We start from the raw sequence: 72,089 nt of genomic DNA, 5'->3' as shown, positions 1-72,089 counted from the left end.
AATCAGAATCCATCCTGCTGTTACGAGCTGGAGAATTTAAAGTGACAGACGTGTGTGCGTTAGGAATAAACAGACGATATCGTTCACTGATGTGAAGCTTATATCGTTATATTAATAGTTATCTTTTTTGATATGAATGGGGCTTTAGGATAAAACTGAGTTATGACCAATAAACATATAAGATTTTGTTGGACGCACGTGAGGCTAATATGATTTTTCATTTATTGCATATTTACAGTATGTCACATGACTATCCTTTAATCAGTGTCCTGCAAGTAACTTTTAGAGCAAAAACCATCTACTTTACCACAGAAAACAAGACTTATTTTGTATCTGAAATCAAATTCTTGTAAAAGGAATCATGACACCGGAATTTTACTGTCATATTATCTTGTCCAGAAAAGCACACATGCATGTACAGTAGATCCATTCCAGAATAAAATGTGCATTCCACTGTAAGGCATGATTTAATAAATAACATTGATATTGACAGTGGACTCTGATATTGTTCCAGATTAAAGTCTTCCTTTTGATTTGTCTTCTTTTGGGGTTTTTATGATTAGCGCATTGTCTCAGTGTTCTGGCAATGACAAATACATCTGTCCACACCTTGTGATCTTAACAAAAAAAAAAAAAGAAAAAAAAAGGAAAGAAAAATAATCTTGTTTGTCTTCTTTATGTCCACTTGAAAAGCCATAAACTGCTTAGATAAGCATCAGAGAAATTTATGAGGGCTAATTGGAAAAACAGATCCTTCAAGAAAAGAGCACTGGGCTTTCAACATTTCCCCAAAGACTCATAGACTGCAACTCCCATGATGCATCAGTGTGGAGGTGTCAGGGAAGTGCAGTGAAGCAGAACCTGATTTTACCAAGTGAGACATGTTCCTGGGACAACATCTTTATTGTCCCTGGAACAACATTGTGATTAACCAATCAGATTTGAAGAACCAGTTTATAGATTTTGTGAAGTTTATGCTTAAAATCACTGTTTGGTGCTTGTACATCAGTGTCATTCATCTATCATTTCCTCTGATTTTAGGGATTACTCATGGTTAAGGTTAGGTTTAGGTGTAGGGATATGGTCAAGAATAAATTTTTGGAGTAAAATGTTGTTCCAGGGTCAACGAAATATGTTGACCTAGGAACACATCGAACTCAGCAATATCAGGATGTGCATCAGGGAATCATATCAGATCCTCATACAGTTGGTTCTGTATTTTAATATGTGATGTGTCTGTTCAAGAAGGATCAGACATTAAACTAGGAGAGGATAATCTATGTAGTATTTGCATTAGAATACAACTGCATTTACATGTACACTTCCATTCTAAAGCAGGAGATTTTAATGGATCGACTGCCAAAGTTTACTACAGAATGGTGTCATATACTTATGGAGTGCTGCCTACTTTTTCAGGGATGTTTAAAAAGTCTTCACTGAGGCATTATAAGTCATGAAACCAAGCTGGAGCTTGTCAGTAAGATGAAAGGTAGATATCAGGTTTAGAATGTTAAGAGGCTTGAAAAGATCCTAACAAAAAAGCCTGTTATACAGTAAAATATAATCTGCATAGCAATGGTTAGAGAAGAGTTGGTTTGGCAGTGTGGAATATTGTAAACAGTTCCAGAGAAATTAATGTGAATTTAAGAGAAGATTCCACCCAAAAACTCTGTCATCATTTACTCGTCTTCATCTTGTTCCAAACCCATGAATATTTGAGGAATTGTGCTGGCCATCCTGTACTGGTTACAGTGAATGGGAAACTGAAGGCTTTCAACAAACAGAATGGCAAATCATTATAAATGTAGGTAACACTTTGATTTAAGGTGTCTGTGTTATACGTTTTATGTACTTACTATTAGAATAACAATAAATTATGCATAATAACATGCAAGTAACCCTAAATCCAACCCTAATCCTAAACCTAACCATATAGTAAGTACATGTTGTTTGTATACAAGTGTATACATGCAGTATATAAATACACTGTAACAAGGACACCTTAAAATAGTGTAACCTAAATGTATAATAAAAGTAGTTCATATGAATTTTGCATTATATTCCAAGACTTCTAAAGTAATATGAAACAGCCAGTATGTTCAAATAGTGTGACCAATCAGTTATGTGTTTGCAATGAGATTAGTGTAAGTAAATAATGGCAGATGTTTTACTGAACTACCTTTTTATACACAGTAAAGATGCTCTGGTTGACATAAATGCTTGCTTATTTTGTTTTCTTTCAATGCGATGGATCTCAGAGAGGGTTGGAGCCCAGCTTTGAGGGTGCAGGACAGTGTTGATGGTGGAGTTTAGCAGGCAGACCGATATGTCTGTATTGGTGTGAAAAAGAACAGAGAAGATTGGATGAGAATTTCATGCAGAGGAATGAAGACCCTCATGAAATTTATAAAAACAGTCAGGTCAGAGCTGGGTTTGCCTCAATTTCCTCTCCATGGAAGGTTTCAGAGGGAGCTCAAATGGCTCGCATACAGGCATGAGCTCTTTCTGGAATGCCAAGCAGCACAGACAGGAAGTCTAAAGAGTAAAGATTGTGAATGCATAAAAATGGTGAATGCATAAAGCAGCAGCTGTAGTTGGCAGAAATAAGCCTGAGCTCCAGTAATATGAGCTGGCAATCAAATCCACTAAAACACAATTATAGACCACCACAGGAAATATGGTTCTAACCAAAATCCTGTCATCATTTACTCATCCTGGTGTTGTGCCCAACCTGAATGGTTTTCCCTTTTCTGTGGAACACAAACTACAGGAAGATGTTTATCAGAATGTTCATGCTGCTCTTTTCCATTGCAAGACCATTTGATAAAACCAAATTATTATTCAAATATTCAAGAACCTGCTCAAAAAAAGTGAGTTATTAAGGTGGTCATATCAAGATAAATCAGAATCTTATTTCATTTTCTGATATAAAGGGTTTAGTGTATATGTTATACAAAAACATACTGTAACTGCTTGATTTCAAAAATTCCTCCCTAGTCCAAAAACAGCATTTTTGCTGCAAAATGCACTCCACTGAAATCCTAGGATTTGCACATCAACAGCAGACTATTCAGTGTTCAGCAGCTTGTTCTGTTGAGTCATGTGTTGTGTTTTGGATGCTAGTCCCCAATGTGGGAAGTTTCTACAAGACTTCTGCTGCACCTCAGCTCCAGCAGTGCACTCCTGTGGTATCTGGTGCGTTTCCTTAAAGGAAAAAAAAATTGGTAGCTCTTAACAATACATTTTTATTACTTAAGATGACCTAACCAGTGCTGATATTGTTATTTTAAAGTAAAATTCATTAAAAAAAAAAAATGTGGGTAACATTTTACAATAAGGCTCAGTTTGGTAAAATGAGTTTACCTACATTTTTTAATATGAACTAAAATGAAAAGTACTTCTAAAGCATTTGTAAGTCTTAGTTCAAATTAATTTGAGCATTTACTACTGCATTATTAAAATCTAAACTTGTTTCTAACAATTAACTAATAATGAACAGATGGATTTTTTATTAACCAACATTTACAAAGATGAATAAATAATGTAATACATGTATTGCTCATTGTTAGTTTACTAGTATTAACTACCATTGTTTATTTTAAAGTTAGCAAAAGTTGTTATTGAAACAAATCTGACATAACATTAAATGGAAATATTAGAGGAAAAACCTAAAGTTTAGTCAGTTGCCAAAACAGTTTTTTTTTTTTAAATTACTAAAAGCAGGCAGCGTACACTCTTCTGTATCAGCGGCACCACAGGGATAAGTTTTTTAATGTATATTTATGCTTTGATTTGAAAGAAAATAGCCTTGAAAATTGAAAAACCTTGTGGCACAGCTGACACAGAAGAGCATACGCTGCCTGCATTCAGCTCAAAATCTCCCAAATGGTGTTACGGTGATGTGGAGAGAAACAGAGTGTCACGGACAAAACTTGCGGACCTCAAACAGGAATATCACTCCATGGCAGACTATTCCATCCATTTTCGCATCTTGGCGGCCACGTGCAAGTGGAACGTCAGGGGGCGCAGGCCTGTCACACACGTTTTCTCTGCACCCCTGAGAGTGGCAACTCGAGCCGGGAGAACATGGTCAGTCCCATCGTCAATCACGAACACATGCAGGTGGGTAGAGCTCGACTGACCCAGGAGGAGAGAGAGAGACGGAGGTCCCAAGGACTGTGCCTGTATAGCGGTGGCTCTGGACATATTCTGCTTTCCTGCCCGGTAAAAGAGTCAGCCCGGTAGTAAGATTGAGGCTACTATCGGGTGGGATCTCCGCCGGGAAGTCCTCAACATCATCAACTCTCCTTCTGGTGAAACTGAGGTGGGCCAACAACACTCACACCTGTCATGCCCTTCTGGACTCAGGAGCCGAAGGTAACTACATGGATACTACCCTTGCACAACACCTGAGACTTCCGATCACTCCCCTTTCACATCAGATTACAGTCAGTGAACTCAATGGCCAGGAACTGCCTCACATCACCCACACTACAGGACCCATAACTCTCCTCACCTCCGGCAACCACACCGAAACCCTTCCCTTCCTCCTCATGGACTCCCCTGTGACACCCATCATTTTAGGTCACCCCTGGCTAGACAAACACAACCCACGAGTGGATTGGGGTTCCAACACCATCACCTTGTGGAGTGAACGTTGTCATGAGTCTTGTCTGGTTTCTGCTTGTCCTGCTGTGTCTGTTTCTGTCTTTCAGGAGGAGGCTACGGTTCTGTCAAATGTGCCCACTGAGTACCTGGACCTGAAGGAAGTGTTCAGTAAGTCCCTTGCTGCTTCTCTCCCTCCGTATCATCCCTATGACTGTGGCATAGAGTTAGTTCCAGGTAAGTCCCCACCTAAAGGCAAACTTTACTCTCTTTCCATTCCAGAGAGGGAGGCCATGGAGAAATATATTTCTGATTTTCTAGTATCGAGGTTCATCCGCCCTTCCTCTTCTCCAGCGGGGACAGGATTCTTTTTTATTGGTAAGAAGGATGGTTCCCTGCGACCTTGTATTGATTACAGAGAGCTGAACAACATCACGTTAAAGAATACTTATCCTTTGCCGTTGATGTCTTCAGCATTCGAGAGGTTACAGGGAGCATACATCTTCACAAAACTGGATTTAAGCAATGCTTATCATTTGGTCTGCATTCTTTTCTCATTGTTTATCTCCTGCCGAATGTAATTATGACATTGGTAACATAGAGTTGTTGGCCATCAAATTAGCATTGGAGGAGTGGCATCATTGGTTGGAGAGGTCGGGGGTAACTTTCATCATCTGGACCGATCACAAGAACCTAGAATACATTAGAACTGCCAAAAGATTCAACCTCAAGGCAGGCTCGGTGGGCACTTTTTTTTTCGGTCTTCTTTGTCACGTCTTTTTGATACTTCCGAACACCCGGTGACTCCCGAGTGTATTTTACCTGAGAGTATAGTATTTGTTTTGGCCTGCTCAGTTTGCGCCAGTGGTAAGATGTCTAACTGACCTCCAGATGGGCTTCTTCAACTGCTGTCTGCCCCTTCGAGACCCTGGTCCCACATCGCTCCAGATTTTGTTACCGCCCTCCTGCCCTATAATGGCATGATGGTCATTTTGACCGTAGTGGACCGATTCTCGAAGGCAGCACATTTCATTCCCTTGCCCAAATTACCCTCAGCCAAGGAGACAGCGGTTACTGTAATTGATCACGTCTTTTGGTTACATGGCCTCCTGGTAGATGTGGTTTCTGACAGGGGATCCCAATTTGTGTCCAAATTTTGGAGAGAGTTTTGTAAATTATTAGGACCGACGGTTAGTCTGTCTTCGGGTTATCACCCACAGAGCAACGGCCAGTCTGAGCGGGCCAACCAAGATTTAGAGAGAACGTTGCGATGTTTAGTCTCCAAGAATCCTTCTTCCTGGAGTCAACAACTCTCTATGGTTGAGTACACTCATAACTCGCTACCAGTTTAAGCCACGGGCCTCTCCCTGTTTTAGTGTAGCATGGGTTACCAGCCACCTATTTTTTCTAGTCTGAAATCTGAAGTCGCCATCCCCTCCGTCCATGCTTTTGTCCAGAGGTGCCACTGCACCTGGACCAGAACCCGTGAGACTCTGCTCCAGGTGAGGGAGCGAACTTAGGCCAAGGCCGATCGCCACCGGTCTAAGCCTCCCGTATACATCATGGGTCAAGTGTGGCTTTCTACCAAAAACATTCTGCTCCGTTCCATTGCTAATAAGTTAGCTCCCAAATTTATTGGCCTGTTCCCTGTCACCAAGATTATTATTCCGGTGACAGTCCGCCTCAAACTACCTCCGGCGTACAGGATTCATCCCGCCTTCCATGTATCACAAATTAACCCGCCCACCCAGGTTCCCCCACCGCCGTGACTCGTAGATGGGGAACCCATCTATTCAGTCAATCGTATTCAGGACTTCCAGTACTTGGTGGACTGGGAGGGTTACGGTCCGGAGGAGAGGAGTTGGGTACCTGCTAGGGACATACTGGATCACTCCCTGTGACACCCATCATTTTAGGTCACCCCTGGCTAGTCAAACACAACCCATGAGTGGATTGGGGTTCCAATACCATCACCTTGTGGAGTGAACGTTGTCATGAGTCTTGTCTGGTTTCTGCTTATCCTGCTGTGTCTGTTTCTGTCTTTCAGGAGGAGGCTACGGTTCTGTCAAATGTGGCCGCTGAGTACCTGGACCTGAAGGAAGTGTTCAGTAAGTCCCTTGCTGCTTCTCTCCCTCCGTATCATCCCTATGACTGTGCCATAGAGTTAGTTCCAGGTACGTCCCCACCTAAAGGCAAACTTTACTCTCTTTCCATTCCAGAGAGGGAGGCCATGGAGAAATATATTTCTGATTTTCTAGTATCGAGGTTCATCCGCCCTTCCTCTTCTCCAGCGGGGATGGAATTCTTTTTTATTGGTTAGAAGGATGGGACTTTCCCTGCGACCTTGTATTGATTACAGAGAGCTGAACAACAGAGAAAGAACGTTGTACAATCGTATTCTGGACTTCCAGTACTTGGTGGACTGGGAGGGTTACGGTCCGGAGGAGAGGAGTTGGGTACCTGCTAGGGACATACTGGATCACTCCCTGATTGATGATTACAATCGACAGGTAGAGTTGTCTGGGAACTCCAGGAGGTGTTCCTAGAGGGGAGGGTACTGTCACGGTTGGTAAACCGTGGCCTTGGGTTTTGCACTATGTGGGTGGAGTTTGTGTGTGTGTCTCCAGTCAGCACTGATTGTTTCATGTGGGCGTCTCTGTTAATTGTTCATCTACACCAGTTGCTACTCATTACCCTATCCCTACTTATTGCCCTGTCTTTCGTCTTGTGTTTATCAGAGTGTTGTATGCAGTCCCAGTGTTGTTTCCTGAACTATCGTTCCTGTTTCATGTGGTCTTCTCATCATTGGATCGTCTTTGTCTTAGGTACCCCATCCACTCCTCACCTTCCACGGACTTCACCTTCACGGCTCGCTCATCTCATTTCCTGTGTCACGCTGTCCTGCTGCCTCTACTCACCACCATGCCCTGGATCCCCATTGGACATTGTCACTCCCCGGATTGCTATCAGACTTACTGCACTCACCCATCATCCTGTCTTTGTGTTTTTGTTTGACTACTCATTAAAGTATCATTTAACTCACACTTGCTTCCTCCCCTTTTTCCAGTCATTACACAGAGGAGAGGAATTGTTGAACAAATCATTAAATTTGTTATCTTCATGTACAAAAAGTATTCTCATCGCTTCATAATGTTACGGTTGAACCATTGATGGCAGATGGACTATTCTCACGTCTTTCATACTTTTCTGGACCTTGACAGTGTAACTTACTTGGCTGTCTATGGGAAAGCCTCAAGCCTTCCAGTTTTCATCCAAAATATCTTAAATTGTGTTTTTAAGACAAATAAAGCTTTTACGGGTTTGGAACAACATGGGGGTAAGTGATTAATGACAACATTTTCATTTTGGGGTGGAATATCCCCTTAAAGCCATAATTACTTGAGCTTCAAGATGCCTCCGGTGTCGAGAAACTAGTCTCATGCATTGCTCAGGTGTGATTTTGGCCCATTCTTCCACACAGTCTTCAAATCTTCAAGGTTATGTGGTCCTGTTCTGTGAACTCTGATCTTTAGTTCTTATATTAATTCTTATTTTCTGTTAGATTTAATGTTTTGTTTTGTTTAATGTTTTGTTTTGCAGCAATGGGGCTGTGAAGGTTCTAACTGCTGTTAGATTTCAGCTGATGTCTTGGCTTTCCATGCCTTTTTGCACCTCCCTTTCTTCATGTGTTCAAAAGTTTTTCCCTGGGTCAATACACATTATTACACACAACTTAATTTCTGAACTTATTTTTTATTTTTTTGTATGTAAAGATCACTTTGATTGTTACTGACGTCTGGTGAAATTTTCATGTCAATAGCACCTTTAGAAATACACTGCCTGTCCAAAAAAAGAGTCACACACCCTAATATTTTTTTGGTCCGCCTTTAACTTTGATTACGGCATGCATTCGCTGTGGCATCGTTTCGATAAGATTCTGCAATGTCACAACATTTTTTCCCATCCTGAGTTGCATTAATTTTTCGTCAAGATCTTGTCTTATGATGGGACAGTCGGACAACTGAGCAAAGTTTTCTCCAACACATCTTAAAGATTCTCAATGGGGTTAAGGTCTGGACTCTGTGGTGGCCTATCCATATGTGAAAATGATGTCTCATGCTCCCTGAACCACTCTTTCACAGTTTGAGCCTGATGAATCCTGGCAATATAATCTGCAGTGCATATATAAATACAAGGAATACATTCTTGAAATATTTTTAATTTTGTTTACCGATAAACAAGGGAAAAAAACAGTGTGACACGTAACGTAGCCTTATATACACTGAGTTTCAGTTGGCAGAAAGTGACATCCTATTTGTTTTCTTTATTTTACAAAAGCAGAATGCTTTGTCTCTCACTGTGAGTGTGCACAAATAAAAGCCCTTTATTAAGTGATGCATTATTAATAAGACAATACCAGCGCGCACACACACACACACACACACACATACCTTAAATAATAAATAATAGTTTAGCATTCAAATACATCACAAATATGTAGGATACACAAGCACAAAGCTCCATTTCACAAACAGTTGAGTGCACAAGCCTTTAAAGTATACTCCTTCGTCAGTCTGTGAGAGACGCGTTCAGAATCAGCACATGGTCACTGTCTAGTGGGCTTTGTTTTTAAGATTTGAGATCCATCTTTTCACACTGAGGACAACTGAGGGACAATTACTAACTATTACAGAAGGTTCAAATGCTCACTGATGCTCCAGAAGGAGAAACCATGTATAAAGAGCCGGTGGGGGGAGGGGGGTTAGGGGTGAAAACTTTTTGAATTTGAAGAAGATCAGGGTAAACGTAACTTTTTTTTCTTCTGAGAATCATGTAAGTATCTTCTGTAGCTTCTGAACGGTAGTACTAAATGAGGAAATATAGTATTTATAATATGAAAATAGCAAAATAAGAAAAGTGTACACATCTTCATTCTGTTCTAAAGTATTCACCCCCTGTTTCTTAATACATTTTTTTTTTCTTCTGGAGCATCAGTGAGTGTTTCAACTTTCTGTAATAGTTGCATATGAGTCCCTCAATTGTCCTCAGTGTGAAGTGTGTAAGTTTTCAACCTACAGCAACCGGAGGTATATATATGGCCAGCCACACTGGACACTGGCTGTTATTTTCCACACCATTTTCCCTCTAAAATGTTTTATTTTCTCTTTTTTATGAAATATATAAAACTGGACAGCCACTGAATTACAGTCAGTAATTGCAGACACATATTTTAATGTAAAGTAGCTGTCAAAGTTAATCACAAGTCTCAAACTAAGGCACAGCACTATTATTCTCTGCACAATAGTAAAACAGCACGCTTTTTGAACACTGGTTCAGGCTCCAGCCTTATTTACACACATAAAGTCCAAGTGAACACACATTGGTCACTTTACCTTCTTCTGGCACTGGTTCCAGTTACCCGCTGACATAAATAGGGTGCCACTATTTTGTTAAAGCTTGTAAATTTTAGGTGCCTGGTTTTTCTCTTTCCTCGCTGCATGAAGTACCATTTTTCATTTCTGTGGTTAGAGAATAAATGAGTATAAAATGAGTATGATTCATGCCTGCAGCTATCAGAAAGCTAGCCATTACCACAACCACAACAAAAACCCAAGCGTTTCAAAATTATGACTTTGATCAAGATTAAACATGCTTGCAAACTTTTAGTAAACACAAGTTTTTGCCACCCTCATCATTCATTAGTGCAAATGCAAAGACCTAAACAAAGTAACTTTCTACAAGGTTTGCTTGCATGTGTTATTACCATCAGTGATGGTCATCATAAGCTGAACTTTGTTTCCATACAAAATTCAAATAACACAATTTTAGGAATATAGTTATTGCCACAAGTCATGTCAGTCATGGTTGTTTTGTATAGATGAAAGGTTATCTTGTAGTGCACACTCTTTTAAATCTGTTTCATTTGAATGGTGCTCATTTCACACTAGTTAAAGCCCTAATAACATTCAACATCACACAGTCAAATAGCCCATCAAATCCCCCCTGCTGTCCACAGCAATGGCCAATTAGCCTCTCTCTCCATAGGTGACACAACCAATATCATCAAAGAGTTTTTCCACATCTGTAGGAAGGATTAATAGATGCACCTGTGCACACTCACACACATACACACATCCAAACTAAACCATGCATCTATACCACCTGAACACTTTGGTTTGTACTGAACCAAACAGGTTTACACTGATTCTTGAGACATGCATGAGACAAAACATGTCCAGCAATTGTAACAAAGCTATTAGGTTTAAAAGTGAAAATATTTGACCTTGTAAAAGTTATGAGGGATTAGTAATAAAATGTATTTAACACAATGATCCCCTTTAATTTAATTTTATCATTATTATAAAATTAAAATATGGATTCTCACTACATCTAAAATAGTGTGTCCGCAGAGAAGGGTTCAATCATTTACATGCTATACATTTAATAAAAATGTTTTTAATGATGACAAAACTAAATAATATATCAAAGCAAGGTTGTTTTTCAAGGACATATGCGTGTTTCATATAAGGATTCAAAGTTGTGTCTCCACTTTTTGTCAACATAGTCAGACATTCATTAAAATCAGGGACTATCAGGGCACTCTAAACAAGCCTCTTGCCATATTCACCTCTACAGAGAACATTAATGTCAGACAGGCTCTGGCAAGTTTTATATGATAAACTCAGAGTCACTTTATTAGTTAATAAACAGCCAACATGTAGTAATATACATGCTAATAAACAATAGATTAATAGTGAGAATTAGTCCCTAAACTAATGTGATACTGTGAGATTCATATATCACTGGTAATGAGTCACCTGGTACTAAATCCATCAGAAAGAATTACTATCCAAAACCTTACAAAAGCTACACTGAAAAAAAAACAATAAGTAGATTTACTTAATTTTTATTTTGCAAGTTTTTGTACACATACATTTTAGGTAAACATTTTAGTATTGAATTAAATAAAATCTACTTAGCTAAGTTAGGTAGCAAAAGAATTGAGTAAATTTAACATGGCCAGTTAGAGTTTGATGAGTAATATCTATCTAGTTATTTCGCTAACACAATCCTCAAGTACATTACAGTTGATAAAATATATTCAAACAAAGTAGCACTGGAAAAAATACATGCTATTAAAGCATGTGGTTTATTTGCATACATGTAAGCAAGCAAGTAGACAACTTGTTATCCTCTGAAGATAATATGTCCACTCAATATAATTATTACCCAAATGAACACAGAGACCTCGATACTTGGTACACCCTACACAATGACGGTGACAATCTGAGTATAAATGGGTCATTTTGAGTAGAAAATTAACTCCAGACTTGAACTCGGTTGTTGTTTTAAATATAAATGATTGCCTTATATTTTTAAGTTCAGCAAGGAACAGATCATTAAATGATCATGAATCTTTTTTTTTATTGAAATTATATATATATATATATATATATATATATATTATTCATTTCACATTGTGCTTGTCTACCTGTTCTACATATGTGGTGGCTTTTTCTGGGTCTCTCTCAGCATGAGGTCCCACTGGTTCTGTCTGGAGTCTGTCCTAAATTAAACCTTTCATTAATAAGTCTTTATATAATGATTAAAAGATCAGTAAAGTTTCATGACATTACAACAATGTAAAATAACCAAAGGAATCCATTATAAGATCTAACGATGTTTATTAGTAATGAGTGTTAATAGGAAACCATTGTTTTCTTTAATATGCTTCCATGGTGAGAGTTTTTTTTTCTGCACACAGAGAAGAACATCAGGCACCAAGCACACCCAGAACCAGAGAGCCAAAAATGAGCCCAATGCAAAGCAGAAATGAAACACAGCACAATACAGCTCCTGTTGTTAAGACCCCTGCCCCACCCTCCCCCAACAGCTGCACAATCATTAACAGATGTCAGAGCCCTCTGAACACACACACACACACACACACACACACACAAACCTGCACATACAATATTCTGAATGTCACATTCATCAACCTTACAGAATCTGTAAAGATGCTTAACATTTTTTTTAAATATCTTAAGTCACACTATATGTTGCCTCCTTAAGCATTAATGACTAATCCAGCCTTTTGAGATGTTTGTGTATGATTTACTCAATTAATAGCAAAGGTGGATCTCATATAGCCACTAAGCTGAAATCTAGTCTTAAATCTGGTTTTAAATTTGCAGAATTAAAGTTTGATGTTTTACTGTGTAGTTCATCACTGCAGTACAGAATCCAAAAATGATGCATGCATAAAGATATACTAAATAAATGGGATATGCATTTTAAAACTTTTCATTAGAATAGTTTTAAAAGCATAATTATGAAAACAATAAAGCTGTAAAAGTGGACTGGTCAGTAGATGAGTTTAGGTAATACTTCAGTTTAGCAAACACACATTCCCTCCGTTAACACCTAATTTTCTGCTTGATAGTAAGTAAGGTAAAAAATTCAGCGTTCAAGATGACTTTGAGAAACTAGTGAAAGATAACTGCAGACATGGAGGAAATTAGTGAAAAGTCTAATAAGACTTATTTCTTTTCTTCTTTACGGTGGCCGAAACTGCTCAACACGCTGCAACTTAAGAAAACACATGCAAATTGAAAAAACATCAGCAAGTAAAGAAAACATCTTCAACAGTTTGACAACACAAGTGTTGCAAATCATCACAACACATGCATATAACGAAACGCGCTGCAAATCCTTCACAACACATGCATACAAGGAAACGCGCTGCAAATCATCACAACACATGCATACAACGAAACATGCTGCAAATACTTCACAACACATATAAATTAAGAAACGCTGCAAATCCTCACAGCACATACATATTAATAAACAATTAATGAAGCATTGCAAATTTATTTTCATTAACCTTGTAATTATATTTAGTTGACAATATTGAAGTTAGCCATCTTAAGTAACGTTTTACATTTAATCATGTAATTATTCAGCTTATTTAGGCTAATAATATCCAAAAGATAAAGGAGGATTTGCAGCATGTCTTTATATGCATGTGTTGTGGTGATTTGCAGCGCATTTCGTTATATGCATGTGTTGTGATGATTTGCAGCACGTTTCGTTATATGCATGTGTTGTGATGATTTGCAGCGCGTTTCGTTATATGCATGTGTTGTGATGATTTGCCAGGCATTTCTTTATATGCATGTGTTGTGGTGATTTGCAGCGCGTTTCGTTATATGCATGTGTTGTGATGATTTGCAGCACGTTTCGTTATATGCATGTGTTGTGGTGATTTGCAGCGCGTTTCGTTATATGCATGTGTTGTGATGATTTGCAGCGCGTTTCGTTATATGCATGTGTTGTGATGATTTGCAGCGCGTTTCGTTATATGCATGTGTTGTGATGATTTGCCAGGCATTTCTTTATATGCATGTGTTGTGATGATTTGCAGCGCGTTTCGTTATATGCATGTGTTGTGGTGATTTGCAGCGCGTTTCGTTATATGCATGTGTTGTGATGATTTGCAGCGCGTTTCGTTATATGCATGTGTTGTGATGATTTGCAGCGCGTTTCGTTATATGCATGTGTTGTGATGATTTGCAGCGCGTTTCGTTATATGCATGTGTTGTGATGATTTGCCAGGCATTTCTTTATATGCATGTGTTGTGATGATTTGCAGCGCGTTTCGTTATATGCATGTGTTGTGGTGATTTGCAGCACGTTTCGTTATATGCATGTGTTGTGATGATTTGCAGCGCGTGTCGTTATATGCATGTGTTGTGATGATTTGCAGCGCGTTTCGTTATATGCATGTGTTGTGATGATTTGCCAGGCATTTCTTTATATGCATGTGTTGTGATGATTTGCAGCGCGTTTCGTTATATGCATGTGTTGTGATGATTTGCAGCGCATTTCTTTATATGCATGTGTTGTGATGATTTGCAGCGCGTTTCGTTATATGCATGTGTTGTGATGATTTGCCAGGCATTTCGTTATATGCATGTGTTGTGATGATTTGCAGCGTGTTTTGTTATATGCATGTGTTTTGATGATTTGCAGCGCGTTTCGTTATATGCATGTGTTGTGGTGATTTGCAGCGCGTTTCGTTATATGCATGTGTTGTGATGATTTGCAGCGCGTTTTGTTATATGCATGTGTTATGGTGATTTGCAGCGCGTTTCGTTATATGCATGTGTTGTGATGATTTGCAGCGCGTTTCATTATATGCATGTGTTGTGATGATTTGCAGCGCGTTTCGTTATATGCATGTGTTGTGATGATTTGCAGCGCATTTCTTTATATGCATGTGTTGTGATGATTTGCAGCGCGTTTCGTTATATGCATGTGTTGTGATGATTTGCAACACTTGTGTTGTCAAACTGATGAAGATGTTTTCTTCATTTGCTGATGTTTTTTCAATTTGCATGTGTTTTCTTAAGTTGCAGCGTGTTGAGCAGTCTCGGCCACCGTACTTCTTCTACAGTTGTTATGTTGTAAATTAGCAACATATTAGTTCACTGTTGCCTCTCACTGGTTTATTGATGGCATCGGTTCCTATGTGGCTACTTGAATATTTTAAGTAAGTGTCACACAAAACAGTAAGTAAATGGTTTTATTTGCCTTTAAAGGAGCTGTAACTTTATAAAACCCAGTAAGTATTACAACTAAGTAAACATTACTATTGGATTTTACAGTGTACTCTGTGACTTCAACATACAGGCTGCTGACTTCAACACTCTGCTTGCCTCATTTGACTTCAAGCACATGTCTACTACAGCTACTCACAAATCAGAAAACCAATTGGACCTTATCTACACACGCTACTGCTCAACCGACAACACTTTATTAACACCATTGCATATCCTCACACTGACTCCGGACACAACACACACTCCTCCACACTCCTCTATGGTTTCATCCTCACTTCCTCCACCCTTTCAATTTTCAGCACTGGACACAAACACTGCTACTGACAATTATTTGCTCAACTCCAACATGTTTCTTAGACAACTTTTGCCCCTTTTCATCCAGACCAGCATCCACCACCTCTTCTGTCCCCTAGCTGGACTCAAAAAAATAGCTTGTTGGTCTAACTTAAAATTATGATGCACATTTCCACACATTTAAACTGATTTATTTGAACTTAAATTAAGTTAAAATGTACTGATGAGCAAAGTTCACGCAAATTTAATGAGATCACACCAATTTCATTTGACATATTCTGTGAATGTTCCCTAAACATAATTCACTCTTGTTGATCCAACCAGTGTTGTTGCTCTTCAGACTGGTGCATTCATGCAGAGTTGTGTGAGTTTTCTGCATTTTTATGAAAATGGAATGGCCTGTTAGGGTTTAAGTTTTTAATGTTTAGTCATTTTGAACATTTAAAAGAGTTCAAACAACATAACATTTTTTTTTTTGTGTGTGTGTGTGTGTGATTGATCAATATTAAAGTGAAGTTCCATCGGATGGCTCTACAAATCCACGGACAGCGAATGGACCGTTTTAATGAATTGGTCGAAAGAAGATAACTGTTCCAAAGTGTTTGGTGGATTGCAGTGAGTACCAAAGACAAAAAAATTAAACAAATTCTGAAGTGATATTTTTTTTTCTCTTGTTGTGCCTGGTTTAAAGGTGAACTGAAATTACTGTGTGTGTAGTTCGCCTAATATTGGTGTATTTTAATATTAGTTTCACATTTTAGAGTTAATGTTTCAGGGCACGTGGTTAAAGTGAATTTGCTGAATGTACAATAAATTAACTTGAATAGGGTTTCTAATTTTGAAAATGTAAGAGAAAATGTCTAAATCAGTGGCAGGTGCAAAGGAGGCAAACTGATAGCCATCATGCAAAAACTCAAAGCTAGGGTACACGCGATTCAAAATGTAAGCATATTCTTACTGAAAAAATGTTAGCCTATCAGCAAGAAGAGTCACAAAAGAAGGAGAAAAACAACAGTGCAGATAAAAGATTTTTAGTGCAAAAAAAAGCTTATTTAGTCTGATTAAAGTGACAAAGGGCTCAAGAGCAGTTATTTTATTTAACTGACTGATGAGGTAGTGGAATGACGTCAGTTCCATGCTGAATGAGGTAGTGAGCAGACCAATGCTGCACAAAGTGACTGGTGCATGTCATCATATATTAGTGGGTGGTGGGGGGGGGTTGAAGGTCCTGGGGATGCAAGCATACAAGTCCGGTAACTATATCTATTTGCCATCTACCTGTGCCAAAGACTGTATACCTGTTAATCATAGCCACATTCCTACTTGTGAAGTCACTAAAAACTGGAATCATCTTACGGCCCTTGTGGGCAAAATTCCTCCATTACAGGACTGTGATGTTGCTCTTTTAATAGGGTACAATTGTTCAAGGTCAATGGTCCCCCGAGAAGTAATAATTGGAGAACATGAGGAGCCCTATGCCATTCGGATGAACTTGGGATGGAGCATAGTAGGTTGTTCTTCACCACATTCTGATTTGTCTGGAGTCAGCAAATTGTGTCATCGCATTACTGTTAAGGAGCTCCCTTTCTTTCACACCAGGTGATGTGATTCGTGTCCTTGAGAGTGAGTTTAAAGACACTGAAGAAGAGAGCACAAAGGTGTTTTAGGATGATATTCTCTTTCTTGAGAAGTTAAAGGAAGGTATACAGAAGAATGTCCATGGCCATTATCAAATGCCACTTCCCTTTAAAGTAAGACCAATGTTGCCAAATAACAAGCAGTGTGCTTTGGTTAGACTCAAGTCATCTCAAAATAAAATTCGTGGATATGGTATTCTATTTACTTGTTTCAGTTCTCGTGCTGTACACATCAAGATGCTTACCAATATGACAGCTGATTCTTTCATCAATGCTCTGCGTTGTTTTATTGCAATAAGGGGCACTGTGCAACAGGTAAGTTCTGATCAAGGAAGCAATTTTTAAAAGAGCAAAAAATGAGTTAAAAGATGCACTTAAGGAAATGGATGTGGAGAGAGGGAAGTAGAATGTGATTAAGAGAAATCTTTAAGTTAATGATCTTGTTATCGTCAAAGAAGAGGAGATGCATAGGAAGGACTGGAGGCTTGGCGGGATAAAGGAAATTATTTTTAGTGGTGAAGGACTTGTAAGAAGAGCCAAGGTTATTCAAGGCGACTCAAAGCTTAGTGCAGAAAGCAAGCACATTAACAGACCATCCATAATTGAAAGACCAGTGCAAAAACATTTATTATTGGGGGGACATCAGTTTTTTTTTATTGGGTAGTTTCTCATTTTGTAAAGTCAATGAGGATAATTTTAATATTTCTAAATTAACGTCTTTTGAATCTTTAATGTCATTAAATCGAAATGTGTAACAAAAAAAAGGGGGATAAAAATGTAAAAGAAAAAAGGGGACAAAGGGTAATTATTCAGGCTTATGCATTCGGTGTGAGATTTGCACTCATAATTTGGTGGGAGTGTTAAGGATTTTTATTTATTTTTTTTATTAGGTTTACAAATTTGATCATATTTAAATGAGTTATAATGTTGTGCATTTTGAATGTGATTTGTTTCATTGTTGGATATTGGGTTTTTTATTAGTTTGTACGTTTGTGGTAACAAGGTCTTTTATTTTGAAATCCATCCACTTAATCGGATATATTGTGGCGTGCTCAAAGCATTATAGTAAGGAGCGCAGCTACGATGCACATGGTCGATTCATTCAAAGGCATACAGTTAAAGAGAACTTCAACGATTTAGCTCCTGGTTTGAGTGGAGAATAAGGTAAAATTGACTTTGGTATCTGTATTTTTTGGATTTCTTGCTTTATGTAATGTAATCATGGTTATTTGTTTGTATTATGTTAGGTGTGTTATATTGTCGTATTTGTGTTTGATTTGAGGTATGTTTATTTCATAGTTTATTTATATTATGTTTTGTTCATTTTCTTCATACAAAGCTCTTACGGTGATTTGTGATGTCTTATGGCATTTAACGGTGGTTACTGCAAATCTATTGTGACAGATCTTTAATAAAGCTCATTATGAATCATCAGTGAAAGAGTTCAACATTTTAAAGCCAGGAAGCTACAGTTATCATTGTGGTGAAGAGTGGAGCTTGTGCTTATTTTGTCAATAGCTGTCATACACTCACGTAAATATTCTATGATAGTTTGACTGTGGAGAGGCGCTGACAATATAGACTGTAAATCACATGCTGGACCTCAAACTGATATCTTTTATTTATTGTTATGAAAATGTAACAGCCAACATAACAAATGTTCACATGCTAAGTACAATTTTTGTAGCATGCAAGTAATGTTCAAGTAAAATGTTCTCATGACATTAGCACACTTACAGCTCATGTAGCCTATAGACTAATCACAAGGTCTACACTTCACCATAATGTTAACCTCAAAAATCAACATAAACTCTGTTTGAATGTAAAAAATTACTAAACAACCTTTTTTATATGTCTTTCCCTTTACCAAAAACACATTAAACAGTACTTAATTTTAACATTTATTCTCCTGGTCTATCACTATGCAAAGCATGCTGGGAACTAGAAATCCACTGCCCAGTTTCAGTCAATGCAACGTAAATTATTAATGTAGGCTTAACATAACTTCAATGGTTTAAGTTAACATTTGTAAAATGTAACTTCATTTAATATAATAACATTAAGTGCAAATGACAACTGAATAAAAAACTAAAGATGTATATTGTTTTGGCTTGTTTTATTTAAGTAAACTGAGCAAATCCTTGAGTGTGTCTGATGTTCTCCAGGAACATCGCTCTAGACTCAGGGCTGCAGAGAGGAAGTGGCGCAAATCAAAAAACTTTACTGACATTAGAGTACATCAGTCACTCCTCTCCTCCTTGCAAGTGTGTCCACTGCTAAAACAACATATAATCACAACAAAATTAAAAACCTGTTCGGACTCTTGCACGCTTTTCAAAACCTTTTCTTTTCTTTGACCTCCTCCATCCCCTCCTTCATCAACTCATACTGCTGATGACTTTGCAATATTATTCATAAATAAAACAAAAACCATCAGTGATTAATTCTCCATACCAAAAACTGACAAAAACTTAATAATCATAAATACTAAATCTTTCTTCCTTCTCTCCACTCTTGGAGGCAGACATTTCTAAACTTATCCTTTCCAATCATCCTACTACCTGTCCGCTTTATCCTATCTCCACTCACCTTATTCAGGCCATTTCTTCTTCAGTTATACGCACTCCTATTATCAACACCACTTCACTCTGGTACATTTCCCACAACATTCAAGCAAGCTCAGGTAACCCCACTGCTTAAGAAACCTTCTCTAAATCCAGCTATTTTAGAAAACTACAAATCCATTCTTCCATTCATTGCAAAGATACTTAAGTGAGTTGTGTTTAACCAGCTCTGTTTCTTGTAACAACCTTATGGACAGCAACCAGTCTAGTTTCAAAACTGAGACTGCACTGTTCTCAGTTACTGAAGCCCTGAGACTGGCAAGAGCTGCTTCCACATCCTCAATACTCATCTTGCTGGATCTGTCTGTTGCTTTTGTCACTGGTAACCACCAGATCATCTTGTCCACACAGATGGAAATCTAAGGAACCACACTCCAATGGTTCAAATCTTACCTCTGATAAGTTCATCAGGGAGTCTTGAAGGGGTGGGGTTTCTAAGTCACAACTTCCTCAGGGCTCAGTGCTTGGACCACTTCTTTTCTCCATCTACATGTTTAAGCAGAGGTGGGTAGAGTACCCAAAAACTGTACTCAAGTAAAAGTAAAAGTACTTCTAGAAATATTTACTCAAGTAAAATTAAAAGTACTAGTCTTGAATAGTTACTTGAGTAAGAGTAAAAGAGTATCGGATAAAAAAATCTACTCAATTAGTTAGTTACTAGTTACTTTGGGTCATATATACTGAGCCTATTTTTATTTAGATATATAGATAAAATGTATGTAATGTATGTGTGCGTGTATAAATGTATATATTTCATCAGCCTTTACTCCAATTTATGTAATTTATTATAAAACCCTGTCTGTTTACTTAAGTAACAGATATAGGTGTCATGCCATAACATATTTTTAATACGACTGACTTTATATTAAATGTGAATTTAACATTGAAAGTTAATGTGATATAAATATTGCTACTAATCTTTCATTGTTCAGAAAGAGAGCAAATAACATTTACATTATTAAAGATAATTTTCACTGACAGTCTAGATTTCAATTACTCTCAGAAACTCCCATTAAAATCACTAAAACTGTTAACACTGTGAAATCAATATCAATATAGCACCGGCATTTCAGCGATCACTCATCTGAACGCCTCTGATTGGCCAATGCTTTAATAAGCTCAAAAGAATCATGTGTGATTGGTTATAATGCGCAGCGCTGTATAAACGCATCTATCTCTGGCTAAGCGCCAGCAAGCGATCACAGATCTGAATTTAGCAGCTGATGATATGACTTGCTGAACGTACTCACGCCGGTGTGATTGTATTAAAATTAATAAAATCTTAATCGGCTATTTTTTGTCTTTTGGAAGCTGCATTCAACTTGACTCCCCTCTGTTATAAGCCACACACGTACAACAAACTAATGTCACAGTGGTATCGTGTACTGTAATCGAATGTAGCCCAAGTTATTACCTGTTAAACAGTAGACAGCACACGCGGTGTTCATCTAATAAGGATCTCCATCGCTAGCAAATAATAGCCTTTGCAGATTTCAATTCAGTGCAGTTCCAGCCACGTTTTCAACGCTGCTGATGTTCTTAAATGTTACAACTCCGAGTGAACCACTTCAGACGCTCAGCGCGTGCGGCAGGTAACTGAACAACTCATTCAAACTGATTCATGAACCAATTCACTCGTTTGCCAATTGGTTTGATCAAGCCTTTGAACAGAATTGACTCAAAAGAATGAATCATTCGCGAATGGGCATCGCTCATTGCCCAGAGAAAAGTAGACGGCGCGTTTGGAATAAACTGAAGCATTTATAACATTTATTGCATTAAGATAAAGTAACGAGAGGAAGGTTGCCCACAGTAATGAAGTAAAAGTACAGATTTTCTTTTGTGACGATTGGGTGAAGGAGGAGCTGGAAACAAGTGCGAGTTAAACAGTTTAATGAATATGAAACAGACAAACAAGAGTACAACACGATGCTGGGAAGAGGACAATCCAAGACGGCGGTGAGGAATCCGGATGGTGACGGTGAGAAGGCAGCAGGAGAGCATGGCACAGGAACTGCGGGGAATCGAGCCGAAGGTAAGTCGTGATGCTTTGTGGAAGTGCGGAGAGTGGATGAGGTTTCCGGGGGAAGACACGGACATCCAACGCAAACAACACAGAAGCAAGAGACAGAGATCAGACATGAAACAACATTCTCACAAACACAAGACGTGAGACAAGCCAATATATAGGGAGTGTGTAATGAGTGACAGCTGCTGCTGATGACAATTAACGGAGACGCCCACAAACTAATCAGTGCAGACGCGAAACACACAGACTTCACCACAAAGTGCAAAACCCAGAGATCACGGTTTACCAACCGTGACAGTACCCCCCCCCCCCCCCCTCTAAGAACTGGAGGAACCGGAGTAGGCGGATTAATACATGCATAAAACACGGGTTTAATTTTGGACACATGAAAGGCGTGGTGTATCCTCCTGTACGCTGGAGGTAGTTTGAGGCGGACTGTCACCGGACTAATGATCTTGGTGATAGTAAATGGGCCAATAAATTTGGGAGCTAATTTATTAGATACGGAACGCAGAGGAATGTTACTGGTAGAAAGCTACACCTTTTGACCCACGAAGTAAACGGGAGGCTTTGACCGGTGGCGATCGGCCTTGGCCTTAGTGCGCTCCCTCATCCGGAGCAGAGTCTCGCGGGCTCTGGTCCAGGTGTGGTGGCACCTCTGGACAATCGCGTGAGCGGAGGGGACCGCGACTTCAGATTCCAGACTGGGATAAACTGGTGGCTGGTAACCTAAACTGCACTGGAACGGAGAAAGGCCCGTAGCTGACACTGGTAACGAATTGTGAGCGTACTCCACCATAGAGAGTTGTTGACTCCAGGAAGAAGGATTCTTGGAGACCAAACATCGCAACGTCCTCTCTAAATCTTGGCTGGCTTGCTCAGACTGTCCATTACTTTGGGGATGATAACCCGAAGACAAGCTAACTGACGCTCCTAGCAATTCACAAAACTCTTTCCAAAACTTGGATATAAATTGAGATCCCCTGTAAGAAACGACGTCTACCGGGAGGCCATGAAGCCAAAAGACGTGATCTAGGACAGTGACCGCTGTTTCCTTGGCTGTCAGTAATTTGGGCAAGGGAATGAAATGTGCCGCCTTCGAGAACCGGTCCACTACGGTCAAAACAACTGTCATGCCATTGGAGGGTGGGAGGGCGGTAACAAAATCTAGTGCGATGTGGGACCAGGGTCTCGAAGGGACAGACAGCGGTTGAAGGAGCCCATCAGGAGGTCGGTTAGATGACTTCCCACTGGCACAAAATGAGCAAGCCAAAACAAAATCGAGAACGTCACGAGCCATACGTGGCCACCAGAATCGTTGTTTAACCAACCCATGAGTTTGACTTATCCCTGGGTGACAAGCCACGTTATAGCAGTGACCCCACTGGAAGACTTCGGACCTTAACCCCTCCGGCACAAATAAACGGTTCGGAGGCGTTACCCCTTGTAAGGCCATCTTGACCTTCGACTCGACCTCCCATACGAGTGCTGAGACCACTAATTTCTCAGGTAAAATACACTCGGGAGTCACCGGGCGGGCGGAGGGCTCACAAAGACGTGATAAAGAATCGGGTTTGACATTTTTGGAACCCGGGCGGTACGATAAAGTAAAATCAAAGCGACCGAAAAAAAGTGCCCACCGAGCCTGCCTGGAATTGAGTCTTTTGGCAGTTCTAATGTATTCTAAATTCTTATGATCGGTCCAAACAATGAAAGGTACCCCTGAGCCTTCCAGCCAGTGACGCCACTCCTCTAAAACCAATTTGACTGCCAACAACTCTCTGTTACCAATGTCATAATTGCATTCAGCAGGAGATAATCGATGGGAAAAAAAATGCGCAAGGATGTACCTTATCGTCCGAGACAGCACATTTGGACAACACTGCTCCTACCCCCACCTCTGACGCGTCGACGTCCACCACGAACTGCCGTGTGGGATCAGGGGCCACAAGGATGGGAGCCGAAACGAAGCGGCTTTCGAGGTTAGTGAACGCAGTCTCAGCTGCGTCCGACCACCTGAACGGAGTACTGGGAGAGGTCAAGGCTGTCAGAGGTGAGGCTAGTTGGCTGAAATTGCGAATGAAACGCCGATAGAAATTGGAGAACCCCAGAAACCACTGTAGGGCCTTACCTCTGGAGCACTCGTCTGACGTGTTGAACGTGTTCCTGGATAGATGAAGAAAAAATCAGTATGTCATCCAGGTAAACCTATATAAACTGATCTACCATATCTCTCAACACGTCATTAACGAGTGCTTGGAAAACCCCTGGCGAGTTGGAGAGCCCGAACGGCATCACCAAGTATTCAAAGTGCCCTCTGGGGGTATTAAAGGCGGTTTTCCATTCATCCCCCTTCCTGATGCGGACCAAATAATAAGCATTACGTAAATCCAATTTTGTGAATACGGATGCTCCCTGTAACCTTTCGAAAGCTGAAGACATGAGTGGTAACGGATAAGTGTTCTTTATCGTAATGTTGTTCAGCTCTCGGTAATCAATACAAGGTCGCAGAGAACCATCCTTCTTACCCACAAAAAAGAATCCCGCCCCCGCTGGAGAAGAGGAAGGACGGAAGAACCCAGATGCTAAGGAATCAGAAATGTATTTCTCCCCTCCCTCTCAGGAATAGAAAGAGAGTATAACTTGCCTTTAGGCGGAGGCTTACCTGGCACTAAATCTATGACACAGTCGTAGTGACGATGCAGAGGAAGAGAAGCAGCACGGGACTTACTGAACACCACCTTCAGGTCCAGATACTCTGCGGGCACGTTTGGCAAAACCATGTTCTCCTTCTGAAAGACAGAAACAGGGACAACAGGACAAGCAGAAACCAGACAAGACTCGTGACAACTTTCACTCCACAATGTGACTGTGTTGGAACCCCACTCCACTCGTGGATTATGTTTTATTAACCAGGGGTGACCTAACACAATGGGAGCTACAGGGGAGTCCATGAGGAAAAAGGATATGGTTTCACAATGATTGCCAGAGGTGAGCAGAGTGATGGGTTCTGTGAAGTGTGTGACGTGAGGCAGTTCCTGGCCCATTAAGTGCGGTGACATTGATGGGAAGAGACACAGGCCGGACAGGAATGTTCAGGTGACGTGCAAGGAGTGAGTCGATGAAATTACCTTCGGCTCCGGAGTCCAGAAGGGCGTGACAGTCGTGAGTGTGATTCTCACACTGCAGTTTCACCGGAAGGAGAGTCGGTGATGTTGTTGAGGACTTCCCAGCGGAGATCCCATCCGATATAGCCTCAAGTTTACTACCGGGCTGGCTCTTTTCCGGGCAGGTGAAGATGGTATGTCCTGAGCCTCCACAGTACAGGCATAGTCCTTGGGACCTCCGCCGTTCTCTCTCCCTCCGGGACAGCCGAGCTCTACCCACCTGCATGGGTTCGTGGTCGTCGACAGGACCGACCGCGTTCTCTCGACTCGAGCACCCCCTGTCCGGAGTGATGGTATGGCGCTTAGGACTGGTCTGACGACCCAGGCGATTAATCCGGGCATCAACTCGTAAGGCTAAGTCAATAAGACCGTTGAGTGTGGGGGGCAGCTCGAGGAGGTAGATCTCCTTTTGAACACGGTCGGCCAGCCCATGCAGGAATCGTTCCCACTGCGCCGCCTCGTTCCGCTGGCACGCGGCTGCCAGGGTGCGGAACTGAATGAAGTAATCCGTGACCGAAGAGGTTCCCTGATGTAAGTCTGAGAGCTGGTGAGTGGCTTCCCTGCCAGCCGCGGCTCGATCGAATACCCTCCTCATTTCCTCCGAGAGGGAGTGGAACGAGGCACAACACGGATGTTGATTTTCCCACACCGCCATCCCCCATAGGGCGGCCTTGCCCAACAGTAGAGTGAGCGTGAACGCCACTTTAGATTCCTCGGTGGCGAATGTGCGGGGCTGCAAGGCAAAGTGCATGGAACATTTGTTTAGAAAAGTTCTGCAGAAAGCTGGCTCACCGGAGTAGTTTTCTGGCGCCGGAAGTCGCGGCTCTGGCTGGGAGTGGTCCTGGGGGGTCTCCCGGGGGACGGGTGGCGCATGGGCATCTGCGGTGCGATGGGAGCAGTGGGAGAAGTGAGCTGATGGATCTGCTGGGTGAGCTCAGTCACCTGTGCCACCAGCGCTTGGATAGCGCGTCCAGTGTTAGAGATACTCTCCTGCTGCTGATCCATGCGTTTGACACTGTGGTGCATAAAGTCTGTTAGAGTTTTGGTGCTTGCTGCTTCCATGATGGTGAGAACGTTCTGTGACGACTGGGTGAAGGAGGAGCTGGAAACAAGTGCGAGTTAAACAGTTTAATGAATATGAAACAGACAAACAAGGGTACAACATGATTTTCGGAAGACGACAATCCAAGACGGCGGTGAGGCGGTGAGGAATCCGGATGGTGATGGTGAGAAGGCAGCAGGAGAGGATGGCACAGGAACTGCGGGGAATCGAGCCGAAGGTAAGTCGTGATGCTTTGTGGAAGTGCGGAGAATGGATGAGGTTCCGGGGGAAGACACGGACATCCAACGCAAACAACACAGAAGCAAGAGACAGAGTTCAGACATGAAACAAAAAATATATATATATATATGAATAAAAATAAAATAAAAACAATAAAATGTTTTGCTAATATAAATAAATTCAAAATAATATTTGTCAAACTAAATAAGTTGTAAATAAAAATTTAAATAAAGTGCAAATGAAAAATTAATTCTATAAATGTATTGTGAAATGACTGCATTTCCGTGCCAATCCATGTTCATTTTTACTGTGAACAATGCACTGTCACTTTAAAACAGCGCGTACTGCACAGCAAAAATAGACTCGGTACAGGTGGATCAGAAGCACAGCGGTAGGATTCGCGAGACCAGGTGATTTGCCTGTCCAACACTACAGTCTATGGTCCAACATTGCTTTCTTGATTTATTTTTGTTCTAACATGGTTGGCTAAATGTTAATGTTTTGTCCGGTTTAATTATGTTTATTCCAGTCATGCAACTCCTGCAATTAAACTCCACACCACTTCCTTTTTTTTATTGTCCTTGTAAAAGGGATCTGTGATGTCATATAATAATGTGAGGTTTTTCAACTTTAAGGATGAACCTTTTGTCATCTATATCTGGCCTCCTAGCATGAATATAATAATGTGAAATATGATTGGGAGTCTGCACAGGAAGTTTATTTTGAAATGCACATGATTTTTTACTTCTATTTTGTATTTGCTGTGCGGTTTGGACGCGGGGTGCGTCAGAATTAGACTAGGCGCCTATCTTTAGCGAAGCGGCGCAGAGAGCTACTTCTGGGACGCTTTTGAAATGTGCCGCGGAGCGTCTGTGTGTAAACACAAGCATAGACTAGAGTGGCCGTGATTAGCTCCGGTAACCGCGTCAGAGCCGTAACGCGCCATCGAGGTGTGCAGTGGAAATCAGGGGTGAAATCAGGGCGTAACTTTTGCTACAGGCTACGGTTGACTGTGTGTCTTCTTCTGCTTATTAGCGCTTGTTAAACAACTGAGGCATTACAGCCACTAGTGGTGGGATAGTGTATTGTAACTGTCTCATGGAAAACAGTGGTCATTCTAGTGTCTGTAACTTGTTTGGTCCCGCGGCCCTCGCGGCCCACGGGTGAAAAAACGTAAAGTTTTTTGCGGCCCTTCCAGGTGGCGTTCACGGCCCAAGCGTGGGCCGCGGCCCTATGGTTAAGAATAGGTGCTCTAATTGTCCTGAAAATTATACTAAAGCAAAATCTTGAGTAGTTATTGTCTGATAAACATTAAAAACTATCTGCGGAAGTTGAGTCGTCCTACAACCAGCCCCCGCCGGCTGCTCATTAGCTGCAGCATCTTTTTTCTAAGTTCTAAAAAAAATACCGTAGGCGGCTAGGCGTGATTTTAGATATGCATTGATAAGCTTATTTTAATTCATTCCGTTGGCATTGCTGGTGTACCGGAACCCCAACACGCTGCTATAAAGCAAAAACACCTCTTCAGGTACCGGGAGGAGTGGGTGGGGAAGTATCCATGGATTGCCACAGCCTTAGCGATGAAAGTAAAGCGTTCTGCAAAGTGTGTAGGAAAGAGTTTGGTGTTTCTCATGGAGGGGAGGCAGATGTTAGGCTGCATGCTAGCAGCAAACTACACTGTACCAACACCGCGATAGTACAGACCAACACGTTGGTGTCGTCCTTCTTTAAGAAGCAGGGACTGTGTGGCCCACCAACAATCATACAGATCGCTTGACTATGCGATGAAGTTAACACCAAAACTGTACTCTGATTCGGCTATAGCTAATCTTGTCACCTGCGGTCGCACAAAGGCTGAAGCACTGGTCACAAATGTCCTGGCACCAGAACAGAGTTCTTAATTTCTTTGAACAGGCAGCTGAGAGCGCAGATGCTGTCACTGACAGCTTACTGAATAAATTAAAGGAACACAAACTCAGTGAAATTTGAGTTCATGATTTTAATGTTTTTTTTTTGTTTGTTTGTTTTTTTGTGGTAGACTAAAGACTAATGACAAACTGTTGATCTTTGAATAAAAATATGTTTGGTTCAGGTTTGAAATTCATTATCTTTTATTATAGGCTACCGGTCTAATATCATAGAAGCCTCCCATCCCATCACCCCAGACCCCAGCTGGTGGAACAACTTGCTAATCTCAATCAGAACAGCTGAGATTTCAGCAATTTTCAAAAAACATCTAAAGACACATCATTTTCGCCATCCCCTGAACAATCAATACTTGCACTTACATATTATATTCTATTCAGTCTAATTTATTATATATATAAACACCTTGCTATGTGCACTGTGCTAGACTAACTGAGACTTGTCACAGCACGGTCTGATTGCTTCTACTATGTAAGTCGCTTTGGATAAAAGCTTCTGTTAAATTATTAACTGTAAATATAAATATAAATGATTTAATAAGCATGTTATTTCAATAAACCCTAATGTTTGGCACAGCTTCTGACATATTAATGTCCTAAACCACTAAAGAGAAAAACATGCCTTTTATATCTGAGATCTGTGTCCCATTTTACAGGACTGGCATTGTTTCCACCTTCATCTCTGCAGTCTATTTGAATTTGTGTTTATTTTGTGCTGAGATGTGAAATCTGGTCCATGCATTTAAACCCAAATCAAACATGGCACTGTAGTTTCTGTGCTCCCAAAGGCATATTTCCCCTATGTGTCCTACCACATAATTTCCATTTTTAGAATTCAGTTACCGTTATGACATTAGGCAGTAGAGTGTTTGTTTTCATGATACATCTTATTTTGGTAGTACACTTTAGACATTCTACTAACTGTAAGTAACTTTGCAACTACGTCAACTAATTCTCATTAATTTTCAACTAATTGTCTACTAACTCAGAGTAGACTGTTAGGTTTAGGGTTAGTAGAAAAAGTTGACATAATTGTAAAGATTATCATAGTCTGTATGTTTTGGACCCATCAAAATAAAGTGTTAGAAGATATTAAGCAGACAGTCTATTAAAACTCTACACTGCTACACTGATAAATAATGTTTTTGTGGTGAAGTAAATACTGCATAAAAACAAATGAAATTTCTACATTAAATAATGGACATGTAGTTGAAATGTTACTTACAGTTAGTAGAAAGTCTAAATATATTATTTATACTAAATATAAATTTATAATCCTCCACGTCCGCTGCGTTCTCAAAACTCAGGCAATTTGATAATACCTAAAATATCAAAATCAACTGCAGGCGGCAGATCCTTTTCCTATTTGGCGCCTAAACTCTGGAATAACCTACCTAACATTGTTCAGGAGGCAGACACACTCTTGCAGTTTAAATCTAGATTAAAGACCCATCTCTTTAACCTGGCTTAAACATAATATATTAATATGCTTCTAATATCCAAATCCGTTAACGGATATTTAGGCTGCATTAATTAAGTAAACCGGGAACACTTCCCATAACACACAATGTACTTGCTACATCTTTGGAAGAATGGCATCTAAGCTAATATTAGTCTGTTTCTCTCTTATTCTGAGGTCACCGTAGCCACCAGATCCAGTCTGTATCCAGATCAGAGGGTCATTGCAGTCACCCGGATCCAGTACGTATCCAGACCAGATGGTGGATCAGCAACTAGAAAGGACCTCTACATCACTGAAAGACAGCGGAGACCAGGACAACTAGAGCCCCAGATACAGATCCCCTGTAAAGACCTTGTCTCAGAGGAGCACCAGGACAAGACCACAGGAAACAGATGATTCTTCTGCACAATCTGACTTTGCTGCAGCCTGGAATTGAACTAGTGGTTTCGTTTGGTCAGAGGAGAACTGGCCCCCCAACTGAGCCTGGTTTCTCCCAAGGTTTTTTTCTCCATTCTGTCACCGATGGAGTTTCGGTTCCTTGCCGCTGTCGCCTCTGGCTTGCTTATTTGGGGTCACTTCATCTACAGCGATATCGTTGACTTGATTGCAAATAAATGCACAGACACTATTTAAACTGAACAGAGATGACATCACTGAATTCAATGAATAACTGCCTTTAACTATCATTTTGCATTATTGACACACTGTTTTCCTAATGAATGTTGTTCAGTTGCTTTGACGCAATGTATTTTGTTTAAAGCGCTGTATAAATAAAGGTGACTTGACTTAAAGTGGACTATCAAAATAAAGTGTTGCAAAGCATTGTTTTAACTTGATCATGTCTTGTACAAATGACAGTAAAATTCTTTAGAGTTCTGTTTCTGTCATTAAAGAATAACTACACAAGCACAAATGAGAACAAAATATTAAAATTATATAACAACTACTATTAACTTAGTAAAAAATTATGATTAATTAATTAATGATAACACATTAATAGCAGGTAGTTCACTATTATCTAAGTTATCATTCGCTATTTTTAACACCTCCCAGAGAACTACTATATACACACACCATATACTAGCTACAACTACTATAAATAGGTTTATAATAGATGTGATTAATGCAAAATCAGGTGTTCTAAATATTTTAAAGTGGAGTTCATGGTAATCCATTATAATGACTGAAGTAATCAAAAGCTTTTGAGGGTTTAAGGTTTTGTATAGTAATTACTTGGAATAAAAGTCATTACAATCCAAAACCCTCAAAAGCTTACAGTGATTTCAGTCAGTTACCATGTTATAGAATACTGATCCAAATAATTAGTAATTCCTTCTGAAGGATTTGGTCATACTTGAGTCATTTCTAGGGGATTACTATGATCATCAGTTCAGAATTAATGATACATTATGCATTATTCGTATGAATTATCAACCTATATGTACAGTAGTAGCTCTTAGCAGTCATCTGAAATTGAAAAAAAAACTGATTATTGCTGATCAACTAATAGTAAATTCCCTCATTCAGCTAGTACTTTTACTTACTAATTTGTAAATCAGAGTTTCTTGTTAATCACTAGTAGTTACTAGAGCGTTATTATTGCATTGCACATATGATCCTGTAGTTATTAATTAATGATGGAACAGTATTCGAATGTGTTACCACAGTTAGCAATTTATGTAATTTTTACAATTCATTTTACAACAATGCATTTTATTCATGTTTTTATTGTAAATGCAAATGCATGATGGAACATTTACGGAAAGTCCTGTTACATTACTGTAAATACAGTGCAGAAGCATTATTTTACAGCCACTGCATAGCATTGTAGGATAGCATTAAAACTGGTACTCTCCCAGCTGACAGAATTTTGTTATAAGAACCTTCTCCAAATATTGAGTTTTGGTTCTGGGAACTAAGAAAATGTCCAGTTTTCTTGATATTAGAGAAACATTTTTTAAAAGGTATGATGTTCCTAAAACATTCTTTCAAGTTAATTTTCATTTGAAATTCAACATTCTAGGAACGAAAAGATCCAGTTTCCTGTTATCAGAATATTATTTAAAGTTTAGTATGATGTTCCTGAAACATTCTTTAAATAATTCAAAAACCTGCTGTGAACAACCACTGAAAGAAAGAGAAATAAGATCACAAACTACAACTTTCTTCAGCCAAAGCCTTAGATGAACTTAAATATCTCAAGATCCGATTAAACAACTACACAAACAGCATTACCAGCTTCAATTAATACTAACCATATTGACTTTTTGTCACACGTCTACAGAAGTTCTTATTGAAAATTAACAGAGATCTAAATATCATCGTCTTATTGAAAATATGATTACCATCATGGAGATCAGTGTTTGTTTCAGTTGGGCTCTTGACTCTGAACTTTTGCTTCATGCCAGCATGCAAAACACATTCATGGCTCCCAGTATGCATTGCTCCATTTATTTAGATTGTCACCATTGTTGAGGATTGTATGACAACAATACAAAATACAACATTTTATTGTAGTAATGTTACTAAAATCACAATAGCACTGATGTATAAAGTGTTTTATTCTATAAAAAAAAACTGTACATTACCTGTATAAAATTTACTATAAATTCACGGCAATTCGTTGCCTGTAAAATATTAGTAGAATAGTAGGGCTAGAGTTAACATAAGCTTACATGTACTTGCAAAGTAACTGATAGTCAGAAGAGTGTCTGTTGAGAGACCATAACAGTAAAGATATAGCAGATATTAAGCAGACAGTCTACTAATACTCTAATGAGAGTTAGTTGACACATAGGAGCAGCAAATCTTATAGTCAACAAAATGTTCAAGGGGACCATCAACATGGTACAAGTGTAACCAAAAATTGCATATAAATGTACTTAAGTTGGTCAAAAAAATCAAGATCAAAGTCTTAAGATCAAATAACTGCACTTGATATAAATGTATACTATATGACTGTATCATTTTATTAATGTGTCCAAAAACATTACTTTCACTTCACACTTAAGTAAATTCTTTTAAAAAAATATTTCTGTAATACGTTTTTTTTTTTTTAAGTATGCTAAAGTGTACTTATTTTTCATGAGGGCCGTACCGTATTTTCCGGACTAAAAGTCACACTTTTTTTCATAGTTTGGCTGGTCCTGCGACTTATAGTCAGGTGCGACTTATTTATCAAAATTAATTTGACATGAACCGGGAGAAATGAAATGAACCAATAGAAAACATTACCATCTCCAGCCGCCAGAGGGCGCTCTATGCTGCTCAGTGCTCCTGTAGTCTACACTGAAGACATAGAGCGCCCTCTCGCGGCTGGAGACGGTAATGTTTTCTCTTGGTTCTAAATAAATGCGACTTATAATCCAGTGCGACTTATATATGTTTTTTTCCTCATCATACTCAGGTGCGACTTATAGTCCGAAAAATACGGTAATTAGTTATGTCAGCCTGTACTCTATAAAAAGGATATTTACAATGCTGATGACTAAAAAATTTAATTTTCATTATATTTTAAGCCTCTGTGGCTCAAACAAACATTTAAAGTGTTGTCAGTAGAGCAGATTGTGTTTTTATACTTTTAAATCTATTGTAATAGGCCGTAATACAGGATAAATGGTTAATACATCATGCCTAAGCTCATCTCCAGGGAGAAGCTGAGTGAAACTGTGCCAAAACATGCTGTTTAAACATACTCACTTTATCCCAGAATCATAAAAGATCACTCTATGACATTTCTAGGGTGTTTGTGGTTTTCCAGGAACCTGAATCCAGTCAGACTGGTGTGTGATCAGACTAATCTGACTGGGACTAATCTGACGTGGGAAACGGTATTTAGGCGGATCACATTTCACTGGGGTTGGCATCAGACCGGTCCAAATGTCAGCAAAACCCTGTGTTTGCCAAAAAGTCGACAGCTGGGCTTGACACAAGTAAAATACTTGCATTAATATACTGCACAAATAATTGACAAAAAATCTCATAGTTTGGTGTCACTATAGAATGCATATGCTCTAATGTTAAGCCATTGGAGCTGATGTGAATATATTTTTTTCTCTGTCTTCTGTTGATAGATTTCTTATTAAAACATGAAGTTGGGACAGGACATATAAGAGGCCTTGCTCCCTTTTCAAAACTAGCAAATCAGATTTAGATATTTACATTTACGTTCATGCATTTAACATTAATTATGAACCTGTATATAGTAGTTGTATATTTATATACTATTGTAGCGTATATAGATGTCCTCTGGGAAGTATATGAACAATGGTTAATATGTGAAATACCTGCTATTACTGTGTTATTACTTAATAATTTGAAAATCTGAGTTTCAGTCAATGGCAGTTGCTAGAATTTTCCAGGGTAAAATGGCCCTCAAAATCACATTCCAGGGGGTCAAAATTTTCTTCTGGGGGGGGGGGGGATGGGTTCACTTCAAACTTTGGACTAAAAAAAAAACAAACAGCCTGCAGCATCAGTTTAAAAGCAGAAAACCACAGACTTGACAATACTGGTTATGTTTCTCTGTTTTGATATAAAACATTATCAGTACATGACAAGATATTGGTTAATATTTTAATAGTTTATTAATTTCGGATAACACTTCAGATTAAGGTTTTTGTTGTAGTACTGTGGGTAATACAAAAAGGCATTAAACTGTGGTTTATAAGTACTAATAAATATCTAATGTGCTAGTAATATCATGCATACATTCATCATGGTGTATAAAGTACCTGAAAGCCATACTCAAGTAAAAGTACATATATCTTACCAGAAAATGACTCTGGTAGAAGTTGAAGTCACTGTTTAGAATAATACTTTTTTTTTGTTTTGCATAAAAATGCTGAATACTGACATTAAATAATTTAAAACATGAAAAAAATGGTTGAAGTGTTAAAATTAAAACCATCAGAAGGACTCAGCAAGTAACTGTTAATAATTCAGTAGAGCATGTACTGTAAATTCAGCCAATTCATTCAAACTGCTGATTCTTTCAGAAACAAAGCATCTGTTAATGAGTGAATCACTGAATCATTTATTCAACTGATTTGTTCAAACACTGATTCATTCAAGAGGTAAACACCGTCCATTGCTCAAAGATGCAAAACAGTGCTGTGATCTTTGTTTGGAACTATTTACATTGGCAAAATTGAGCAAAAAAAAAGCAATATTATGTCTAAAATGTAAGTCAATTGACATGATTAGCAACAATACTCAGGTAGGCTGTGGTATGTAAGCGATGCTCAATTGGTACTAAGAGGCCCAAAGTTTGCCAAGAAAAATTACATTACCATTACACTACCAGCAGCAGCCTGAACCATTGAGACAAGGCAGGATGGATCCATGCTTTCATGTTCTTTACACAAAATTCTGACCTTACCATCTGAATGTTGCAGCAGAAATTGAGACTCATCAGACCAGGAAACATTTTTCCAATATTCTATTGAGCCTGTATGAATTGTAGCCTCTGTTTCCTGTTCTTAGCTGACAGGAGCAGCACCCGGTGTGGTCTTCTGCTGCTGTAACCCATCTGCTTCAGGGTTCGATGTGTTGTGCATTCAGAAACGGTATTCTGCATACCTTGGTTGTAACGAGTGGTTATTTGAGTTACTGTTGCCTTTCTATCATCTCTAACCAGTCTGCCCATTCTCCTCTGACCTGTGACATCAACAATGCATTTTCGTCCACACAACTGCTGCTCACTGGACATTTTCTCTTTTTCAGACCATTCTCTGTAAACATGTAGATGGTTGTGCGTGAAAATCCCAGTAGATCAGCAGTTTTTGAAATACTCAGACCAGTCCGTCTGGTACCAACAGCCATTCCACGTTCAAAGTCACTTAAATCCCCTTTCTTCCCCATTCTGATGCTCGTTTTGAACTTCAGCAAGTTGTCTTCACCACATCTAGATGCCTAAATGGACTGAGTTGCTGCCATGTGATTGGCTGATTAGCAATTTGTGTTACTGTCACGGTTCATGAATCGGCTGTCTCTCACTGAGGTGTCTGTGTGAGTGTAATTGTGTGGGTGTGGTTACTCGTTGTGTTGATTAGTGTCACCAGCTGTCGTTGATTTCACCTCCCTTTATATGTCAGTAATTTCCCTCTCATGTTGTCATATCGTTGTGGTTGTTCCCTGGTGTGTGTCCTGCTCTCGTGTCTCGTCAAGCCCAGTTCTCCGTTTGGATTTCGTCAGTTCTTCGTGTCGTTTGGATTTCGTCAGTTCCTCGTGTCGTCTGGATGTTCCACAGTTCCTGGGTTTCTCTTCACGCTCTTCACTGCACCACCACCTGATTGTTTGTCCCCGACCTGTGTCTTTACTCTGACTCTCATTTATTAAACTTGTTAACTTGCACCTTGCATCCTCTCGTTATTTCATCACAGATACCAAATAAATGAACAGGTGTACCTGATAAAGTGGCCGGTGAGAGTATATTTAATTATATAAATATAAAAAGCATACACAAGCATTTATATTGTCTACAATTTAGAATGTCTGGAATTTAGAGTTTTAATAGAATAGATTCATAAATCAATGTGCATGCATTCTGTGTTTGATTTGGTGATATATACTTGATAATGTCCGATTGCATGTCATTAAAAACAACATTAACCATATTATTTGCGTGGTTGTGGGCGCACTTGTTTGCATGAGCATGAGTCAAGTCAAGTCACCTTTATTTATATAGCGCTTTAAACAAAAAAGATTGTGTCAAAGCAACTGAACAACATTCATTAGGAAAACATGAGCATGACCACTGATTCGTCAAACCTGCTTTCCTGCAGTCAGTGTTCTTCTGACTATTTTGTAGTAAGTAACGAATATACTTCAGGGAAATGTATTGGAGTAAAACTAATTAGGACATATAGTGGAGTAAAAGTTGGCTGAAATAGTAAAATATAGATTCTACCAAAAAATACTTAAGGTAAAAAAGTTGTATTACAGTACTTTGTTACTTTACACCACTGTACATTTGGTATAGCTTCAAAGTCTTTTGTAAGTCACGTTGGATAAAGTTTTTGCTTAATGTCAAAATGTAAATGTAAATGTAAATTAAAATGTAAATGTGATGACAAAGTAAACAAAAAAAATCACACTCTCTTACAATATCACTGAGAAATTTGTTTAATTGTGTGTAAAAAATTGTGTAATTGTTTAATTAAATGGCAGTTTGGTTAAATAGTGACTTACTAAACTGTGTGTCTGCAGTAAAGCAGCATGCTGTACAGGTTTTAAGCTGCTAACCTTTATAGCAGAAGGAACTGTACCTCATATAATACAGCATTTATTTCATTAAGCACATGCGTGTCAGTATGTTTAACTGTATTTGTGTGTCTGAATCTCTTTATTAGTGAGAGCGCAGTCAGAGAAATCAACTGCGGGCCACACACTCTAAAAAAATAAAACATTGGGTCAACAAAAAAATATATATGTTAACGTTTTCCACTAGAATCTTTATGTTAAGACTACTGGCAGAATTACATTAATTCAAAGCGATGTTTTGAGTATGGTGAATTACCTTTTAGGCCACAATAAAACACATTTCAAAGTAACATGAACTTAATACTTTTCAACATGAATGCAAGTACACTAAGTAGCCATTCAAAAGGCCCTTTTTACCGCCACGGGTGCGTTATATTATTCAAAAGAAATTGTGGTTTACTATTGCATCGGAGCATTAAAAGTGGTAGCATATTTTAGAGGGGTAGGCTACATGGATTAATATGCAAAATGTCAATATTTTAAAATATTATGCCTATATTTTAATTTATATTTTAAATATAAATATATTTTTTCCTATTAAAACAACACGCATTTTTGTTATTCGTTACCTGTCCTTTATTTTTACATAACTTATTGGGAAAAAGACATTTGTCTGTAAACTGATTAAGAAATTGTTGCATGTTTAAATGTGAAGCACTGTATAATTTCGTTCCCATTATTTAGGCCTAATTTGCCTAAAACAAGAAACGAATAAAATTAAACCGGCACGATTAAATCTTTGAAACTCTAAAGAATGGATGGATTAATGAAACGTCCTCACGATTAAACTCAAGTTCTCTCATTATAATCAACAACATTCACAAGAACCACTGCTTTATATCAATACATTTTTAAATGGTCCACAGCTGAGCATCGCGGGAGGCTGATCTGCGCCAGAGCGTGTGAAGTGAATGTAAAGAACGAAGTCATTTTCAGATGCAATGAAAAAAAAAAAAATGAAAAAACACTGGATAGCCTAGATTAGTCCCAGGCTCTGTTCTGAAGTAAAATAATTATAATTACTGTTAACCAAGAGTAGCACATTTTAACGGATTAATCGCCTATTTTCATTTGCTGAATGTTTTCTTTATTTTTAAACACGCTAAAAAATAAATTAAGTTTGTCAGAGGAAAAAAATATATGAGTCGTGTATAGACCCCTTAAAAGTTTGTAAACATTGCAATGTCTCCGGGTGGGTGGGGCTTAGCTGGAGGCAAAAAGAGGCGCGGACGCAATGTAAAAAGCTAAACTAGCACGTTTTAGGAGGGATTTATTAAACATGGATGCAGAAGAAGGTTCGGAACTATCCGAATATGTACAGTAACTGACTCTGCGGGACTGTGACAAAAAAATAATAATAAAAAAGTGGGAGTTAGCATACATTTATCAATTAATTCAGTTGATCACTCAGTTCACTGACCAAACTGGTTAACTGACCAAAATATAATGACGAGTGGATAACATTACAGTAGCCTACTTTTTTTTCTTTTTTTTTTTTTAGCTTAACCTGGTGTGGTTCTTGTATATTGTTCTCATTGGAAACATTTTAACCAGGTTTTGGATATTTCCTAGACAACATATGAATAACTTTCGGGTGGTTTGGGGAATTTTGTCAAGGCTTATTATCTAATGTAACCTATCGCTGGGCTAACTATGATTAGCAATGTGGATTATTTTAAGGCCACACCAGTACCTTTGCATAGATTATTTTACCTAATATGAAGTGTGCACTGCAAACACGAGCATTATTTATGATCGTCACCGTCCAGTCTCTACGCCGTATTGCATTCGGTTGAATTCAATTGTCTTCTTGATTTCTGTGAAGAAATGTCGGCTGGGATCCGGTGAAACTTTAGTTTTAAACCAAAAGTTCTGTTCCTTCTATTCTGGCAGCCAAAAACACAACAAGACGACATTTTAAAGTCAAACTTTTAGCGCGCCTGCTATGAGTTCTGCCTTATGTTTTGCCTCCAGCTAGAGCGGTGACGTCACAGTGACATTTTAACGGATTAATCGCCTATTTTCGTTTGCTGCATGTTTTTTTTTAAACAAGCTAAAAAATAAATCTGAGTTTGTGAGAGGAAAAAATATAAGTCAGGTATAAGTTGCATTAACGGCTGGCCTAATAATGTTATAATGTACCAACAGGATATTTTTACAACAAATCCTTTAAATTTAACAAATTTATCAGAACAAAACAATAATTAAAAATATATAATTCTAATGGATAAATATAATTGCAGTAAATAATAATATAGGCTTAGTAATATAAAAAAAAATAATAATGATAATTTAAAGCTAAGCATAAGGTAAGGTTGGGCTTTCTCATTCGGGAGAAATCCAAACGTTTCCATATTCGTGATGTTGCTTATTTGAAGCTTAACTATTATTCATGAGGTAAATAGGCTGTGTAGTTCACGCGTTTCAGTATCGATGGAAAAAAAATCATAATTAACAATATGTCAAAGTGCTAACGCTGAATATGAACGACTGCTGTTTCCAGTGAATATGTGCACGAGGCACCAGCACGATCAAACAGCTGAAACAAATAATATTTAATTTTTGGTCACACATAAGGCATAATTCAAAAATGCAAAGTGTTGGTAGTTTGAAAAATCAAGAATAATAACAGTTAATACTAATTATTGCTAAATGCTGGATCGTTCCCATTTCGCTCTGCATATGGAACCTGATGTTTTTTTTAAACCAAGAATGAACAGAAAAGAAAATTAAATTAAAACGTTTAGCTTTCCTTTGTGTAAAGGTCTTCTTTAATTTTTTTTTAGTAGACTGTAGCCTAAGACTATCCTACATTTTAAAAATTAACAAATTGTAAAAAATGTTATGTTTTTTTTTTAAATGTTACAATGTTATATCAAAATGTTATTGTTGTTTTACTTCCTTCTTTTATCTCGCGCAGCGGTAAGCCCCAGAAGGCTGGCCATCTACTGTAATTAAGTTGATCCAACATAATGTTTTAAGTAAGGTGAAGAAGTTTTTAGGCCACAATAAAACACATTTCTAAGTAACATGAACTTAAAAATTAAGTTAAGCCCTGTCCTATAATAAAGACATTTTCCTGTGTTTTTCAGGAGGCAATTTTTATCTGAGGAAGATAACGATGGTGTGTGTGTGTTTGTTTGTTTGAGGGTGACTGAGGGAAAATAGAAAGAAGATGACAAACACATTCTGAAAGGTTGATAGATTTATTTTATATTTATTTATTTAGCACTAAATCCTTAAAAGTGCAAACAGCAGCATTTGTAGGCTACATTCTCCTAAGACACAAAACATGTCTTTAATAATTGCACTGTCCATGGAGCGGATCTGAGTCACATTTCACTGCTGGTTATATATGCTATTTATAATTTTGTATGTGATGAATAAAAATCTTGAATCTTGTACCCAGAAGTTTTATGAGGAGGAACAGTGTTATAAAAATTCATTAAAACCCTGTGCATGAACCACCATCCTTCTGTACACATGAAAATGATTTTAAAAAAATTACAGGTGGCTGTACATTCAAGGCACTAATTTCAACATCAAATGAGCAAAGCTTCTTTCAATAAACTTTGGCAGTACTTACATTATCATCTCTTCTCTCATCAATATCAGACTGCTCATACTATGCTCATACTATACTAAATATCCAGCAAAAGAAGGCATCAATGATGGCAATCTTCATCAGTTGCATCGCAAAGTCTGCGTCGAGCTCCTCCACATCCTTGAAGAAGAAATTAAAAGATGTTAGGAAGTATAAAATACATGGCTCAAGCTCTTCAGGGTGACGTGCATAAGGGAATGAAGGGTGACTATGTACTTCAAAGCCTAGCCCACAGGAGGCTGGTGCACAGGATTGAAACGGCCATATCTCCACATGGGAAGGCTACAGAGACATGCAGTGCAAACAAAAGTAAAAATTAACGCCTTTCAACTGTGTTGTCCTGATTCAAGTGTAACCCAAATCACGATTTGAAAAAAACAAAACAAAAGAGTGTTAGTTAGGGACCTAAGTAGGGAGATAAATTAAGTAAAATGATTCAAGGAGGTGTGTGTGTGAACACAACTGATTTATTTACTGTGGATCTGAATTACAAAAGTTAAGTGTCAATGTTTCTGTCTCACCCTATACTTCTTCACGGCTTTCTTTAGTACTGGATCATGGCAGAAAGCCACGCCTACACACACACACACACACAACAGTATTTTCTATTTCATTTGTGAGTCTTCAATACAGTAACTAAATAAGTTTCACCTGTGTCATCGTCACTAATTGTAGATGGACTCTGACCGCTCCTCACCTCAGGGGAAGGAGAAGGTGATGTCTATCTAGTTTGTCCTGAGAGTCTGACCAAGTCTCAACTTGAACCCCTTGGTGCACGACACCAGGATACCAGGAGAAGATGAAGGCGAGTTTTTTGTCCTTACAAGGCACACGGCAAAGTGACTGAAGTCAAAGTCAAAGTCAAAGTCACCTTTATTTATATGGCGCTTTAAACAAAAAATACATTGCGTCAAAGCAACTGAACAACATTCATTAGGAAAACAGTGTCAATAATGCAAAAATGATAGTTAAAGGCAGTTCATCATTGAATTCAGTGATGTCATCTGTGTTCAGTTAAATAGTGTCTGTGCATTTATTTGCAATCAAGTCAACGATATCGCTGTAGATGAAGTGTCCCCAACTAAGCAAGCCAGAGGCGACAGCGGCAAGGAACCGAAACTCCATCGGTGACAGAATGGAGAAAAAAACCTTGGGAGAAACCAGGCTCAGTTGGGGGGCCAGTTCTCCTCTGACCAGACGAAACCAGTAGTTCAATTCCAGGCTGCAGCAAAGTCAGATTGTGCAGAAGAATCATCTGTTTCCTGTGGTCTTGTCCTGGTGCTCCTCTGAGACAAGGTCTTTACAGGGGATCTGTATCTGGGGCTCTAGTTGTCCTGGTCTCTGCTGTCTTTCAGGGATGTAGAGGTCCTTTCTAGGTGCTGATCCAGCATCTGGTCTGGATACGTACTGGATCCGAGTGACTGCAGTGACCCTCTGATCTGGACACAGACTGGATCTGGTGGCCACGGTGACCTCAGAACAAGAGAGAAACAGACAAATATTAGCGTAGATGCCATTCTTCTAATGATGTAGCAAGTACATAGGGTGTTATGGGAAGTGTTTCCGGTTCCGGTTTACCTAATTAATGCAGCCTAAAAATCCTTTAACGGATTTGGATAATAAAAGCATATTAGTATGTTATGTGTATGCCAGGTTAAAGAGATGGGTCTTTAATCTAGATTTAAACTGCAAGAGTGTGTCTGCCTCCCAAACAATGTTAGGTAGGTTATTCCAGAGTTTAGGCGCCAAATATGAAAAGGATCTGCCGCCCGCAGTTGATTTTGATATTCTAGGTATTATCAAATTGCCTGAGTTTTGAGAACGTAGCGGACGTAGAGGATTATAATGTAAAAGGAGCTCATTCAAATACTGAGGTGCTAAACCATTCAGGGCTTTATAGGTAATAAGCAATATTTTAAAATCTATACGATGCTTGATAGGGAGCCAGTGCAGTGTTGACAGGACCGGGCTAATATGGTCATACTTCCTGGTTCTAGTAAGAACTCTTGCTGCTGCATTTTGGACTAGCTGTAGTTTGTTTACTAAGCGTGCAGAACAACCACCCAATAAAGCATTACAATAATCTAACCTTGAGGTCATAAATGCATGGATTAACATTTCTGCATTTGACATTGAGAGCATAGGCCATAATTTAGATATATTTTTGAGATGGAAAAATGCAGTTTTACAAATGCTAGAAATGTGGCTTTCTAAGGAAAGATTGCGATCAAATAGCACACCTAGGTTCCTAACTGATGACGAAGAATTGACAGAGCAGCCATCAAGTCTTAGACAGTGTTCAAGGTTATTACAAGCGGAGTTTTTAGGTCCTATAATTAACACCTCTGTTTTTTCAGAATTTAGCAGTAAGAAATTACTCGTCATCCAGTTTTTTATATTGACTATGCAATCCATTAGTTTTTCAAATTGGTGTGTTTCACCGGGCTGCGAAGAAATATAGAGCTGAGTATCATCAGCATGAGAGTGAAAAGCTAACACCATGTTTCCTGATGATATCTCCCAAGGGTAACATATAAAGCGTGAAGAGTAGTGGCCCTAGTACTGAGCCTTGAGGTACTCCATACTGCACTTGTGATCGATAGGATACGTCTTCATTCACTGCTACGAACTGATGGCGGTCATATAAGTACGATTTAAACCTGTCACAGTGTCTGGGTTGTGTTCCCTGGGTTTCCACTAGGTGTCCTCAGTTCCCACAGTGTTTATCATTTATCACTTCCTGTCTCCTTATTTGGTCACCTTCCTCCTTGTTTAGTTAATTGATTGTTCCCCACCTGTCTCCTGTTTCCCCATCATCCTTTTGTGTATTTATACCTGGTCTGTCTGAGTCTTAGTCACGGAGTCCTTGTTTAATGTTGAGGTTATTTCATGTCCGTCACCTTGCCTTGCCTTGCCTTGCCTTGCCTTGCCTTGCCTTGCCTTGCCTTGCCTTGCCTTGCCTTGCCTTGTCTTCGTGTCTTGTATGTTTGGATATTCTGGTTTTGACCCTGCCTGGACTGTTTACCCCTCTGGATTACCCTTTGAATAAATATCATACCCGCACTTGGTTCTCTCTCCTGTGTTCTCTGTAACACCGATCGTGACAGAAGGACTCCGACACTACAAGAGCCAGCGGTATGTCGGCTTATGTTTCCTCCCCAGCCACAGTGCGGGAGAGGAGTGGATTTGAAGGAACTCGCCTGGTGGTTTTCCGGGGAACCAGAGGAGGTCGCCGAGGAGGGAGTGGTCGAGAGGATACTCAGCACCGCTCTCAACCAGGGCCGCCCTTCGACCCGGGGCTCGTGTGGGATGGATTAGAGCCACCGTCTCACCATGGCGGACGGAGAGGAGAGAGGAAGCGCACGTCCGCCACAGTGGCGTCACTGCCCATGATGGCCGCTAGTCCAGCGCCACGAGGCAGGATGGACGCCAACACAGCACCACAACCCAAGGCGATCACGAGTCCAGCGCCACGGTGCAAGATGGCCGCCAGCTCAGCGCCAACGCCCAAGAGGGCCGCTGACTCATTCTTGGACTATTTCGCTACGCTGTCCAAGATCCTAGAGATTCCCAAGATGGTTGACGTCATGGCTGCTGAGCCAGCGCCACAGCACAAGATGGCCGCCAGCCCAGAGCCACAGCACAAGATGGCCGCCAGCCCAGAGCCACAGCACAAGATGGCCGCCAGCCCAGAGCCACAGCACAAGATGGCCGCCAGCCCAGCGCCACAGCACAAGATGGCCGCCAGCCCAGCGCCACAGCACAAGATGGCCGCCAGCCCAGCGCCACAGCACAAGATGGCCGCCAGCTTGCAACCACAGCACAAGATGGCCGACTCAACGCCTGAGTCTCCAGACAAGGTGTCACCGACTCGCCAAAATAGAGGGCGGAGGAGGAGGAGACAGGCGTCTACCGTTCCTCAAAGCCCAGAGGACGTTCCCGAGGCGGTGCCCGATGCGGTTCCGGAGACCGAGGCGGTGCCCGATGCTGTTCCGGAGGCCGAGGCGGTGCCCGATGCTGTTCCGGAGGCCGAGGCGGTGCCCGATGCTGTTCCGGAGGCCGAGGCGGTGCCCGATGCTGTTCCGGAGGCCGAGGCGGTGCCCGATGCGGTTCCGGAGGCCGAGGCGGTGCCCGATGCGGTTCCGGAGGCCGAGGCGGTGCCCGATGCCGAGGCGGTGCCCGATGCTGTTCCGGAGGCCGAGGCGGTGCACGATGCTGTTCCGGAGGCCGAGGCGGTGCACGATGCTGTTCCGGAGGCCGAGGCGGTGCACGATGCTGTTCCGGAGGCCGAGGCGGTGCACGATGCTGTTCCGGAGGCCGAGGCGGTGCCCGATACCGAGGCGGTGCCCGATGCTGTTCCGGAGGCCGAGGCGGTGCCCGATGCTGTTCCGGAGGCCGAGGCGGTGCCCGATGTTGTTCCGGAGGCCGAGGCGGTGCCGATGTTGTTCCGGAGGCCGAGGCGGTGCCCGATGCTGTTCCGGAGGCCGAGGCGGTGCTCGATGCTGTTCCGGAGGCCGAGGCGGTCCCCGATGCCGAGGCGGTGCCCGATGCTGTTCCGGAGGCCGAGGCGGTGCCCGATGCCGAGGCGGTGCCCGATGCTGTTCCGGAGGCCGAGGCGGTGCCCGATGCCGAGGCGGTGCCTGATGCTGTTCCGGAGGCCGAGGCAGTGCCCGATGCCGAGGCGGGACCCGATGCTGTTCCGGAGGCCGAGGCGGGGCCCGATGCTGTTCCGGAGGCCGAGGCGGTGCCCGATGCTGTTCCGGAGGCCGAGGCGGTGCCCGATGCGGTTCCGGAGGCCGAGGCGGTGCCCGATGCCGAGGCGGTGCCCGATGCTGTTCCGGAGGCCGAGGCGGTGCCCGATGCCGAGGTGGAGGCCATTCCCGATGCGGTGTCCGAGGCCGCTCCCGATGCGGTGCCCGAGGCCGCTCCCGAGGCCGTGACCGAGGCAGTGCCCGAGTCCGTTCCAGAGGCGGTGCCCGAAGCCGAGGCGTCTCCAGTCTCCACAGGCAGTCCAGAGTCGAGTCAGGTTCCAGTTGACCCTCCAGAGGCGAGTCAGGGGCCAGTGAACTCTCCAGAGTCGAGTCAGGTGCCAGTGACCTCTCCAGAGTCAGGGCCAGTCACCGTTGAACTTTCAGAGTTAAGTCAAGTCACTGGGTGGTCTGCTGCTCCGCCCTGTTGGACCCCGGCATCGACCACAGGGGCGTGGTGGTCATCTGCTCCACCCTGGAGGACTCTGGCCTTGACCACAAGGGTGTGGTGTTCTTCCGCTCCGCCCTGGGGGGCTTCCGCTCTGACCACACGGACGTGGTGGTCTTCCGTTCCGCCCTGGGGGGCGTTTGCCCTGACTACACGGTTGTGGTGGTCTTCCGCTCCGCCCTGGAGGACTCTGGCCTTGACCACAAGGGTGTGGTGGTCTTCTGCTCGGCCCTGGGGGGCTTCATGTTGTTTTTTTTTTTTTTTTTTCTCCTGTTGTTTTTGTGTTAATGGCGGTCCCTGTTCCTTTCTGTTAGACTGGCCCTCCGTCCCTCCCCCTGAGCCTCCACCTGTCCGCCTCCCTCCTGGTCTCTGTTTTGTGTCTGTCTTGGAGCGTCTGGGAGCCGCTCCTTAGTAAGGGGGTACTGTCACAGTGTCTGGGTTGTGTTCCCTGGGTTTCCACTAGGTGTCCTCAGTTCCCACAGTGTTTATCATTTATCACTTCCTGTCTCCTTATTTGGTCACCTTCCTCCTTGTTTAGTTAATTGATTGTTCCCCACCTGTCTCCTGTTTCCCCATCATCCTTTTGTGTATTTATATCTGGTCTGTCTGAGTCTTAGTCACGGAGTCCTTGTTTAATGTTGAGGTTATTTCATGTCCGTCACCTTGCCTTGCCTTGCCTTGCCTTGCCTTGCCTTGCCTTGCCTTGTCTTCGTGTCTTGTATGTTTGGATATTCTGGTTTTGACCCTGCCTGGACTTGTTTACCCCTCTGGATTACCCTTTGAATAAATATCATACCCGCACTTGGTTCTCTCTCCTGTGTTCTCTGTAACACCGATCGTGACAAAACCATGCTAATGCACTTCCACTGATGCCAACAAAGTGTTCAAGTCTATGCAAAAGAATGTTGTGGTCAATTGTGTCAAACGCAGCACTAAGATCCAATAAAACTAATAGAGAGAAACACCCACGATCAGATGATAAGAGCAGATCATTTGTAACTCTAAGGAGAGCAGTCTCAGTACTATGATACGGTCTAAATCCTGACTGGAAATCCTCACATATACCATTTTTCTCTAAGAAGGAATATAATTGTGAGGATAACACCTTTTCTAGTATCTTGGACAGAAAAGGGAGATTCGAGATTGGTCTATAATTAACTAGTTCTTTGGGGTCAAGTTGTGTTTTTTTGATGAGAGGCTTAATAACAGCCAGTTTGAAGGTTTTGGGGACATATCCTAATGACAATGAGGAATTAATAATAGTCAGAAGAGGATCTATGACTTCTGGAAGCACCTCTTTTAGGAGCTTAGATGGTATAGGGTCTAATATACATGTTGTTGGTTTAGATGATTTAACAAGTTTATACAATTCTTCCTCTCCTATAGTAGAGAATGAGTGGAACTGTTCCTCAGGGGGTCTATAGTGCACTGTCTGATGTGATACTGTAGCTGACGGCTGAATGGTTGCAATTTTATCTCTAATAGTATCGATTTTAGAAGTAAAGTAGTTCATAAAGTCATTACTGCTGTGGTGTTGGGAAATGTCAACACTTGTTGAGGCTTTATTTTTTGTTAATTTAGCCACTGTATTGAATAAATACCTGGGGTTATGTTTGTTTTCTTCTAAAAGAGAAGAAAGTAATCGGATCTAGCAGTTTTTAAGGCTTTTCTGTAGGATATGTTACTTTCCCGCCAAGCAATACGAAATACCTCTAGTTTTGTTTTCCTCCAGCTGCGCTCCATTTTTCGGGCTGCTCTCTTTAGGGTACGAGTATGCTCATTATACCATGGTGTCAAACTGTTTTCCTTAACCTTCCTTAAGCGTAAAGGAGCAACTTTATTTAAAGTGTTAGAAAAGAGAGAGTCCATAGTTTCTGTTACATTAGATTAGATTAGATTCAACTTTATTGTCATTATGCAGAGTATAAGTACAGAGCTAATGAAATACAGTTAGCATCTAACCAGAAGTGCAAAAATATAGTGTTTTATATACATAAAAGTGCAGAGTAAGTGAAGCTATGATATACAGAATGTACAGTGGAGTTGCTATATACAGTATTGAGCAGAGTATGTACAGAATATAAATAGAAATGCAAATGTAGGGATTGTATGTACATTATGAACAGCAGCATTGTGAGAACAGTGATAATAAATACAGTTGGATGAGTGTGTAAAAGTATTGTTAAACAATGTATTACAGTATATACAGAATAACAGTAGTGCAATTATGTTTTTATAGAAATAGTTTACTGTGCTTTGTACAGTAACAGCTTTAGACAGTTTACAGTAATGGCTAGAACAGTGTGCAGTTTGTACAAAATATGATTAGTGCAAATGCATGTGTGTAAAGTACTGTGACCAGTGCAGTTAAAGACAAGGTGCAGGTTAGATTGGTGGGGTGGCGTTCACAAGTGTCACAGCCTCAGGAAAGAAGCTCTTCTTGAGCCAACTAGTGCAAGAGCGTAGGCTCCTGTAACGCCTGCCGGATGGAAGGAGGGTGAAAAGTCCATGGTTAGGGTGAGAGGCATCCTTAATGATGTTCCTTGCCCTGCCCAGACAGCGCTTCTGATAAATGTTCTCGATGGATGTTAACTGGGTGCCGGTGATCCGTTGAGCAGTTTTCACCACCCGCTGGAGTGCTTTGCGGTCAGATGTAGAGCAATTGCTGTACCATACTGAGATGCAGTTTGTGAGTATGCTCTCAATGGTACAGCGGTAGAATTCAGCAAGGATCCTGGAACTCAGGTGAACTTTCTTAAGGCTCCGTAAGAAGTAAAGGCGCTGCTGTGCCTTTTTGACCAGTGTGGAGGTGTTATGGGACCAGGTGAGGTCATCAGAGATGTGGATGCCAAGGAACTTAAAACTCGACATTCATTCTCGCTCTACTACAGCTCCGTTGATGTAGATGGGTGTGTGTGCATGACTCCTAGTCCGCCTGAAGTCCACAATCATCTCCTTAGTCTTCTGGGTGTTTAGTTCCAGGTTGTTGGTGGCGCACCACACAGCCAGGTGCTGGACCTCATCCCTGTAGGCTGACTCATCGTCATCCTTGATCAGACCGATCACCGTGGTGTCATCTGCAAATGTTATTATGGTGTTGGAGCCATAAACAGGAAAGCAGACATGGGTGAATAGGGAGTACAGGAGAGGGCTTAGTACACAGCCCTGTGGCACGCCGGTGTTCAGGGTGATGATGGAGGATGAGAGGTTATCTAACTTAACAGCCTGAGGTCTGTTCGTCAGAAAGTCTAGAATCCAGTTGCAGATGGGTGTGCGGAATCCAAGCTGGCTGAGCTTGGAGATCAGCTTGGAGGGGATTACTGTATTAAATGCATAACTGAAGTCTATGAACAGCATTCTCACATGTGTGTTTTGACTGTCCAGGTGGGTGAGGGCAGAGTGAAGTGCCGTTGAGATGGCGTCCTCAGTTGACCTATTGTGGCGATAGGCAAATTGGAATGGGTCTAGTGAAGCAGGGAGACAGGATTTTAAGTGGGATGCAACCAGTTTCTCAAAGCACTTGGTAATGATGGGGGTGAGTGCAACAGGACGGAAGTCATTAGGGACCGAGGCAGTGGAGTGTTTCGGTACTGGAACGATGGTGGAGGTTTTGAAGATAGTGGGGACAGTTGTTTGGGCCAGGGACAGATTGAAAATGTCCGTGAAGACCTCAGCCAGCTGCTCCGCACAGGCTTTAAGCACACGACCAGGTATTCCGTCAGGGCCAGCTGCTTTCCGTGCATTCACTTTACACAGAGTGGAGTAAACATCTGAGGTGGAGAGTGTGAGAGGCAGTTCACTGGGTTGATGCTCAGCTTTGAGTGAGATCTCCTTATTATTTTGATCAAAACGAGCATAAAAGTGATTGAGCTCGTCTGGGAGGGAGACAGAGCTGGAGGGGGGCACAGAGTTAGGTGGTTTGTAGTCTGTGATAGTTTGTATGCCTTGCCACATACGCCGGGGGTCTGAAGATTTAAAGTGTTCTTCAATCCTCTGTTTGTGTGTGAGTTTGGCCTGGCAGATACCCTTCCTCAGGTTGGCTCTGGCTGAGCTGTAAGCCTCTCGGTATCCAGACCTGAAGGCTGCATCTCTTGTTTTGAGCAGGAGGCGAACCTCTCTGTTCATCCAGGGCTTCTGATTGGGGAAAATTTATATTTTTTTGTGTGTGGTCACTCTGCCCACACATCTGTTGATGTGCTCCAAGACAGAGTTGGTGTAAGTGTCAATGTTGATCTGAGAGTTTGTGGTGGCCGGGGCAGCAAACTGACTCCAGTCTGTGTGCTGGAATTGATGTTGGAGAGTGGAGTCAGCACCTTCCAGCCAGATTTTAACAGTCCTTATTGTAGGTTTCACATGTTTGATGACCGGGGTATACTTGGGGAGCAGGAACAAAGAGAGGGGATCAGACTGACCCAGGTGGGGGAGGGGTGTGACTTTATAGGCATCAGTCACATTAGTATAAACGTGATCCAATGTTTTATGTCCCCTTGTAGTGCAGGAGACATTCTGATGAAATTTAGGGAGAACAGATCTTAAAGTGCAGTGGTTGAAGTCCCCAGCAACAATAAAGGCTCCATCCGGTGCAGGGTTTGTAATTTGCTAATAGCAGCACAAAGTTCTTTCATAGCCATGTTAGCATTAGCGTCCGGAGGTACATAAACTGCAGCAGCAACAATGCAAGTAAACTCACGTGGTAGATAGAATGGCCTGCACTTGATAATCAGGAACTCCAGATCAGCAGAGCAGTAGGTATCAACAATGACAGAGTCTTTACACCATGATTTGTTTACATAAATGCATACTCCACCACCTTTGTTTTTACCAGAGGTTGCTGCTACTCTGTCAGCCCTGAAGAAAGAGCGCCCATCCATATGCACCACGCTGTTTGCGACATCGTTGCAGAGCCATGTTTCAGTAAAAAACATAACATTGCAGTCCATAAGCCATTTCTGTGTGAGGGTCCAGATCTTTAGTTCGTCCATCTTGTTCATCAGAGACCGTACATTGGCAAGGAAGATGCTGGGCAGAGCTGGTCGATGTGGGTTTTGCCTTAGCTTAGCACGCAGCCCTCCACGCTTTCCCCGTCTTTGTTAATGGTCTCGACGCCGACGCCGAGCACTTCCGGTCAGTACGAGTGATCCGCTTGTCCGCAGTGATCTCAGTAGCTCCGGCGGGAGTTTGCTGAAGTCGAAAGGACGATCTAAAACTATGTTGGAACACCGTTTGTTGATGTCCAAAAGTGACTGTTTACTATAGCTGTACTTCGCACAACTGAATCGCGCGAACACGAATGAAATAACCAGGTAAATTAACACTATTTTCCGAAATCTGGTAAGACGCTGAGCCTCGCGATGTGTTCGCGCCGCCATCTTGTCATCATCTTAGTGTACAAGTGTCTTAGTGTACATCATCAAGTTGTTCTGAGGTTTTGGATATGCTAAGGAATTTGGTTACATCAGGAAGATAACTTAAAAAGCAGAGGACTGAAGACCCGAGTAGAGAGATAAATTAAGTAAAATTATTTGAAACGTGTTATAGCCGTGGCAGGGTGGCCCACAAGTGGCCAAGTTGTTTTTTGTGATGGGGGCCAATCTTAAAGCAAGCCTTGTAATGCTGGTAATAGGATAAATTATAAACCAAAAATGTCAAGGAAATTTTAGGAAATTTTAGTGCAAACAAAACAATTATTCATCATGAATTCACAATCTATATTTTAAATAACACATATGAAATTATTGACTTTAATAAGTAATTATACATATTTTTAAACAGCTTTCCAATCACTATTTATCTTTTTAGCACCATTTTTTATTTGTGATATATTTCTCTTTTAAACATACATGTAACAATCATCTTATTTCCCTTTCAAAACATTTAAATGAACTTTATTACCATTACTGTCCTTTGTAATACAATGTAAAGCAAGCATTTTCTTAGAAATTTACCTGTGTACTTATCACTTCAAATCAGACATTCATTTGAATTGTATGGTCACTACAATTACACTACACTTTCTTCTGATCTATCATCGTGTCAATTCTCAGTTGATTTTGATAATAATATCAATTTTGATTAATATGCACGAGAGAGCAAGACAGAAGACTGTGAGAGCGCACACGCGGCCGGGGGAGGGTCTCTCTCTCTCTCTCTCTCTCTCTCTGCTCGTTCTCTCAGTAACATGCGCGGATGCCTGTTCCGAATCGTTCTCGTTCACGCAATCCACTGACTCATATTTCTCGTTCACTGAAGTTCCTCCCTCCACAGCAGCACGGCGCTATAAGCAGCGCATATGCAGCTCGGTGAACCGGGTAACTGAACTGTTTCAACCTGTCAAAGAGTTACTCAACCTCGAGCCAATAGCCTTCGAGTATGAGATGTGACAGAGCATGTGATTTGTTGAATGTAGTGAACTAATACGCCCTTCACTGAACGAGTTCGAGAGATCTTCTCGTTCGTAAATGAAATGACTGAACTGGTACACATGTCGTTCGTGAATGAAATGACTGAACTGGTATGTCGTTCGTGAACGAGTTGAATGATTTAGTACATCTCGTTCGTGAATGAAATGACTGAACTGGCACACATGTAGTTCGTGAACGAGTTGAATGATTTAGTACATCTCGTTCGTGAATGGAATGACTGAACTGGCACACATGTAGTTCGTGAACGAGTTGAATGATTTAGTACATCTCGTTCGTGAATGGAATGACTGAACTGGCACACATGTAGTTTGTGAACGAGTTGAATGATTTAGTACATCTCGTTCGTGAATGGAATGACTGAACTGGCACACATGTAGTTCGTGAACGAGTTGAATGATTTAGTACATCTCGTTCGTGAATGGAATGACTGAACTGGCACACATGTAGTTTGTGAACGAGTTGAATGATTTAGTACATCTCGTTCGTGAATGGAATGACTGAACTGGCACACATGTAGTTCGTGAACGAGTTGAATGAATGCATACATGTCATTCGTGAATGAAATTAACTGGTACATAGCTTATCTCGTTCGTGAACTAAATGAATGAGAGTAAACCGGGTCAGTCTGCCATTTAGCATGTCAATCTCGCAAAATGCAAACCGCAGTTATTTATGAATGTGAATATATAATATACAAACTGTCTGACCAAACAATTAAAATGTTAATTAGGCAAGAAAACCTTGTGCTTTGTTCATCTGAACAACTTAATTAGACTTTATATATTGAATGCGATTATGCACACATTTTAATAATACCAGATCAGTTTTTGTAACAAGTGAATACGTTCGTTGACTTAAAGGGTTAGTTCGCCCAATTTGCAAAATTATGTAATTAATAACTTACCCTCATGTTGTTCTTCAGAACATAGTTTAAGATATTTTAGATTTAGTCCGAGAGCTCTTAGTCCCTCCATTGAAGCTGTGTGTACGGTCTACTGTCCATGTCCAGAAAGGTAAGAAAAACATCATCAAAGTAGTCCATGTGACATCAGAGGGTCAGTTAGAATATTTTGAAGCATCGAAAAACGATGGTAAAAAACGAAATTTGGAAAAATAAATAAAACGCAATTTAGGAAAAAATAAAAAGGAATTCATTGGGCCTTACATAACTCCGACTGGTTTTGAGCAAAATATTTGAACAAATAGTGTAGCTACTCAATCAGTGACAGGCTACAGCTATAACGTTAGCTAACTTTACCTCGGCACACAGACTATAACGTTACTATCAACACTGATCAACTTTTAGAGTAAGGACTTGCAGATTTCGGTATTCGGTTACAGTAGGCTACCACCAACTGAATCCTGAGCAAATGTGAATATGTGTAATTAAGCATAAAATTACTTACCATTCTCCACATGCTTCACTCATCTTGTCTCGTCGTCTGGTTGCACGCGGAAACTGTGGGCCGTTTACACGTCATCAAATAGTTTTTTACATTAACAGAACTTAAAATTAAATTGTTTTTTGATTAACTGAAAATGTTAAACTCTGATAGTATATTTCATCAATAGGCATAATTTGTGTGTCATCCCAGCTTAATAAAATAAAAATTACAATTAAAAAGTCTAACAGTATCTCAGAACTTGATGTTTTATTACACAACAATATATAAATTTAAGTAATGACTAAAGGTCCTCTGAATTAGTTTTTAGAGTGCATGAGCACTGCCTGTCCGCACATACGTCATCGCTACACTCTTCACCCTTTGCAATTAACATTTCTGTGTGCACATTGGGACATGCAGAGGTTATAGCAGGAGTGGAGGACTTATGAAGGAGTTTTATTCTTAGTGAAAAGCAGAATGCCATCAGAGAGGCCCAATGGAATAAGCCCAGGCCCAGAGACGCCAGCTCCATTCAGTGGGATTCTGGATTGGCTTCTGCTGCACTCATTAAAAGCATCTGGTGGGAATGAGACACATTTTCCAGATTAAAGACCCTTCTCTCTCTCCCCCCTCTCTAAAGAGTGAGCCAATTAGTTGGAGATCTGTGCTAGAGGGCAGCACACAATGCAAAAACAGCAAAGCAAAGACAGTGTCGTTACTGTCGGTAGGTTTGAATGGTTCATACAAGTTCAACTCAGTCTATAGAATTTCTCAGGGAAGTTGGAGAAAACAATAGTTCCATCTGACGTTTGTTTACCTGAACACAAAATGAAATTACTGTACAGTACAAATATAGGAATGTTATTTTTACTTATGGTCACGATACAAGAAGTGGAAGATTATGTGGGCAAGTTGAAGTAATTCCTGAAAATGACCAAATATTTGGATAGGAAACTAAACATCTGTCTCTTCAGTATCTCTAAGGATGCTTTCAGATTAGAGATTTTGCTGTATTCTGAGTCATTTAATACAGTTTTTTCAATAATGCTAGAGTGATTTTATATATTCAGGTGCACATCAGCACACTTGAGATGATAGAAAGTGGTCCCACTTTATTTTAATTCTTGCTATTGAGAAAAAAAAAAAAAAAAAAAAAACATTAATTGCGACTTTTGCCTCAATGAATTTTGGTAACCAAACAGTTTTCATTACCATTGACTTCTATAGTATGGACAAAAACATTTGAGACATTTCTCAAGATATCTTTTGTTCATGTTCTATGGAACAAAGTAAGTCATACAGGTTTTGAATGATATGAAGGTGAGTACATTTTTGGGTGAACTGTCCCTTTAAAGTGTAAGTGAAATGTATTTACATAGACACATACTATAAATAACATCCAAAAAATCATGCAGTAGGTATTAACAAAATAATAAATCTGTCTGAAAATGACTATACAAAATGATGATAAATTATAAAATTCAGGACTGTGAAAATATATGCTGCTACTGGGGAGTCTTATTGAACAGTGTAACATTTCTGCCAAAAGGTTCTGTATTCATATAAAGAAAATTGTTGCCATAAAACATTTTTATCTTCAGAGAGATTTCTCAGCGTCTGTTCGTGTGAACTCTGAAGAAGTTCAAAATTATTATGAAAGCAATCTGTCATTTGATATTTATGACACATAATTTTACTTTTGCATGCTCCTGGATCTCACAACTGCTTGTCTCATAAACAGACAAACACAAATGCTGTTGTGTACATTTGTGTTAGTGGTAGATCCTAAGGGGCCAATACTTCAATCACTGTCTTTATTATCAAGTTACAGTTGTAAACAGCTGCCAATATTAATTACATCAATATTCATACTTGATGTTGCAAACATTACTGCCATTCGAACCCAAAAGTACCATGGTTTGAAAGTGACTTCTGTATGAGCTGTGCTTTATATTTCACTACAGTATTGGCAATAGACAATGGTCTTTTTTCCTGAAATTGGGTTTATGAATTTATTTGAACCTGAATTACATTCCTCCTAACTCTACCCCACATTTCTTTTTGCGTTGTACTTTTGGGTTCTAACAGCAGTGATGTTTGCGTCATCAGTCTTCTTTTCTTAGCATTTGTCCCGCACTGTCGCACGGTCTACCATTCAGTACAGTCGTGGCCAAAAGTTTTGAGAATTACATAAATATTGGAAATTGGAAAAGTTGCTGCTTAAGTTTTTATAATAGCAATTTGCATATACTCCAGAATGTTATGAAGAGTGATCAGATGAATTGCATAGTCCTTCTTTGCCATGAAAATTAACTTAATCCCAAAAAAACCTTTTCACTGCATTTCATTGCTGTCATTAAAGGACCTGCTGAGATCATTTCAGTAATCTTCTTGTTAACTCAGGTGAGAATGTTGACGAGCACAAGGCTGGAGATCATTATGTCAGACTAATTGGGTTAGAATGGCAGACTTGACATGTTAAAAGGAGGGTGATGCTTGAAATCATTGTTCTTCCATTGTTAACCATGGTGACCTGCAAAGAAACGCGTGCAGCCATCATTGCGTTGCATAAAAATGGCTTCACAGGCAAGGATATTGTGGCTACTAAGATTGCACCTAAATCAACAATTTATAGGATCATCAAGAACTTCAAGGAAAGAGGTTCAATTCTTGTAAAGAAGGCTTCAGGGCGTCCAAGAAAGTCCAGCAAGCGCCAGGATCGTCTCCTAAAGAGGATTCAGCTGCGGGATCGGAGTGCCACCAGTGCAGAGTTTGCTCAGGAATGGCAGCAGGCAGGTGTGAGCGCATCTGTACGCACAGTGAGGCGAAGACTTTTGGAAGATGGCCTGGTGTCAAGAAGGGCAGCAAAGAAGCCACTTCTCTCCAAAAAAAACATCAGGGACAGATTGATCTTCTGCAGAAAGTATAGTGAATGGACTGCTGAGGACTGGGGCAAAGTCATATTCTCCGATGAAGCCCCTTTCCGATTGTTTGGGGCATCTGGAAAAAGGATTGTCCGGAGAAGAAAAGGTGAGCGATACCATCAGTCCTGTGTCATGACAACAGTAAAGCATCCTGACACCATTCATGTGTGGGGTTGCTTCTCATCCAAGGGAGTGGGCTCACTCACAATTCTGCCCAAAAACACAGCCATGAATAAAGAATGGTACCAAAACACCCTCCAACAGCAACAGCAACCCTCAAATCCAACAACAGTTTGGTGAAGAACAATGCATTTTCCAGCACGATGGAGCACCGTGCCATAAGGCAAAAGTGATAACTAAGTGGCTCGGGGACCAGAATGTTGAAATTTTGGGTCCATGGCCTGGAAACTCCCCAGATCTTAATCCCATTGAGAACTTGTGGTCAATCCTCAAGAGGCGGGTGGACAAACAAAAACCCACTAATTCTGACAAACTCCAAGAAGTGATTATGAAAGAATGGGTTGCTATCAGTCAGGATTTGGCCCAGAAGTTGATCGAGAGCATGCCCAGTCGAATTGCAGAGGTCCTGAAAAAGAAGGGCCAACACTGCAAATACTGACTCTTTGCATAAATGTCATGTAATTGTCAATAAAAGCCTTTGAAACGTATGAAATGCTTGTAATTATATTTCAGTACATCACAGAAACAACTGAAACAAAGATTTAAAAGCAACTGCTAACCCTAACTGCAGCAAACTTTTTGAAAACTAATATTTATGTAATTCTCAAAACTTGTGAATGTGAAATGGCGTATAACAATACAACACACGGAACGAGGTGTTGTTGTTGAATTTAATAAATGATTGTCATGTCAATCTAAAAGTCTCTTTCCACTTATCATCTGAGAAATGCTGCAGGTGCTTGCTTCAAACTCTCATCTGCAGACGTTTTGGGTGTTTTTACTGCTTGATTAATATAAACATCATTGCACAACACTTTGTGTGCTTGTTGTCTTCTTATTAGGACCCAACACAAATGTTTTAAGTATTAGTAAATATTAAGAAGATAGTATGCTAAAACAGTGGGAAACTCTGTATATTCATGCAGTGTGCACGTCAAAAGATTAAACCTGATCTGGAGCTTGTGACATATAAACACACAACCAGATAACTTTATTTAGCATTATTGTTAACAGTATGTTCAAATTCAGTTAAAATGATTTAATTCCAATTGAAACAAACAAAAAAAAAATTCCATGTAAACGTTGCTTAAGAACATCCATTCCCCCAAACATTAAAAAAAAAAAATTGTACAGAAGCTGTCACTGGGGCAATACCTTTTCAAATTGCACTCTTTTGTACCTTTTAGGTAGTAATATCTGCACTTTAGGTACAAATATGTACCTTCAAGGTAACAAAATGGACCATTTAGGTACAAATATGTATACCTTTTGAAAACATACCGCCCCAGTGACAACTTTTGAAGTGAGCTGCTTTAACACTACAGAGATGACTGTTTTGCATTTGCTGTCATTACTGATGGTGTGGTGGGATCTCCTGGGAAGCACGGCTGCCACTGACCACAGAAATATGGGTGTGAATGTGGTCCGTGAAGCAAAGTTTGACACAAATGGATGAACATAAACACTCCATGACTACTGATTCTGTTAAACTGCTGAGCCAGTCTGCGAGTGATAGCCACATGGGCCCTGTGAGGTGATCATATCACTATATCACATGTCTGTCCAGGACATTGACATAACATTCTCTGCTCACCAAATAGTAAGCCATTTGCACACTTATGTACTAAACACAGTATGAAAGGCTGTTTTGAAACAATACCAGCAACTGAGATTGTCTCCATTTCAAATATTATTACAAAATATGTTTATAAACATTCATGCAATGAATGACTTATGTGTGTGTAAATATGTGTGTTTGATCTAAAAAGACTGCAGGAATGAGAAACAAAGATACAGTATACACTTTGACCCCTTAAAAGTCAGGAAAAGAAATTCTAGACAGTCGGTATAGAAAGATTCCTTTGCAGAAGAAACTGTTAAGAGCTCTGTTACACAAGAACTACTTTTCCAGTCACACCAAAGAAAACCCCCTTAACTCCTGCATCAGTAAAGATTGTGCCTGATCATCCTGGGATAGATTTGTTCTTCATCACTTTATGAAGGCTGACTGATGTTATCTCTAAGGTATTTTGTTGGAAAGAGCTCACTATTATGTGCATATTATTAACACACACACACACACACACACACACACACACATATTTACATATATATATATATATATATATATATATATATATATATATGACTAGCAATTTGGCTAATGTTGTACAAGGCTACCAAATGCCAGTGAAAAGTATACCTAATAAAAATGACCCCAATAATTTTGGGCCGAGTTGAACTGATATTGCTTTGATAGTATTGTTGTCTGTATGTAAAACTTTTCAAAAATGCAAATGAAAATGTTTCAATTTTTAGTAAATTATTGTCATGTAAACATACCCTAAATTTTACTAATTTAACATCCACATAGTCCACAAGTGGTCATATTTTAATATCACCCATACATTTAACTCAGGTAAAGAAAATAGTTTACTCCAAAAAGTTCAGTTTGAGTAGATTAAGTTATAATTTAATTTATGATAAAATAAAATTATTTCAACTAAATAGGCAGAATTACTTACATCACTTACGTCACTTATAAAATTAAATGTATTTATTACTGAAGATTTGTTTTTTCTTTTTGTCAAATAATACAAAAAAAACTCAGTTTTTCAGTATGAGTCCAATCACCAAACACAAACACAACACTAGATGGAGGAAGGCTGTTTATTTTGAATGTATAGTTGTTTTAAATTGGAGGGCTTTCAGAGCCCCACTAATCCATTTGATTAGCTGAGCGCTGGAATCTGTGCAAAGCACAAAGAGCCCTTTCAAAGTCCCTTTCAGAATTAAACATCACAGATCCCAGGAATTTTTGTATTTGTACTTTATTACATTCAGTTTTTCTTGACAAATCTTAGGTATGTTTCAGATTATTGAAACATTCAAATTAAAACTGATTTACAGTTTAAGGTTTGTGTGAATTAATCTGTGCTTATAAGGCATGTTTTTCAATCAAGCTTCAAGTAGTGAGTAATGTTGGGAATGTAGTCATAAGCCATTTGGACTCCATCAGTTGAGTGCAACATCACTCACTCCATTTATCTATTATTAGTCTACACATAGAAAGAGACCATGGAGATAGTACAATATTGTCACTTTTCAGTTTAGCTGTCTGACCAAACAATTGTAATATATGTTGTTCCACAAGGCTCAATCTTAGGTCCTTTGATTTTCTCCTGAAATGTTTGATGTGCTGCCTTTAGTTGATATTATTAGGAAACTATTAGCGTCATATGTTTTTATACACAGATCACACATATTTCTCAGAAACAACTTTCTTTTACAATGTTCAGAAACTGCATTAAGCCCATTAAAAACAGAAGGGAAAAAAAGGAAATTACTAATATTGGACCAAATACTGAAAAGTCAGTGATTAAAACTCAGTTTTCACTCAGTTGCTCATATAAATATATATTTTTTGATGCCTTGAAAGTGAGAATGGGCTGAATGAATGCAGAGAAACACAAGGAAATCCTAGAAGAAAACCTGATGATCTGTTCTCAAACACACAACTGACCCTAAACATCTTAAGTCAGTGCTATATTGCAAATGGCTTAAAAACAACATGTTAATGTCAAATTCTGCAAAGTAAAATGGGGGAAAATTGAGGTGCCAGATGTGCAAAGCTAACAGAGACTTTTCCACAGACATGCAAGGTTGCTCCTGCTGCTGGTGTCCCTCTACTAAATGTGTGGATTGTGCAAATTATTATTATTCAATTACAATTTCTAATATATATTTTTTTTTCCCACACAAAGACGAAAAGAAAATTTCTGTAGATCAGGGTCAAAAAAGCTATTTAATCAGTGTATCAGTGCTATAAAACAAATAAACATGAAAACTTTCAAAAGGTTGAATAAGGTTTAAAGAACTGTACAGGTGCATCTCAATAAATAAGAATGTCGTGGAAAAGTTCATTTATGTCAGTAATTCAATTCAAATTGTGAAACTCCTGTATTAAATAAATTAAATGCACACAGACTGAAGTAGTTTAAGTCGTTAGTTCTTTTAATAAACTTTTCCATGACATTCTAATTTATTGAGATGCACCTGTATGTGTTTCCTCTGAAGGTTTCTCATCTTACGTTCATCTTACTCAAGTACAAGAACATTTACTTTTAATGTCACTTTTGACTTAGATTTGATTATGTGATGTGAAAAAAGAGCTTTTTAAATGAATTTAAATTGGATTGAAAATTGGAATATTTGAACAGAATGATCAGATTAACTTGAATTTCTCAAGTAGTCAAACTTGCAGATTTTGTGTGCTGTTGTTGCCATCATGGGGAGCAACATCAGGTCAGGCGATTTCAAAAACCGATCAAAAGGTCAACTTTGTTATAGGAGTAAACCTGGAGAACAACTTAAAACCATTAATCCCAATGCAAACAGACAGTCATTTCACCCTAATGAACACTGTCAGTCTTGCTCTTCTACATTAACTGAAGAACACTGTTTTTCTGGTACCAAAAAAAAAAAAAGGAACGCTGGACAACCTCTGAGTTCTTTCCTTTTGTCCATGTTCCACCAAAGCTGGGCTATTGATCTTATAAGAACCCTGATGTGATTGTTTTTTTTTCTTCTCTTTTTAATCTAAACAAATACGTCAAGCACTAGATGAGGAATATTTTGGAGAAAGATGTTTATGCAGTTTAGAAGAATGTGGCACAAGCAACAGCTTATGTAAATTATAACTTCATCATATGTGTGTGCGTGCATGTGTGCGTGTGTGTGTGTGTGTGTGTGTGTGTGTGTGTGTTTGTGTTAATAGTATATACCATTATTCTAAATCTATAATATTATATTATCCGTAGTGAACAAAACAAAGTATATTAAACATTATATTTTAACTCTAAGATGTTAATAGAGTCCCAATTCAGTTACATAATTGTGTAAAGTAGTTACATAATAAAATGATGTGACTTGAAAATTGGCTTAAATGAGTCTCCGTTCTGTTTTGCAGCTTGTTTATCTCAGTTTCATGATGATAGTTGGGAATACTTTGGAACGTGAGAAGCTGCTTGTGTCATTGAACTCACAGATGGAAAACTGTGGCAAGTTTCACCACTCTTCAGAGATGTACAATAAATTCTCCATTGCAGCTTTGACTATGAGAATGTTCTGATGAGTCTATCCATCACACTAGAAATGGAAAGTTAAAAGTCTAAATTATAACACAACATCTGCTTCAGTCATGTGATTTAAACAAAACCGTTGTTTCACAGTGCAACTGTTCAAACATAACTTTTAATAAATAGCTTTATAATCCATAATTTTATGTATTTTTGTACATTGCACAGTGAATAGAATTCAATAAAACTTAATAAACTTGCTGTTACTGTAAACATAAATATTTAAACAGTTCATACTAATCATTCATATTTACACACAAATGTCAGTTAAATCCAAAACACAACCTGTAAGTCTGTTTGTAGAGGTCCTTCTTGGGAAGACTGCTGTCTAAAAACATCATACTAAACAGATCCTAGGGTGCTCAATGTCAGACCCACCAAATTCATCGGTGTGAACTCTGTTCTCCTTTACAGCTGTGGCTCCACATCTCTGTGAGCCAGCACATCTGGGAAGCTTCTGAGTCCATGTGATCTAGCGTCTGGAACGTATAAAAACTGCACATCAGCTAAGCTGGATCAAGCCAGCATGCCAGACGTTATTAGACGGAACTTTGAGCATCCTGATGTTGGTGTGTAGCTGTAGAAGAGGTTTAAAAGCAAAGCATTCCAGTAGCATCAGAACATGCTGAACAAGGTGTGAGCAATTATGCCAGCCTTGGTCAGTAGCATGTGAGAGTTTTCCAAGAGCATACATAATCTACACACGAGTCACATTTATTTTTATGTATAACAAATCATACAATAGAGATTGTTGCAAAGCAGTGTCATGGAACACTCTGAAAATTGCTGGGTTAAATACAACCCAGAGCTGGGAAAAATATGGACAAACCCAGTGAGATTTTAGAGTGTATGTTGTTCCTACATCTGATTCAGGTCTGATGTTTTGTGAAAGTGAAAGTCGTGACATGTGCCAAGTACAGTAACCATGCAGCAGCAAGAGTTCTTACTAGAACCAGGAAGTATGACCATATTAGCCCGGTTCTGTCAACACTGCACTGGCTCCCTATCAAACATCGTATAGATTTTAAAATATTGCTTATTACTTATAAAGCCCTGAATGGATTAGCACCTCAGTATTTGAATGAGCTCCTTTTAAATTATATTCCTCTATGTCCGCTATGTTCTCAAAACTCAGGCAATTTGATAGTACCTAGAATATCAAAATCAACTGCGGGCGGCAGATCCTTTTCCAATTTGGCGCCTAAACTCTGGAATAACCTACCTAACATTGTTCGGGAGGCAGACACACTCTTGCAGTTTAAATCTAGATTAAAGACCCATCTCTTTAACCTGGCTTACACATAACATACTAATATGCTTTTAATATCCAAATCCGTTAAAGGATTTTTAGGCTGCTTTAATTAGGTAAACCGGAACCGGGAACACTTCCCATAACACCCTATGTACTTGCTACATCATTAGAAGAATGGCATCTACGCTAATATTTGTCTGTTTCTCTCTTATTCCGAGGTCACCGTAGCCACCAGATCCAGCCTGTATCCAGATCAGAGGGTCACTGCAGTCACCCGGATCCAGTACGTATCCAGACCAGATGGTGGATCAGCACCTAGAAAGGACCTCTACTGCCCTGAAAGACAGCGGAGACCAGGACAACTAGAGCCCAAATACAGATCCCCTGTAAAGACCTTGTCTCAGAGGACCACCAGGACAAGACCACAGGAAACAGATGATTCTTCTGCACAATCTGACTTTGCTGCAGCCTGGAATTGAACTACTGGTTTCGTCTGGTCAGAGGAGAACTGGATGGAGTTTCGGTTCCTTGCCACTGTCGCCTCTGGCTTACTTAGTTGGGGTCACTTCATCTACAGCGATATCGTTGACTTGATTGCAAATAAATTCACAGACACTATTTAACTGAACAGAGATGACATCACTGAATTCAATGATGAACTGCCTTTAACTATCATTTTGCATTATTGACACACTGTTTTCCTAATGAATGTTGTTCAGTTGCTTTGACGCAATGTATTTTGTTTAAAGCGCTATATAAATAAAGGTGACTTTACTTGACTTGACTTAACCCATGAGATGTTGTTTTACAGTTAATTATAGTGACAGCTCTATACAAGCTAAACTTCATGAGTTCACACTTACAGATAATAAAAAACAGTAAAGGTTATGCATATTTGGCGTGCTGTCTTGGGAGAGGGCCCCAAGCTCCCCACGAGTGTTCCTCCCTGTGCTGAGGTAGGATCGGGCTGAAGGTGAGGAGTCGGGGTGGTGGAGGGATGCTGAAAGACTAGAGATAATAAAGGTAAGGCTACTTTGATTGTTTAAAGGGGGTTCTCTTTTGTGCTGATTGGATAGATGGTGTAATTACTGATGATGGACTGACTGTGTTAATTACCTGCACATGCTTCTCCAAAAACGAGTTCACACTTACAGATAATGAACAGAGTAAAGGTTATGCTTATTTGGCATGCTGTCCGGGGAGAGAGCTCCGAGCTCTGCATTTAGCCCGGACCCAAGCGCTCCCCCAAAAATGGGAAAATAGTGGAAGAGCTTCTGCGGGAGCGGGGATTGCTGTAGCAGTGCGCAAATAAAGAAGAGCTCCTGCGGGAGCAGATACTGCTGCAGCATCTGAAAAGAAAACTCCTGGGTGAACCACTACAGCATCTGAAAAGAGAAATTGGAAGTGGAAGCAAAATTGGAAGCACTTCTGCGGAAGTGTCCACTGCTGCGGCATCTGAAAATAAAAAATGGCTTCTGCAGAACCGAGCACTGCTGCAGATTAAAATACAGACAGAGGCTCCTGCGGGAGTGGGAACTGTGTGGGAATTATGTAAGGCTCCTGCCAGATCTGCAGTGGAAGTGGAGAAAATGGAAAAGTTCCTGTGGGAGCGAGGACTGCTGTGGCAGTGGAGAAATATGAAAGAGCACCTGCAGGAGCGGAAACTGCTGCAGCAGTGTGGGAATTAGGTAAGGCTCCTGTGGGAGCTGCATTGGCTGTGGGGAAATCTGGAAAAGCTTCTGCTGGAGCGGGCACTGCTGCGGCAGTGTGGGAATTAGGTAAGGCTCCTGTGGGAGCTGGTACTGCTGCGGCAGTGGGAAAAATAGCTAAAAGGTTCATGAAGGAGCAGAGATTGCTGCTGCAGTGGACAAATATGGAAAATCTCCTGCGGGAGAGGGCATTGCTGCTGCAGTGTGGGAATTAGGCAAGGCTCCTACGGAAGGGGGAACTGCTGGGACATTAGCGGAGGCATGCTTATGCTTGGGATGGCTCCCAGAGTGGAAGAATGAGGGGGATAGAGAGAGGGGGAAATGACGGGCATTGGGGCCTGTGTCATTAGCAGACGCAGCCTCACATTAGGGTTGGATTGTGGGGCTGCAGGCCACTGAAAAGGAAAAAGAGGTAAGAAGTAGCAGGAGGAATGTCTGAGATGTGAGGGCCTGTGTTGCAAGTGGAAGCAGTTTTCCGTTTGCTTCACATGCTGTAGGACATGAGAAGGGGAGACCTGAAGACACTGTGTGCAGCCTGCACTGCTATTAGAGACAGCTTCATGCTAGCTTTTGCTACGGGAGCCAGAGTCCTCTGAACAGAAAAATGGTTATTAGTAGCATTAGGGAGCGGAAGATATGTGGGCATATGTTACAAATGTAGGCAGCCTCACATTTGCTTCAGCTGCTGTAGACCATGGGAAGGGGGTGGGGTGTATGATGTCCTGAAGAGCTTGTGTAGGCTTAATTTATATCATTTTACATGGGCCCGGGCCTGACTCGGGCCTGACTCGGGCTCGGGCTTTTGCTCCTGATTGTGCGGTAAATGAGCAGTCATGTGATGTATTTAGATTAGCACGAGAATGATGCGAAAATGGATGCTGAGGAGGTGAAACGAAGGCTTGCATCTGGCGATTATGTTTTGGTTGCACCAGCAACCAAAGCCAAGTCTGAGGTGTGGAAAAGTTTTGACCATGTGCATAATGCGAATAATGAGCCAGTGGGTTATGTGAAATGCAAAAAATGCGACATTCTGTTAAAGTACGACAGTAAAACGACAGGGAATTCATCGCTGATAAGACATGTCGATCGGAGCAAAGGTGAAACAAACGATGACGGAGAAGTGTGTCAGCTTTTGCTGTAAAGACATTAGGCCTTTTAATATCATAAATGGCGAGGGGTTTGAAGAGCTGGTGCAAGAATTAATTAATGTCGGTGCTGTATATGGGAAGGTTCCCGTAAACTCTGTCATTCCCTACCATGTGACAATTGCAAAGAGGTGCACTGACATGGCAGAAGAAAAGAGGGAAGCTTTAGTACAGAAACTTAAGACTTTGTTGAAGGATGGCACAGTCACAATGACCACAGACATGTGGACAGAGGATTATCGGAAAATTTGTTATTTGACAATCACATGCCATTTCATAAGTGAGGATATGGAACTGGTGAATAAAACCCTGACAACTACAATGTTCCCTTTGGAAGAGGCAAAGACAGGAGAAAATATCAGGCGGGAGATATTGAAACTACTGGTGACAAAGCTTGGCCTTGACGCTTCCTCTCTCAGCAAAATTGTATGGGTGACTGATGAAGGGGCAAACATTAAATTAGCTCTGCGGCTATATCAGAAATTGGACTGCATTGACCATGTCATTAATACGGTACTGCACCATGGACTCAACATCGCAGAACTATCCAAAGCTGACGGTGCTCCAGACATAGGAGATACCATTTCTGCTGCTAAATCATGAGGTATGAGGTATGTTAAACAGTCTGGGTTGGCTGCGTAGCTGTCAACAACATTGCTGCAAATGGGAGACACTCGGTTCAGTATGGTGTACCTCACACTGACTTCTATACAAGGAATTTATCATGAGCTCCATGAAAAGCTGGAGGCACGAGGGGAGAGCACGTGCATTGAAAAAATAGCTCCGGACACCCTGGGCTTTTTGATAGACTTTCTGAAGCCGTTCACAGCGGGAGCTTGAGGGAGACAAGTATCCAACATTTAATCTTGTGTGTCTCTGGTGTGAGAAACTGAAACGCCACTGTCAGCCCAATGTCCTAGACTCCCCTCAGCAAGCTTTCGTGTGTAAACGGCAGGAAGACTGGCTCGCGTGTAAAGGGATAATACAGGACCTCCACAAGATCGCAACATTCATCTGGCCTATATTTAACCAGCTGAGAATGTTGTCACACTCAGACAGGAATGCCGTACATGCTCATGCCCACACTCTTCTCCAATCCATGGCTGCAGGGGCACTAGATGTGGATATACGGGACCCAGAGCTCTCTGCAGTCGAACCCACTCCTCCTCCGGCAAAAAGAGCTAATTTTGCGGAGTGGGAAAATGTACAGCAAGCTGACCGGGAAGATGACGAGGTCACTCGCTATATAGAATCAGCTGTCATGGAAAATGAAATGGATGTTCTTGGCTGGTGGAAGATCAACAAAACATCCTACCCAAAACTTGCAAAATTAACCAGATCAGTACTTTGCATCCCGGCCAGTAGCAGCAGCAGCAGTGAAAGGGTGTTCAGTGCTACTGGACACAGCATCAGTGAGCGCAGGACCGCGCTGAAACCATCTATAGTGGATTCAATCATTTTCCTCCACAAAAACATGTAGACCTAATCTTGGTGAGTAAAGGTTTTTCAAATTATAACTAAATATTAATTGAGTCTTAAATGCATAATTTAGACAGAGTATATAGGCTAATGTTGCCAATATTCTTTTATTATTTCAGATACTATTCACCATCGCGTTGAGGCCAAATTATGGAGAGAAGTGCGAAGCAAATCCCACGGAGCCTTTATTTTAAATTCGTTATTGCCAATATTAATTTAGAATTTATCTTAATTTAATTTGTTTGGAAAGACTCATTTTATTGGTGTGTTGGCCTATTTATAGGCTAAGTGTTTTACTACTTGTTTTATTTCTTTGTTCCAACTTCTAAGTGGCCTATAGCCTACGTTAGTCATTAATAAATGATGTTAAAACATGTATAAATGACTCATTCTTGACAAAAGGCAAAAGAGCGGTTTGCGTGCACACATTTGAATAATGTCTGGCTGTAAACGGGTTCGGGCTTTTAAAAAGCTGTCAATCAATATGTACTTGTTGGGCTCGGGCCGAATTCTGTCGGGCTCGGGCCCTGTCGGACCTAACTTTTAAGGCCCAATTACAGCTCTATTGTGTAGCCTGCATTTGTAAGCAGAGGGAGCCTCATGCTAATGTGTGCTATGGGAGATGGAGCCTACTGAAAGAAAAAAAACGGGGTTAGAAGTAACAGGATGGAAATACGGAGATGTGCGGGCCTGTGTTGCTAGTAGAAGCAGCTTCATGCTTGCTTCGGCTGCTTTAGCTGTAGGCCATGAGAAAGTGGATGGGTTAGTGACATTTAACGGGACAAGCTAAAAAATTCCTGGGTAGCCTACGGTGTTGCCAACTTAGCAATTTTTTGCTAGATTTGGCAATTCCTCAAGCCTTGATTAATACTTTTTAATAAGTTTCCGTTGAAAATGCATCTTTTTCTTTCAGTTTGTCCTTCCAGCCTTTTTTAGATGCTCTCCAGAGTGGATAAATTAGAAAATGCTGTTTTCACGTTGTAGTATGGACTGTGGAAATGGAGGCTTTTGAAAGCGATGAAGCATGTTTAGTCTTATAACGTATTGTACCAATAGACATGTTTATACCAATAACGTTAATTTTGCAGTCGTGCTATTCACTTTCACACTGTTGCTAAAGTTATTTACTTTGCACGATCTTCATATTACAGTCCTAAAAAACAACAGAAAATGTACTCATGTAAATGTTGTATTTATGCTGTGTGTTTCACTCTTTTTCACCTTCCAAAAGAGGACGATATCCACTTTGTCATACCTGGAGCTGATCCATGCTGGTTGCTGAGGAATACATCAACTTTGCACTGTGGATCGCCGAATTGGCTTTCACCATGGAGTCCAGCCCAGGTTGTTTCTGGGAGACAAAGGTACGCTCCTTCATAGAAACTGCCTGCCGCACCATTCTCAGGCCGCTCATTCAAGCAGACCGCGGCTCACTCTAGACCGCAGCTCAATATAGTCCTCTGGCCTCTGCTCACTTAAGGTGTGTGACGCTGTTTTGTTGAGAAAGCGAAACTACTTAGTTTTTGCCTTCCAAAAGAAAACACGACTAGAAATCATGTTTATATCACATTTATAATGGGTTTTATGTTTTTTTCCCGTCGCTCCGGCCGGACAAGGCATCACAATATGTTAAAAGGCGTAACATTTCCATCACATGCTTGAGGCATTCGGCAAATCACAACGTGCTAGATAGCTGGCCAATCACAGTACACCTCACTTTTCAGAGAGATGAGCCTTGTGAAAATCAATGTGTTTCAGAAGGCGGGGCATAGAGGAAAATCAGTAATGTACAGTATCTGGAAAATAATGTTTTTTAACCTTAAACCTCATAAACACATTTCATTACACCAAATACACAAGATAATGTTCTTTTTTAGCAGCATCATATGACCCCTTTAATTTTGTGCTTGCAGGTCAGTTCAGGACTGTGATCAGTTCACACTGGAATCTGATATTGGCCGCATAAAAAAATTACAATGTGAACAGCCACACAAACACACACACAAAAAAAAACAGATCTGAGCATAACTCTGATTTGAGCACTAACGCTTGCAGAGTAAAAGTAGCTTAAGTGTATAAAGGTCATTATGAAAAAGCAGCTCTGACAAAATCTCAATGCTGCAAAGGTAAAAGTGACAAAGAACCCAAACTCTATCAGGTGACACATATGGAACAAAAAAAAGCCTTGAGAGAAACCAGGATGGCTGTATCATTTGGACCAATCAGACACACAATTTTAACAAATAATATCTAATGCCCCCTCATATAACCTAAGGGTCTATGGACCCTTCCCCCTAAATGCAACTAACACCTTAGAAGGGCAGAACAGGCCTCTGGTTCCATAGCAACCAAAGACAAACTATCCGATAACTCTAGCTTTTTGGCTCAAAGGAATGCGGGCAAAGCAACTCTTAACTCAAGTCTCTCTAAAACAGACACATAATGCCCATAAAAATTGACTTTTCTCTAATAAGTTCAAGAAAACCTCTCTTTGAATTAACACACATATCCTTCAGGTCATTGTATATATTATTGCTGTTCTTGTTTATTGTCTGTTGAATTGTACTGTTTTATGCATGCTTATGTAAGGGAAACAGGTCAATTTAGCTCAAAGGGAATCATTTAAGATTTTAAAGGGAATTTGAACAGAATCACTGTTTCACGGCTGATCACTGAGATGCCCTGCAATTCACTGAACATCAAATCTGCAATGGATATTATTATCCAAACTATAGTGAAAACACTATTAATTAGCACAGTAACAAGATCGGCAGTTTAAGACATTAACTTATAAGCACAAAACACAAGATACTTCTCTTTTTTTAAAATGAATAAGGCTTTATTAGATAAATCTAAGACATATAAACTAATCTAACACATAAGTGCACGCACTCACACATTCACACAAGTTGCAGGAAGATAGAAAGTTATTAAAGAATGAGTTTAAGAGAATGAAAATGTAGAATCCCAAGTTTACAGCAATACGTGAAATTGCATAGACATGAACAGCCATCAATCACTTAATTAACCCTCGCATTGAGTTCCTCAATGAGGTTAAAATTATATTAGATACACCAGTACAAATGTGAGTCTGGAGGAGTTACTTGTGTCTCCTGTGTAAAGGGGTTCCCTTTGTTGTCGTTGAAAGGGGGTTTCCCGAGGTTGCTGATTGGCTGGAAGTTCAGTAGTCGCTGAAGTGACGTCTTGGGAAGCCGTGGTTGGGCGTTGGCTGAAAACGCTGAGTTGTGGGCTGGCTGAAGTTGAACTGGCACTCAAGGTGTCATGGGCCTGGTATCCGTCTCTGTCTCCCTCTACGGTTTACTCACTAACTCACTCTATTTCCTCACGCACCTTCACTCACCTCAGCTGTTTCTAGTTTGCTATCAGCATTTGTGTTAATTCTCTCACACCTGTTCTCCTTTCCCTCTGATTGTGTTTGCTACTTCTAGCTTCCCATTACCCTGCTTCATTCCCAGTTTATTCCTAGAGTTATCTATGCAGAGGCTTTCTCTCCGTTCCATGTTCCTGTCTGGATCTGGTCTGTACAATTTATTACTCTGGGTTTGCTGATTATCGGGTTGCTTTGCACTCTGTCCAGTTTACCTGCTGATGTCTGCCAGCCTGAGCTTCCTACCAGCCAGCTGTGTGTTGTACCTCCTCTGAGAGACTGTGGCTTGACGCCGCCAGACCTGTTCTCTCTGCTGTGCTTTTTGTTTTTCATGAGGATATTTTTATTTGCCTTATCGTATTGACGGCTGTTGCTGGAATTAATCTCTGAAGAAGATTTCTGTTTTATTGGACTGTTGCTTTATTTTTAAAGACTTTTTCTTGCATTCCGCTCTTGGGTCCTTTCTCACAATCCATAACACAAGGTCAGACTCTGAGACACGGCATTACAAAACTTAACTCAGAACACGAAACTCTAAAACGGAAAAGAAAAGAAACTAAAGTAAAAGAACAGAAGTAAAGTTCGAGATTAGGTGGTGTTTCTTCTCATCGTCCCTAAGTAGCAGCAGGCGTGCATGCAGAAGCACACTGGAACCACGCTCAAAGAACGTTAACAGTGATGACTAAAAGCAAACGCTAAAAGCTAAAAGCAGGCATGACTAATAGCAAAATCTAAGAAGCTAAGCTTAAAACTAAAAGTAGAATTTTATGGTGTCCTGAGTATTTAAACTGGCCTTTTGGCCACACCTCAAATGTTGTCTTGACCAATTACATTTATTCATTTAGAAGAAGCTTTTATCCAAAGCGACTTACAGATGAGGACAGTGGAAGCAATCAAAAACAATAAAAAGAGCAATGATATATAATTGCTATAACAAGTCTCAGTTAGGTTAACACCGTACACCTAGCATGGGATTTTAAATAATATAAAGAAAACAGAATGAAAAAAGAATAGAGCAAGCTAGTGTTAGAGGTCTTTACACATATATATATATATATATACACACACACACACACACACATACAATTGCATAATTAATGAAAAGAAAATAGAATACAAAAAGATTAGAAAGGTAGTTAGATTTTTTAAAAGAATAGAATTAGAATAGTGAGTGTTAAAGTTAGAGGGTCAAATAAAGATGGAAGAGATGTGTTTTAAGCCGATTCTTGAAGATGGCTAAGGACTCAGGATAGAGTTGGGGAGGTCATTCCACCAGGAGGGAACATTTAATTTAAAAGTCTGTAAAAGTGACTTTGAGCTTCTTTGGGAGTTAAGCAATGGACTGATATTCATT

Source organism: Carassius carassius, chromosome 37 (assembly GCF_963082965.1).
Source record: "Carassius carassius chromosome 37, fCarCar2.1, whole genome shotgun sequence".
In the NCBI taxonomy this organism is placed as follows: domain Eukaryota; kingdom Metazoa; phylum Chordata; class Actinopteri; order Cypriniformes; family Cyprinidae; genus Carassius; species Carassius carassius.
The sequence above is the reverse complement of the archived record's forward strand: the minus strand, read 5'-3'. Positions refer to the sequence as shown.